This window comes from Helianthus annuus, chromosome 5 (assembly GCF_002127325.2).
Source record: "Helianthus annuus cultivar XRQ/B chromosome 5, HanXRQr2.0-SUNRISE, whole genome shotgun sequence".
In the NCBI taxonomy this organism is placed as follows: domain Eukaryota; kingdom Viridiplantae; phylum Streptophyta; class Magnoliopsida; order Asterales; family Asteraceae; genus Helianthus; species Helianthus annuus.
This window is the reverse complement of record NC_035437.2, coordinates 139467689-139539777: the sequence shown is the minus strand read 5'-3', so window position 1 is coordinate 139539777 and position 72089 is coordinate 139467689. Positions and strand designations below refer to the sequence as shown.

Sequence of the window (72089 nt, the reverse complement as noted above, 5' to 3'; positions counted from 1 at the left end):
TAAAACCTTTAGCTAACAGATCATCTAACTGCGTCCTTAACTCCTTCATCTCCGTTGGTGCTAACCTATATGGAGCTCTCGCTACTGGCGCCGCACCCGGAATGATGTCAATTCGAAACTCCACTTGCCTATCCGGCGGTAAGCCAGGTAGTTCTTCCGGAAACACTTCAGGGTATTCCGAAATGACAGGGATGTCTTCAATCCTTGGCTTTGGCTCATCAATAGTAACTTGTGCCATATAGATGACACAACCCTTCTGCAGACATCTGGATGCCTTGAGCATGGACACTTGCTCTGGCAATCCATGCTGGGTATCTCCTTGGATAGTGAGTGACTCACCAGACGGAGTTTTAACTACTACTTGCTTTCTGTTGCACACAATCTGGGCTTGGTTACGCGATAACCAATCCATACCTATCACTATATCGAATCCGGCTAGGTTAAAGGGAAGCAAGGATAATGGGAAAGAATGATTCCTAATGGATATAACACATCCATCTAAAACAGTTGAGGCGGTTTCTATGGTTCCATCAACTAATTCCACCTCATACTTCACTTTTAAGGTTTTAACAGGTAGGTTTAACAACTTACAGAACTTATCATCTACAAATGACTTATCAGCTCCTGAATCAAACAAGACTCTAGCAAAAACATCGTTTACAAGAAAAGTACCTGTAATAACGTTGTCATCTTGAACTGCTTCCTTAGCGTCCATCTTGAAGACTCTTGCATTGGTCTTCTTTCCATCATCAGTTTTCTTAGCGTTCTTTGGGCAATTAGACTTAATGTGCCCCTTCTCGTTGCAACCGTAACATGTTGCATCCTTCAGACCCTTACACTTCAAAGTCGTATGATCCGTAGATTTGCAGATTCCACAGGGTCTCGTGAGGGACTGCGATTTCGACTCTAAGCGACACTTCCCAAAATGGATTTTCTTACAGGTTTTGCATTTGGGCTTATCCCCTGATTGTTGCCAATCTCTCTTAAATCCCGACCCTTTCCTGTGGTCGTTATTCCCCCGGTGTCTCTTCTCCGATCTCCGTGAGGTATCGTCCTCACGCTTCCTCTTATTCTCTTCCGAGTTCTTAAGTGCTCTCAACCTGACTATGTCCTGGGTGAGAGAGAGAGAGATAGATCAGTTACTGATCTGAACGTTGTAGGCCTCGATGCCTTAACACTTGCCTTAATCTCAGGTGCCAAACCCCCAATAAAACGGGCAATCCTTTTCGGTTCTGGGGTTACCAGGTAGGGAACCATTCGAGATAGAGTATTGAAAGTGGTAAGGTATGCCTGGCAGTCTAGATTCTTCATTACCAAGGATACGAAGTCTGACTCGATCCTTTCAACTTCATGTTGTGGGCAAAAATTCTCTTTAATAAGGGCTACGAACTGATCCCATGACATACTGTAAAGTGTGGCCTTTCCGGCAGCTTGTAAGAGAGATTTCCACCACGCCAGTGCGTCCCCTTTGAATGATTGGGATACGTACTTCACTACGTCCCGATCAGCACACCCGCTGATATCTACAACTGTATCCATTTCGTCTAAGCAGGTCATGCAGTCGACCGCTCCCTTCTCCCCAGTAAAGTCTCTGGGTTTACATGAGACGAAGTATTTATATGTACAGGACTTACTGTGCGATTCATGTTTCTGCTTGATCTCCTTTTTCGGGATACTGCTGTGGTTAGAGGAGTGATTATCCTCATCATTCTTCTTTAGCTCGTCTTTCTTAGATGCATCCTTCTTAGAGAGTGGTTTGGTATGAGCCTCAGAATGATCCTTGGTCTTGGAATGTGGCGCGGACCGGGCCCTACTTCGGGTTCTACTTGGTTCACTATATTGCCTTTCAATGGCTTTGGCAACAACATTTTCTACTAATGCTTGTAGCTCCGCACCAGTTATATGTATTCTAGTGTTATCTGGTCCTTCCTCGGAGTGACTGTTTACTTCTTCAGACTTGGCCATGTGGTTTTAGGTGCTACATAAAAGTAAGGACAAGGTCTATTTAGAAACCTAACAGTATTATCGTTCTTGACGATTTATTAACCATGGTAATAACAGCCATATTAGTTAATTTAATTAATTTCAATCAGGACTTTTTATTAGCAACTTTACCCTAGAATGAAATATATATATTGGCACAATAGGCCTAGTCACTTGGACAATTTCTAAATTTTGAATTCAGATTTTTATAGGATTAGGATTGTATAATTAAAACAAATAAATCCTTTGCTTGGCAGGGAGTTTGTAAACCACGGCTGCCCTTTTTGTTTTATATGACATTAGTCATAACCCGTAGGCATCAAGTCACAATCAGATATATATAGAATACAAATTTGGATAGCTTATTAAAAAGAGCGACATGTGTGATTTTGCGGATCACGCTTGCCAAGAATGTTGACATGTTTACAGATGTTAACAGAGATTTGAATCTTTTAAATAGGTTCTACCATATTGGCCAGGTCTTTTAATATGACATTCAAGCTAGGTTTTACCTTTTTAAGATTCTTACTATTAAAATGGTAAAATAAAATAAAAATTACTATTTTTCATTTATTTGTATATTATATTCATGCATAAAATTTTTAAGATGAAAAACTTAATTTAACCATTTCAATTAATTTAACTAACATAGGTTTGCCCTAAACGGGACTTTTACTCAAATAACATGCCCATGCAGGAGCTAAGCTAACAAACAAACCCACGCAGGGGTCAAACAGAACAACAAACCCACGCAGGGGTAGAACAGAAAGGAAAATATGCCCACGCAGGGGCAGAGTACAGAAATAAATGTCCTCGCAGGGACATGATTAAATAACTAGCAAACAAAGGATTTAGTAGTCCTTCTTGCTCTTTCCCTTGATCAAATCCACCATCTTCTTAAACATCCCACGATTATGCCGACGCTCTTCCCGTAACTCATGCCGCATCTCGCGTCGTACATCATTTATCCCTTGAAGGATTTCTTGAACTTGTGGTGGCGACATCATCGGTGCCGGCGGTGGTATCTGATATTGCGGTGGTTGAGGAGGCTGCGGCTGCTGATATCCATATGATGGGTATCCATAGGTCGACTGTCCCGTAGTCCAGGGACCTCCAAAAGTACCCTCCGGATTGAGAGAGTTGTAGTTCGCGGCTACCCAGTAGGGATCCTCTGTATAGTTATAACCTGGGGGAAAAGTCGGCTCGAAGGGGTTATATGCGGCCGCGCTAGTATAAGCGGGGATTGGGTTCCCAAAATCCTGTGGTGGTGGTGGCGCGATTGGCGCAGATGTTACCTCTGAGACGGGGTGTGAAGATTCTCCCATCTCTGGTTCTTCATGAAGTGGCGAGTATCGGCTGCTACCTGAATGTGGAGGGGTGCCGATGCGTATTCCCCCTCGTGTGGACATACGAGTGTTCCTTCCTCTTCGCCTTGGAGGCGGGGGAGGCAAAACCGGAGGTGGTGGCGGCGGCGGAGTGACCACGTCGCGCCAGAAACCCTCAGAAGGATTCTGCTGTTGCTGAGGCTGCTGCTGAAGCTGCTGCTGGGAGTGCAAGGGAGAGTTATGGTAGGACTGGTGCAGGGGAGAGATATGGTAACTAGGGGTATATACCCAGTCATGCTGCTTGAATCTCTCCTCATAACTGTCGGGACCATTGTAAGGTGATCCCACAAACGGTGACCCATCTGAAATCTCGATGGGGTGGTTCGGTGTTCCGGACGGTGGCATGGAAGGATCGGTATCCTCATCGATATCCATCTCGTTGCTACCCGGAAAGTGGTCTTCAGGTCCAAGTGGGTTATAACCCATTGGTTCTCCCACGTAATCATCAGGGTTGAACAGTAATCGAAAGGTGATTGGTGGTTTTGGAGAGGAATGTAGGATTGATGGGCGTTGTGGGGCTCATTTTCTGAATGAGGCCCAAAGGAGTGTGGGATGGAAGGTGAGGTACTCAGTGAGTGCCTTGCGGGTTCAGCAAAAGATCTCCAAAGGTTTCGGGCATCTGCGTTATGGGATCCTGAAGGGGTTCGCCTATGCGAAGGTCCGGCTTCATGGTCATGGGAGGTTGCGTATGCTCCTTGTCCCCTTCCTCTTCCTCTTACACGTGGCGGCATTTTGTGAACCTGTCAACAATCAAACAAGTGGCACAACAAAATATATATAAGACAAAGTCAGAGAATAAAACAAATTTTGAATATTTCCTAAGTTCTTTGTCTAGACTCGGGAATCGAGGAATGTGCAATTGTGTAACTGAGATTAAACACAAAAGGCTAGTGTTTAATTCACTCAGAGTTGGCTCTGATACCAACCTGTCACACCCCTAATTTCCACGTGTCACCGGTGGGCCCGGTGGGGAGTATAGTGACGTAGTTGGCATCATCATAGACAAACAACACAATATATAAATGCACAGCGGAAGCAAAGATAGATTCATTTCAACTTTAATAGAATGTAATATTAAATATCACTAGTAGTTGAAACGGATCCACAGGCGGATCAAATTAAAATAAGATATTGTTCAACAGTTTTATTGTCGTCCAAGCTTGCGAGACTTATTGTGGACGCTCTAGAAGACAGCCTGCCTATTACGTGTAGTACCTGCACTTAACCTTTTGGGAAAATACGTCAGTTTACACTGGTAAATACAAATTAACTGACTCATTTTGAAAAGATTGAAAATTGATTTAAATGCACATGGCATAAAATATTTTTATAACTTGGGGTAACTATGAAATATAATCTTGTAAGGGATTTACATGTTACTTATGCGTTCAGTAGCCCGATCCGTAGACCGGGTTAAAGATCAATAGACACACCACAATATAGAGTTATACACTGACGGGTGTACGCCTACACCCCATGCTCAGGTCGTGGCCATCTCGTGAGATGATGCCAAGGATATCCGGGATATGGTCATTAACCCCCCAAAGGCTTTAAGCAATAAAACACCTTTAAAACAAGGTCATCTCAATAAATTTAACCACTATTCGATTAAAGAATTCAATGCCGGACCAAGCGGTATTTTATATACCGTACCCCAAGCCCGTATAGGGAAAATAAGTTAAAAGTATTTACCTTGGTAAGTATGAATCACAATTAGCAAGTGAAGGTAGCTTTTACTGGGTCTCCTATTCTGGAACAAATGTTTATAATAACCCATTAGATTCCTAACGGGTCTTTATTTAAGCCTAAGCTTAGACCGGTTAGTTTTAAGGACGATACGGTTCAAGCGCACGATTAAGCTAAGACCGGATAGAATGTGATTTAGACCCGACAAGTTTGAATACTTGTATAATTTGGGTATGCTAAATACATTCTGGATTTTGAGACAAAAATGATAATGTTTGACCCGTTTCGGTCAATTTATGCAAACTAGTTACATAAACCGAACCGAACGCTAAAAGAGCGTTACGGGTAACCATAAGAGTCATATGCAAGTTCCCTGAGATAATATGTCTTAAATATGTCATAATATCAGCAAGTTATGTCCTATTATGCCCCGAATGAATTTAAACTCAATTTATGCCTTATAAGGGCATTTTGGTCATTTAAAAGATTATAAAAGAGTTAAATTTGTAATCTGAGTTACAGGTCTGATTTATACAGTAAATATACTTAATTTGACATATTATAACAGTAGGGTATGACCCATATACAAAACTTATCATTTAAAACCAAACTATGCACCTTAGGGGTATTTTGGTAATTTCACAAGGGCTTAAACGGTCAAAACTGGAAACCTGAGTTCAAAAACTTATACTTACTGTTATTTTATAAAAATATGTTAAAAACATCAGTAGGTATAACCCTTATACGCTTAATATGGTTATAGTACATACTATGCGTTAAAAATGCTTAAAAAAGGCGATTTAGAGCCGTTTCCGGGTTTTCAAAGGAAAGCTGATATTTTTATATTTCCAGAATGCTCAAAATATTTTATTTAACAAATAAAATCAGTAGAAAAAGGTTTGGGGTCAAAAAGATTTATAAAACTCATTTCATGGCTTAAAAGGTCAAAACCGGTGTTAACCGAATTAAACTTAGAGGCCTATGATACGATCAGCCAAAAATTAAATAAAAATCTTCAAAAATCCCAAAATATTATATAACATCAGTTGGTAAAAAGTTTGGTATCAAAAAGTGGGCTTAAATAGGTTATATGCTATTTACGCCGTTTATTCAACATAAAGCTTTAGATTTACGATATCGGGCATAACTCTAAATCTGGACCTCCAGCTGATATCAAATTTTCGGTGCAAGTTTATAAATCAGTAATAAAGGTTTCTACTCTTTCACTTTTCCAAAAATCACGTTTTATAGCAAAAAGGGCAAAATAGTCATATTTAAGCATAAACCGGTAACATGCATATGAATCGGACAAGTGTTGAATCAAGTCTTAAAATCTCAGAGAGTTGCACATAAATACAAATGGTCCAAAATAAGCTCTAAGACAGATCTCAATCATGCATGCACGGATCCGAATCGAGAGTCAAAGAAAAAGTCATTTTATAAGACTTTCGGTTCCAATCCGGGTTTATACTAAAAATTGTCGAGTTGATCATGATAAAACATATTCTTACATTCATTACAAAGTTATTTTGATGATCAAACTGATTGCATGTAATCTATAATACCATTTATGCTAGATTTTGCAAAAACACGTTCTGTTGACTTTTTAAGAACAACTTTGACTCGACAATAATCATGCTTAGAGTGGGAATCAGAAAATACCCTTTTGAGGGTTTGTTTCCCACATAAATACCAACTTGTAGGTACTTTCAATTTGAGAAATGACTGAGCCATTTTCGTTTAATCAAAAGTCAAACTAGAGTTACGACGGATTTGACTTTCGGCTAATAATCTAAGCTAGAACGAATTAGAGAAGGGTATGATTACTTACAAGAGTCCTAATGAAGCTTAGAGTTCACTATGAAGGTGCCTTGATGTCCAGAAAAACTCCAGGAGTTGCCTTGTGAATTTTGAGAGTTCAAGTGTTCATATGTTTCTAACTCAAGACCCTTTTTATGAAGATTTGATCTGCTTTTAAGGTGTTACAGGAGTTGTAAGATGGTCACAAGTGTCCTAGCATGCATGTAATTCGATTGGTGCATTTGGGAGGTGCTGAAAGCTGTCATCAACTCGCAAAACGGACCCAAATGCTGTTGTTCGCGAATTTCTGGAGCTGGGCATGGGTCGCGGCCCGCTTAAGGGTGCCCAGGCGGGCCGCCTGGGGCTTGCAGATCCACAAAACTGGTTTAAATGTTGCAGTTTGGTCCCTGATCTTTGGTTACGAGGTTTTGGCCGTTTATCTTGATCCTTAGACCCTCTAACTTGATTTTTAAGGACCTTGGGACATTTACCAACATGGTAAAGTCCTCGGTTAACTTTGCGCTCACCCGAAAAGTCATGAAATTCGACGTTGACGCTTTTAACCCTTCATGTACGGTTTTGGCCATAACTTTCTCATACGGTAACGAAACTTCGTGAAATTTTTACCACATATTCTAGTGAGTATATTTTATCATTACAAAGCTTCGGGTCTGCCAAAAGATCACTCAGAGGTATAAATTCAACATGTTGACACTTTTAGTCCCTGTAGTTTGTAATTCCTCACTTTCTTATATTTTCCGCTTCGTATGATCCATGATTCATCCGTTTAGGGTTATAAACACCATGTAGGGTTATTGTAGAGTCTATTTATCCATTGTTGACACTTTGGGCCCTTGCATCCACATAGTTTCACTGTTTGTCAACTTTAGTCCCTCTAAAGTATGTTTTCTCATGTTCAAAGCCCATGACACGTGTCTATGCATTATTGGACGTAAAATTTCGAGGTGTTACAGGTGGGCGGTGGAAGTCGTGAAATAATATCAACTTTGGCTGGATCGACCTCCATACCAGCACGCGAAATCTTATGTCCCAACACTATGCCTTCTCGTACCATGAAGTGGCACTTCTCCCAGTTTAGGACAAGGTTCGTCTCTTCGCACCTCTTCAACATTTTCTTCAAATTTTCCAAACAATGATCGAAGGAATCTCCAAATACCGAAAAGTCATCCATGAAAACCTCCATAGAATCCTCGATCATGTCATGAAAAATCGCATCCATGCATCTCTAGAAGGTCGCCGGTGCATTGCATAACCCAAAAGGCATACGCCTGTAGGCGAATGTGCCAAAATGGCAAGTAAAGGTAGTCTTCTCCTGATCCTCGGGAGCGATGGGAATTTGAAAGTACCCCGAAAACCCGTCCAAGAAACAATAATATGACTTCCCCGACAGACGTTCCAACATCTGGTCAATGAATGGAAGCGGGAAGTGATCCTTGCGAGTAGCATCATTGAGTTTACGGTAGTCGATGCAGACTCGCCACCCAGTGACGGTACGGGTAGGAATCAGCTCATTCCTATTATTCGGGACTACAGTAATACCACCTTTCTTGGGTACTACCTGCACTGGACTCACCCACACAGAGTCAGATATAGGATAGATCAATCCGGCATCCAACAACTTAATCACTTCCTTCTTTACCACATCTTGCATATTTGGATTCAACCGCCTCTGAGGCTGTGCACAGGGCTTGTACTCGTCTTCCATCAGAATCTTGTGAGTACAAAAAGAAGGATTGATGCCTTTGATATCCATAATCTTCCACGCTATTGCTTTTTTATGAAGTCGTAAAACACTAAGCAGTCTGCTCTTTTCCTCGTCCGTCAACAATGATGAGATCATAATCGGCAAACGGCGCTCCTTGTCTAGAAATGCATACTCCAAATGGGGCGGAAGCTCCTTAAGCTCCGAAGACGGTGGATCTTCAACCGAAGGCTTCGACTTTTCTTCATCTTCACGATTAATTTCTGTAAACCCATCCGGACTCTGGGAACCATCATCACCAATCTGATAGACTGGCTACTCGAAATCGTGGCCCTCCTGCGTAATGCCATCTAGGTCCCCACACAAAAGATGTGTGTCTGAATCAATCTCCTCAATCGTGCCCTGGAAATGTGTGCTCACATGCGTGTCGACTATGTCAACATAGTAGAGCGCACCATCTTGACTCTGCGGGTGCTGCATTGACCGCTTTATGTCAAAGGTCACATGCTCATCATTCACTCAGAGTGTAATCTGCCCTGCAGCTACATCGGTCCGAGCAGTATTCAAGAATGGACGTCCGAGAATCAAAGGCACCCTAGAGTCCTCATCCATATCCAGGATAACAAAATCCAGGGGAAACACAAACTTGTCAATCTTAACAAGCATATTCTCAACAAATCCACGTGGATACTTGATAGAACGATCGGCTAGTCGAATCCTCATTTGTGTAGGCGACGGCTCACCTAGATCCAACTTTGTAAAAACCTTATAGGGCATAAGGTTGATACTTGCTCCCAAATCAGCTAATGCATGGCTAACAAACATATTTCCAATCAAACAAGGAAGCGTGAAACTGCCAGGATCTCCCATTTTTTGTGGGTAGACGATTTTGAAGAATGGCAGAGCAGCTTTCATTCATCACCACACAGGACATATCCTTAAGCTTCTGCTTATTCGAGAGGATGTCCTTCAAGAACTTCGCATACTTCGGCATCTGGGCCAGGGCTTCAACAAACGGTATGTTTATATGCAGTTGCTTAAACATTTCAAGAAACTTACCGCATTGTTCTTTATTTTTCTATTTCTTCAACCGGCCAGGGTATGGAACTGGAGGAGTGTAATCTTTGACTGGCTCCTGGATGTGTGTCGTACTTGCTGGGCGCAGCCTGTCTTGCACCTCGTCCGGTGTGTCAGTAGGACCTTTTCAGTGATCGGTGGTGGGTCCGATATGTTGGGTCATGTCGCTTTGCCACTCCTGGTCATCACCGCATTTACATGCCCGTGAGGATTTGGCTTTGTATTGCCTGGAAGACCACCTGAGGGTCTCTCTGACATCATCTTCGCCAGCTGACCAACCTGATTCTCGATATTCTGAATCGAGGCCTTTTGATCCTCATTTCTCCCTCATGAGCTAGAAAACGATCTTCGATTGTTGGTATCATTTTTCAGCTAACTGATTCGCAGCTAGAAAGGAGCTGAGCCATCATATCCTCCAGCTTAGAACTTGATTGAGGGGCATGTTGCTGGGAACTACTCCCGGCGCCCTGATTCTGATACGAGTATGGACGTGGCTGCTAAGATTGATTATAAGGCTAGAACTGCTGACCCTGAGCCTGCTGTGGCGCTGGGGCGCGCTGTGCAAATCCTAACGGGTTTTGATTACCCGTATTCGCTCGCCATCCAATATTTGGATGATTTCTCCATCCCGGTTTGTATGTATGGCTGAAGGGATTGTTTTGTGGCCTTACCTGATTACTCACAAAATCTACCTCCTCTTGACCCTCATATGCAACTCCCTGAAAACATGCACCAGGCTCGTGTGACACTCCGCACTGGTCACATCCAGAACTAGCCTCTGTAGCTATCTAGGACTTATCAAATTTCGCTGAAAGGGCTGAGATCTGTGCAGTAATGGCTGTGTAGTCGTCCACAGCATGCACTCCTGGGCGGGAAGATGATGATGATGTCCGGCCTCTCTCTCCGTCTCTACGTGAACTAGACTTCAACGCAGCTTTTTCAATGATTGCATAGGCTTCATTTGGTGTCTTTGTTCCTAGGTCGCCTCCTGCATTCACGTCCAATCTCTCTTGTGTGTCGTAATTCAACCCTTGATAGAACGTCAAGACCAACTGTCTTTTGGAGAAGCCATGATGTGGAACATCAAGTAACAAATCCTTGAATCGCTCTCAGGCCGCGTGCAACGGCTCTCCGTCGTCTTGGCGAAAAGTCACAATCCGGTTTCTTAACTTGGTTGTTTTCTCAGGTGGAAAGTATTTCTGCACGAATAACTTTGCCACCTCATTCCAGGTCCTGATGGACCCAGCTGGAAGTGACATAAGCCAAGCCCTAGCTTTGTCACGCAATGAGAATGGAAACAAACTCAACAGAACAGCGTCCTCAGAAACATCCCTAATCTTGAACGTCGAACATACTTTGAGAAAAGAAGCGATATGTCGTCCGGGATCCTCATGCTCACGTCTGTCAAACTGCACCGAATTCTGCACCATATTTATAATACTAGATTTAATTTCAAAAGTAGGTGCATCTATAGTAGGTCTAATAATACTCGGCTGCAGGCCTTCACGTCCGGGTTGATTTGACTCATTCAAATGTCGCTCGTCGTCCGCCATGATGATGTGTCCTTCGTCGGCTGGGCCCTCGGCCTCAGCGGGTACCACTTGCTCCGGCTCACCAGCTGCGAGAAGCAGGCCAACCGCACGAGATCTTTCGCAAAGACGTCTCCTCAGATCACGCTCAGGCTCGTCTGACGGCTCAACAACTTCTGGAGCGGGGGTTGAGGACATCAACCTGCAAACGAAAAATTGACACAATGAATATTTTATTATTATAATAATGCTGTTTTTTTTTCAGCTGAATTAAAACAGAATTTTTGTAAATAGGGCTGAAAAATTTTATAAAAATTTGAAAATAGGCCCAAAATTTTGTAAAAATCAAAACAATGAAATAATCAAATCGGCTAGTGTAAAAATGATTTTTCGAAGCCGAAAACTCAAAGAATAAATGAATAAATAGTCCGAATTCGAACCAATAAATGGAATAAAAAATTCACAAGTGAATGAAATAATCTTGAAAACGAATAAATTAAATTAAAAACAAGAAATATTAACAAATAAATCAACGAATAAATAATCGCGAAAATATTCACAAATATTAACAATTATATACACCGATAAAATAATGACTCGGGTCGTTCCTAAAACTCGCCACATCCCCGGCAACCGCGCCAAAAACTTGACGTGTGCACATATATACATGTTTTTACAATGAATTTTACACACGATTCGGTTTTAAATTTATAAAAATGATTTATACTTCAACATTAAAACACACACGAAAGGGCAAGTGTAGCCCGTCATACATGTAGTAAAGTATCGGTAAGAACCAAGTATCGATCCAAGGATGTGGGCGGAGAAATAATACTAGACCTTTGCCATTAAATCACCAGTAGGAAAATAAGTGAGTGGTTTTCTAAGAACTAAAATAAGCATAAACAAGTATTCATGAAAACATAGTAGACTCCAAATAAGAAAATAAGTATATAGCCTTGCTTTTTACACAACCAAAGTATATGAACTAAGTCGGTTTTGCCACTTGAAACATTTGATCAATTTTTCATTTTCAAGACAATTAGTATCCTTTTCGGGAATCCTAACATGACAATCATTCGGAAAGCTAAAACGATAAACACACTTTAACCACCTAAAATTGTTCTTTTACGTGCAATTGATAAATGTCTATGAGAATCCCCTAAAGATAAGTTAGTCATCCGTTAAGAGTTTTCTAACCTCACTTAATCAAGGAAAGTGACACCGATAAACACAATGCAACCACCGAAACAAGCATAAACTAGATTAAATCACAACCGAATTCATTTTACAAATCTTGCACATAAATTCGTCAAGATAGCAATTTTGGTCTAAACTACTAACTAAGCTAACAAATCATGGCAAGAATTCATAACAAAACCATTTAACCCGTTAAGGTCCTTACGTGAGGGAAAGCTTTCTTGATTAACAATAATTACCCCTTATTAAACCACTAACCATTTCTAGTATCATGATGCACACATTTTAACCAAGTTAAACTAGTTAACCAAGTTCAAAGTCTACTGATACATGATTAATTAAGCTTCATCTTTCAATTATCTCAACTAACCATATACCAATCATCCAAGATAATTACTTATAATCAAGAAACCAACATCAATAAACAAGGTTGCAAACTAATCATCAAAGATTAACATAGAAAATGCTTCAAAGTGTCATTACAAACATAATTAACATACTAATGGTTGTAATTAAGCAAGGGATTCTAGTGTTTTTGCCCAAAGGCTTACATTAATACATAATAATCAATCTTAAATGCTTGAAACAAAACAAAAATATGGAAAGATTCAAGAAATCAAACTATAAACAAGCACAAGTTTAAGAATCCGGAAGATAACGGAGCTAAATGGCACGATGTGCCTTGAATCCGGGTGAAAGCTAATGCCTCCGGAGCCTGAAAATCACCTGTGAAGCTCCCAAAATATCCAGAGTTACGAACAAAATGTTTCTGTCTGTTTTTTATAACATTTTGCGATCGCCCGGTCGTGCCAATAAAGTGCACGACCGTTCACTTTTTGAATCACTGTTCACCATACTGCATGACATCATCAGATCTTGACCGGTCTTCGTAGTCGCACGCCCGTTCTTCAGGCGGCACGAGCGTGCATCGCCGGATTAGGGTGGCACGAGCTCTTGAACGGGCAGTGCATATCCGGGGTTGGGTTGGACATCGGATCCGCACGGGGTGCAACCATCCACAAGATCGTTCAACTCTGAGATCTTGTTGCACTCTGGATTGCACTGTCATGCATCGCTGAGATAGGCTTTGTCTTCGAAACCGTACGGTCGTGCCACTCATTGCACGGCCGTGCCAAACGCCCAGGTCAGAATCTTCAAAGAATGTTCGCAGCTTTGTCGTTTCGCTCGGAAAGTCCTCGTTTTCACCATCATCTTGTTTGGCATGCTGTTTTAGGCCTGTAAACAAAAGTATACCTGATTAAGTATCCGATTAATGGTTTTACGGCCGAAAACGCATAAAATGGGGGTAAAATGGGGGAATAAAGTATGTATAATTTGGTGGCTTCAGCCAAAAATGGTTGTGCCAGACATGTTTTTCATTTGTTTATAGCCTCGGAATCATTTGTTGTGCAAGACATGTTTTTCAACTCGTGTTCCAGTCGAGTGATTTCTCGTTGCAACTACTTCACCAATACTTTCTCGGACATGACTACATTAACCTGGGCACTTGTTCTGACTTCCTTGGCGCAAACCGCAAACAAAAGTGTGTTTCTTGACTGCTTAAGATGAGCGTGTGCGGAGTGTGCATACTCTGGCTGTTTTCGCATTTCCTCTAAGAGAGTTTTGTAGTGTTCTTGTTAGCTTTGAGTCTCTGTATGGTATATGACCATTTGGCTCTTTGCTACATCCAGACAATATAATATGTTCATTAATTTGAGAACATGAAAATGAAGCTATAGAGGTACACACCTTAATTTGCGGATAACTGTGCCTAGTGTTAGTAAACTGCGGTTTATGTGGCCGCCTCCTTTCAGTCGTTTACCCACTGAATTGGTTTGCGAAGCACGTTCACTTCCTGATAGATCGACAAAATTCTACAAAAAACACATTCTTTTGTATTTTTTTCATTTTATTGTCGAGAATTTATATAAAAAATAAATTAAATATTTAGTATTTATAGTAAGCATCTGTACCACAGTAGCTGCAAGAATGGTTGCACTATCAACCCCTGAGACTTCACTGAGAGAACTTTCAATTGTCTGAAAAATATAACAATGAATCATCATGATCCAAAAATCTTAAAGTTTATTCATGTTGGTAAGTAGTTGGATTATCAAAAGCTTACCAGGTGAGATCTTGAGCTCATTTCATTAATTGATGTTTCCCCGATTTTTCTTTGAGCTGTAGATGTAATTCCAAATGAATTATCAGTATACACTTTTTACCCACTATCAGTAAACAGGTCAGCCCGCTATGGGTAAATGGGTCAACCCTTATAGGTAAGTGGATCGACCCGTTATAGGTAAACGGGTCGGGGGGTTTGCCTTATATATTGACTCAGATGGGTCAAATCATAGTCACCTAATTCGCGGTTCGCTCCGGTTCGGGTACGCGGTTCGGGTTCGCAATTCGCTAGTTGGGACGAATTCGGTTCGGAAGGGGGTAGGTTCATTTCGGTACGGTCCGGTACGATTCGGTTCGGTGTACCATTCCGTTCCATTCGGTATACACAAATTAAAACAAAAATTACTAATTTTATAAATCCAAATAAGTAAACAACTTAAAAAGTTTTAGGTTAAAATTGAAAAGGCAAAAATATAGAGATTTGAGGATGAAATATGTAACTTAATAAAAAAAGCTTTAGGTTAATATTTATAATAACATAAACATAAAGGATGAACTATGTAAATAAAAGAGGTTTTAGGTTAAAAGAGATGAAAGAAAGGCAACGTACAGCCTCCAACTCCATCTTCTCCTCCATTTTCACTAGGGTTCATCATTATCACAGGTAAGGTTTAATTTTTTCATCTTCATCACCATTCGCTGAATTGATGAACATGATGCGCTGAATTGAGCGAATTAGGTGACTATGGTACTGGCGCCGTATCCAACCCTAATACGTATTGACCCTTAAAATTCGCTATTATTGCAAACGGAATTCAGTGAATTGGTGCAGCAAATTCGCAGAATTGAATGGAATGAAACGCTGAATTCATGGAGTGAATTCGCGAATTCGAACCGTATTATACAAAAACGAATTCCGTATGGTACGAAACGTACCAATACGAAATTCGCCACTTTTCTAGCGAATTAGGTGACTATGGGTCAAATATTAGAAAAGTTGCCCAAAATGTATTCTAAACGTTAGTTATAAGTAAAATTCAACAGGATTTTTTTAGTCAGCCCAGTCCGATTAACCCGACCTGTAAAAAATTCAACTTCGTAGGCGGCAAGGAGCTCCATTAGATGGGTCCAGTCCTCCAAATGGATCTCTGTGAGTTTATCTACTACTGTTCCTTTCTGTTTGCATAAAAAAACCACTGAATTAACTTCAAAAATGTTTGTATAATTGATAAGATAGTACTCACCTCTGGATCATCAAAGAGTCTAAGTGGAGTAGCGTCTGCACTAAGAAGGTCTCTAACGCATTCGTTGTATATTTGAATGGCGGAAAATTTCAAAACAAATGCCAGTACTGTACGGGTACCTAAACGAACTGAATCGATATTGACCGAGTTCCCGCCCGTGCTAGTTAATGCAACACATGCAATACTAAAACCTCAAACAAAATAAAAAAAAATACGTATAGTTAATGATCATCATTTGTGCTAGACCATAGAGGAAAAAAAGATATTAAAACAATATGACCAGAAATTAAGAGTATAATCTATTGCATTACATACCTGACTCCAGCTACCAGGTGTGGTATAGAGATCTACCACGCGCTTAACTCCTGAGAGTTAATAATATTAGATATGTGAATGATATTATGCCAAATGATAATTGCATTGCATCATGGTAAAAAAATCATTTCAATAATGATAATAATTCAGAGTGAGTTGATATGAAATGTACCTTGAAAGATGTTGAACTCCTTATCAATTTGAAGGAGCTTGAAGGCACTTCGTGCACGCCAGCCTTCTTTTGCTTTGCGGTAATAGATATCCTATGTGCACATTAAACTATAAAGGAGATTGATCACAAATAAAAAGATATGAAAACAAAAATGATAGTATGATACCCTTTTATCTCTCGATGATTTTCCCATTTTTGCACTTGCTTATCTATCCTCTAGGATACACAACGGACCTCTACACAGATAGAAGATAAACACTTAAAACAACTCTTAACCTCTAAACAAAATTTGCAGTCATGTCACTTTTTTTTCATTTGAACATGACACATAACAAAAGAGAAAACTCAAAAGAACTTGAACCTCTAATCAAATAATGAGTACGATGATTAAATTTCATTTTTTGTTAGCTCTAATTGCACATTATAGCTCCAAAATGTGTAGAAAAATCAGTACGAAGGCCATTATCCTTTAGTTTCAACTAATAAGAACCTAATCAAGATAAAAAAAAAATGGAATAGTTATAAAACACACGTAAGATACAAAGAACCTTGTTGTTTGGCACTTACATCACAAATTGTTTAGGCCACCTTGCTGACCAGGTAGCCTCCAGCCTCCCCTCGTGGAAACAATGCCAGAGCCTCCATACGCATCATGAGTCACAAAACTAAAAGGGTTAAAATTTAAACCTACGACTATGATATATTGCAATTTTGTTTTCTTGTTTATCGTTTTTAAACAAAGTCAGATGATTTATATCGTATTTTTATAGAACAAAAAGTAGCAGAAGATATAATACATAGTACAGAAAAAATGACCGAAATACTAAACAATCACCTTCCCCATGCATTTCTCTAAATGAGGAGCAAATCTTCCAGCAACAATAGATCGGCCGCAATTCACGCAATCAAATATTTCAGCAGCTACAGCGGGATGTGTTTGACTGAATATGTCAACCACGTATTTGCTATTTGCTTCACTGTTACTTGGATCTGCTATTCTGGCCCTTGCTTCTGCAGATAAGCTCAACTCTTCTTCCTCATCATCTGGATTACGGTCAAGCCCTAATCTTGCAATTCGATGACATCATATGCAACGTCCATTATCACGGAGTCTAGAAGTCACCAAAGAAGTGTGATGCAAGTTGTAGAAACAAAATCCGGACCAATAAAAAATGAAAGCATCATAAATCAATAAAACCTTTCTTCTAAAAGACGCGAGGCACATCATCGGTAGTAACAATGTGTCTCACACACACGATACAGTAGGTAAAGTTCAATCAAGTATTTGCAACTGTAAACGACATCCAGATGATAAAAAAGTAAAATCACAATTTCCACAAAATACAGGATTCAACAACATAATTAAGCACTCATGATTATCAAACAAACCTTTGTATGATCAGACGTGTTATTCTCATCAGGGGCAGACATGATTCTCCAACAATCAGTATTCCTTACCTATATCAAACAACAATAAAAATTCACTACAAAATAGACCTGGCAATTTCTACCCAAATACCTAAACTTGGGTCAATTTGGACTTTAATTTTAAGCTGCTGGGTTATTTTGGGCCAATTAAAATTATTAATGGGTCTAGATGGGTAATAAGAAAATCAGAACTAAAACAGACCAGGTCAGGATGGGCCACTAAAAAAAAGAGAATGGGTCAAGATGGGCCAATATGAAAATCATCTACGATCTCATCTTTTCTACTCTACTACCAGTACGCTCTTAATTTCTACCCAAATACTCCCTTAAATCAACCTATTAACAATCTATTCTACACTTCTTGATCGATTGAATGGTATGAATTTCACTTTTGGTTGATATATTTTCAGTAAATTCACTATGCATTCTAAACTTCTTCTTAATTGTTCAATTTCAAATACACATCGAAACCCTAGTTAGGAATCCGTGAATATTCATGACGATTTAGATGTCGTTTAGGTTGTATGTTGTCTTGTTTGATGGATTCACATTGCCTAGTTGTTGGATACTTAGATTCTTGTTTTGGGAAACTGTAGTTTGTGGTATGATTGATTGAGGTTAATGTGGTTGTTGCTTTAAGCAAGTTTCTACATGTTCTGGTCTTGTTTTGCCCTCTATTTTGCTTTAACTTTTGTTGATGGATGAAAATGGAGTTACTGTTCGAGTGTTGGTTTGACCCTATGTTGGTTAGTATGACATTAGGATCCTAAATTTGGTTTCTTTTTCGCTTTGTTGTCGACTGTTGTGTGGATTTGTTAGTTTGTCTTGCTTTGTTTTATTGTGGGGTTTTAGCTTATAGATTGTATTTGGGTTCTGTTGGTTTGAAACTACGAATTAGATGTTGATTCGTCTGATGGATTCACACTGCTAAACAAACTCTTGAATGAGAAATCATCAATTGTTAGCTGTATAATTATTATAATCTGTTTGCTGGTAAATTCAGAAGAAGCAATAGGAATTACATTTTGTGCATACTGCATACTTATTACTTTTTATATAAAAATTAGACCCCAAAAATGAAAATGACTCTGTGAATGGATCCAGATTATTATTTTGCCACTTTCATCATTTATTTTTGTCTTTTTCCATACGATTTAGGTCGATTGTTACGGATGGAAGCATGTCGCATTCTGGTTGAAATAGATACACAGTCTTTTCTTATCTTATAAAACAGATATCCTGGATTGTGTCACACATTGTACAAAAACAGCATAATTAAGTCTTTCTTTAATTCCTATATATGCACTATACACAATTGATGCGAAAATAGTCTACGGGAACAACGAAACACGTCAAATGGGTCAGGCGCCCAAACAGACTGAGGAGCATCAAGAAAGTATTCAAGTGTAATAAAAGAGAAAGTTTAGATTGTTGCTGTAGCGATATACATTTTATAAACTACATAGCACACTGGTTATCAATAAATATAGTAGTAGACTCATCAAACAGAGATCGAAGGCACATCATAACATCAGGTGTGTTATGCAGGAAAAGTGCAGATCGTTTTTTTAACTTTTTTTATTTTTTTTATTTTTTAATTTTTTTAATTTTTTTTATTTTTTATAATTTTTTTTATTTTTTATAAATTTTTTTATTTTTTATAATTTTTTTCATTTTTTATTATTATTGATTTATTCTCAACCCATCTTGACCCAAACCCATCCTGACCTGAACTCATCATGACCCAAACCCATCCTGACCTTCTTCTTTCTTTTACCCATCTTGACCCAAACCCATTCTAACCCAAACCCATCCTGACCCAGCAACCAATCCAATCCAACCCATCCATTTTGCCACCTCTACTACAAAACAATGAAAAAAGGCATGCTGATGCCGTTGCTGCAAAACATAATCTTAGGGTTTCAAACAGACAACTACAAATTAAAAAACCATTTATGGTTTGTAGATGAACGAATGAGAACCGGGTATTCAGGAATATCAAAGTATAGCATTGATTGAAAACAATAAACACAAAAAACCTTCGGCGTGGATTATAAACCCTAAATAACATTCAAGCAGTGAAAAAAAACGTAAAGATGACGAATCTTTGTCCAAAAAGGTACCAACAGAACGAAATCGTGTGTCAAAAAACAATAACAAACAAAGAATCTAATATCGATATTCAAATAACATTCATTCATTCAATCAGTACATAACAAAACCATTTAAGGCAAACCATTCAAAATCAATCATAAAAGAAGAAGATTAACGGAATCATTACCGTCGATGTTCAGTATTGACGATTCAAGATGGATTAAATGTTGACGCATAGGGTCGATTGAGTTCATGATGAGTTGATTCAGTGATTTAGGGTTTTCAATGAGAAAAGGAACGATGATGATGATGAAAGATTGAGAGAGAGAGAGAGAGAGAGTAATGAAGCATACAAAAGAAGCCCCTCCAATACTCAAACCATAGCTATGCCACATGTCTGATGATGTGGCTGCTTATTTGGCTTAAACCAATAGGTAACAAATGTCTCCCAATGGTTTTGTTTATTATATATAATATATATAGATATATAGATATAGATATAGATATAGGTATAGATTCACACCATGCCGAACCCGAGGGAAACTTATGGGTGTAACTAGAACTAGTTTCAAATAGGATCGAACCCAAAATCATGAAGCTCGACGACTCGGAGTTCAACTTTGACTAGGCATTTGTCAAAAGGCTTCTATGATTGTCTCATAAGAAAGGCCCAATGCTCATAGTTGACTTTGTGAGTCATCCTCTCATTCTCTAACAAGGCCCTAAAGCTCATTTTTGGATCCATAGGCTATTCTAACAGACCCAAAGTTCATATCAGACTTCAAAGGTCATTTGAGACCATAAGGCTTCTTCACATTTCCTACATCTACATTTACCATGGCATGGAATAGTGTTTCCCTGTCATTGGTCAAAATGGGCGGTCGGTAATACACCATTGGACCAACCAATTTATTATTTTTTATCCACTTTAAATTTTCGTCTTTGCCCCCAGATTAAAATTACGATTTCGACCCAAGTTCAAAAAGTAATTACCCTGTTGCCCCCAGCTAAAATTTACGAATTTGGCCTCGGTTCAAATATTACGATTTTACCCTCCGCCAAAATTACGTTTTCGCCCCAGCTCAAAATAAAAATATGTTTTCCCCCTATCTCAAAATTACGCTTTTACACCAGTTTATTATTTTACACCCACTTTAAAATTACGTTTTTGCCCCCAGTTAAACTTACGTTTTGCCCCCAGTTCAAACTAAAATTATGCTTCTGCTCTCAGCTAAAAATTACGATTTTCTACTCGGTTCAAAATTACGCTTTCACCCTCAATTCAAAATTACGTTTTTCCCCAGTTCAAAATAAAATTATGGTTTTCCCCTAGCTAAAATTTACGATTTTACCCCCGCTAAAAATTACGATCTTGTCATCATTTTAGTTTTCCTTTCTAACAAAACTATAGTACTGGTTTTTTAATTGGTTGAGAATTATTCAGCCATCGCCCCGCAACGCGGGCGGGGCACCAACTAGTTTTATATATATATATAGGGGAGGGTTTAAATGAGAACGCTAAATATTTGTGAGAACCGTGAGAAGAAATGAAAAAACTATGAGAACTTGGTCAAAAACAATTCAAATTCAAAATTTTTTTCTACACTTATCATTATTATTCGAATACAATGTTAGAAATTCAATTTACACGTTTAAATTTACGTGAATTCATAAATAAAGAAAATTTACACATGTGTAAGTTTGCCATTTACACATGTGTAAATCTGCTATATTTACACATGTGTAAAAAATCTAAAAAGAATGATTTTGAAATGAGAAATGAATTATTTGATGTTATAAATTCTTGTTTTGATGTTGTATCTTAATTACAATGAGGTTTGTATAAAAAAAATTGGTTTTGATTGGTTTTTTCATTCGTTCTCACGGTTCTCGCAATATTTAGCGTTCTCAAGATAACCCTCCCCTATATATATATATATATATATATATATATATATATAGGGCCAGGATCATTTCAGAACCATAAATATTTACAGAACTCGCAGAACTCCTAATAAATAATCTTTTTATTTATATATTTTTATGTTTAGGATAATTTTATCATTTATTATGTGTTTTTTTACGATTACATACATGTTAAGAGTAATTTTATCCTTTTTTATATGTAATTTTATAATTACACATATGTAAACTAGTTTTTTTACATATATGTAATTAGTTATGACACATATAAATAATTTTGATAATTAAACATATGTAAACTACTTTTAACATGTATGTAATCAAAGAAATACATATAATAGATGATAAAAAGATCCTAAATACAAAAACTTATATATAAAATGATTGTTTATTAGGAGTTCTGAAAGTTCTGTAGTTATTTAGAGTTCTGAAATGAACTCAACCCTATATATATATATATATATAGGGGATAGATCATGAGAAAACTAGTTTAAATGAGAAAACCAAAAAACTAACTAAAAAAACCTAAAAAACATACCAAATTTTTTTTTTTACAATTTTTTATAGAAAAATCGCTACTTTTTATGTATGGAAACAAATTTTCAAAAAAAAAAAAAAAAATTTGGTTGTACTGCACATGTGCACTAATACGGAAAGCCTAAACCACTTAACCCACCCCCCACCAACACCCCCCAAAAACCTAAATTCACCCTCCCACCAAAAGCCTAACCCCCCCCCACCCCCCCAAAAACCTAAACCCCCCACCCCCCACCCTCCCAAAAACCTAAAACTAAACCCTAAAGATAAACCCGAAAAAAAACCTAAACCCCCCCACCCCCCAAAAACCTAACCCCCCCCCTCCCCCACACCCAAAAACCTAATCCTAATCCTAAACCTCCAAAAAAAACTAACCCTAAAAGCTAAACTAGACTCAAAAAGCTAATTTTAAGCATGTAATGCACATTGTAGTACATGGTTTATTGCACATGTGCACTACTGTAATAATAGTATTGAAACAAGACGACACCATAAATCTTTTTTTATGTCATAAAAAATATGCTCGAATATACTTGAATGACAGATAAGAAAATTGTGATCTTATGGTGCCATTTTTGTTTTAAAATGATAACGTATGGAGAAATGGGAAATGTTTGAAAAGTTATATATTTTTTGTTCCAATTTTACCCTCCTTCATTAAAACTCCCCCCTACTTCATTAAAAGTCTCCCCCTCCTTTTTAGTGGTTTTTAGTTAGTTTTCTAGTTTTCTCATATATATGTAGTTTTCTCATGATTCTCTCCCTATATATATATATATATATATATATATGGTGGGAAACACAGACACAATCAAGGTGTGCATTGTTCGGTCGGTCCCGTTATTATCATCAATCGAAGCTGAGTATATACTAGAAGCGTGTCCGCACGATATGGTGGGTAACACAGACACTATCAGGGTGTGCATTGTTCGGTCAGTTCGGTTGTTATCCTCAATCGAGGCCGAAACCGAAGTCATTGGTTAGTCTATTTTATTAACCAATCAGTTTTCAGTTAATCAGTTTAGTTTATTTGGTTTGATTTAGGGGTGAGCAGATTTCGATCCGACCCAAATCACACGAAAACAGGACCGAAAATTAACCAAAATCGAGCCCGCTATAATATAAATGTTCAGTCCTCGGTTCCTATTTATTGACAATTTCGGTTTCGCATCAGTTCTCGCTTCGCAACCAAGAAACACCGAAAAGAAAAGAACCGACCCAATAAAAATTAAAAAATATTCTTTTATATATGTTATTCATATCCAATAGACCAATTAAATTGATCGACCTAAAGAATTAGGGTGAACGAGATGGAAGCAGGATGAAGGGCGGTGAACCCCTTCACCGCGTGGGGAACACCGCCGCCGTTCCCCTTCACCACGCGACAAGGTAAAAAAGCGGGGGATATTCACGGCATGGAAAAGATGAACGTTGGGCATGCTTTTTGACTTCAACGGCTATATAGCCATTAATTAAAAAAAACTTTTTTTTATATATTTAAACTATATAAACCTAACCTATTTTAAACAAATTCACACCAACCCATTTCCTCATTTCTCCAAAACTAAATCTCTACCCCTATTTTATTTAAAAATGGTGAAATCCGACGAAGAGTAGTAATTTTAATTAGTTTAATCTAGTTTATTTTAAGTATTCTTAATTAATGTAATGTTTTTTTATTTTTAATTTAATGTAATATTTTTTTAATTTATTGTACTTTTATTAATTACCCCTATGACATGAGCGGAAACCACCCCTTATCTTTTTTGGCTAGAGTGGTGTATGAGAGGGGAATTAACATGGCACATCATGATTGGATGAGTGGAAATTTCCCCAAATCTCATGAAGGTGCACCCCCTTCACCCTTAGGGTCACCGGGGTGCATGCGGTAAGCTTGATCGGCATGGTGTTTGCCGATAGGCAACACCGCCGCCACATAATTGCCTAGCCAAACACAGCCTCAAATCGGCAAAGACTTGCCGCATTGGGGAAAAGAATTTCAATGTTGGAAGGCACAATTTTTGGAAGGTATTTATGTCTTGAACGGTAATATTACCGTTGAGTTAAAAATAAAAAAATAAATAAACACCTTATAAATATCAATCCATTCAATAAAAAATACACTCAATTTACAAAGTTCTCAAGCACATCATGGATACACAAAACAAGAGCGATGGCAAGAAAAAAGTATTGGATTCAGGTTCGAGAGGGCGTGGCTCGCAAAGTAGACGAGGCGGATCAAGTGTGTACCAACCCTGTGACACTTCGGGTTTTCCCGAGCAACCTCATTTTATTAGCCTTTGGTGTACTTATATTATTAAATGAAAGTTCGTGAATTATCTTGACGAGTTATGTGATCCTTGTATTTAGTATGTGAACTATATATATATGTATGTGTATGATAGTGAACCGAGACCACGAACCCGACTCGAGACCACTCTCGGTCTCGAGTAAACAGTAAACGGTTGGGCCGGTTGGGCCGGTTGGGCCGCAACCTCCCTTAGCCCACTCGAAACCCTTGTAGGGTGCACCACCCACCGAGTATAAAACCCCTCATCCACCTTCTCCATTACACTCTCACACACTCTCTCCCTCACTAAAACCCTAAAAGCTACAAGACCTCCTCTCCTTTCTCTCGGATTCAACCAGCAACAACAAGGACACTCGGCTCGGTTCAAGCTCGGAATCATCATTCGGAAGCTCACTCATCGACCCTTCATACCCTCACACTTCGAGTCTCTACCGGTTAGTGTTCTAATGTGTACTAGGTGTTATATGTGTGCTAGATGTCTTGTGTGCTTGATGAATGAAATACATGCTTAACCTCTTTTGCATGATCTTGATTGATTAGTGAGTAAAAATCATGAAAAACATGAAGATTGTTGTTCATCTATGATGTGGGTGCTTGATTTCTAGATAAAGTTATGGTTAGGAAGAATAAAGTGGTTTGTTAATGATCATGCTAACTTGACTTATGAATAAGTAGAAAAATGTTTGAATATGGTGCTATCATGTTCTCGGTTGGGTGTGTGAATGATGATGATCGATAGTACATTAAACTAGGTGTATTATGCTAGCATAAATCGGTATTAAATGAGTATGTTTGTTTAGGATGAAAACCCTAATGATGAACAACATGAATATGATATGAATGTGTTGTAAAAATTTGAAAATGCTAGTTTTGATCTGTTTTAGTTGAGTTTTAGACAAGGAAACATGTTTGTGCGATATCATTGGATAGTACATAACCTCAGGAAATCAGAATTCTGTTGCATAGTACAATTCGGGCAGATGCATCAGAATCAGCAGGTAAACGACTCGAGACCAACGGTTGCGACTCGAGACCATGGAGCTATAACTCGAGACCGCAATGGTTACGACTCGAGACCTGGACCAAGCAACTTCAAAACGGACTTCAGGGACTCGAGACCATCAAGGTCTCGACTCGAGACCACATCGTGACAACTCGAGACGGGACTCGAGACCTCCGAAGTTGCGAGTCATGCCTGCACCACTCGAGACCAACCATTACAAGCCGAGACCTTCTGGTTGCGACTCGAGACCGTATGTTCTCGAGTCGAGACCACCTTGTCTCGACTGGGCTGTTCACTTTAGTTATTGGGCCATAACGTGATTTGTTTGGGCCGCCTGTTTAACTGAACTATGTGTTAGTTGATACTGTTGACTGATCCAATAGTAGAACAGGCCCAATAACTCTACATGTAACTGTATGCATGCTATGTGTTAGATTATGTGCAATATATACGTGACATTCTCTGTACCCAAACCTGACCTATACTGGTAACCATGTTAGGACGTGGTGACCAGCGTGTTTGACAAGTAACCTAATCTGCCGAGCAACCCAAGGTGAGTTCACACACTAAAAGCATGCGTCCCAAGGAGGGACACGGACAAACTGCCAACTTTGGGGAAAAATACTTTTGAACTATTACTTCCGGGGGAAATCCGAATTGGTATTTACTATCTCCGGGGGAGATACGTTTGGATATTATTTATAAATCACAACTAGCCAAGCTAAACGAAACTCTATCACCTTAAGTCCCTGCTTACAGTACCGATTAATCGCCGGGGGCGAACGGGTTATTAGTTGATAGCGCTATTAGGTTTGACAACCTCACACCGTGACCGGGGGAGATCGGGCATGAACTAGTAGACCTTGCATCTTGGTCAATGACGATAGACATTGACTCGGGGCACAACAACTTTCCGTCAACAGTTTCGGTATCTACAGTTTAGTGAGCTTACAGATGGGGTAGCTCCCCACAACGTGATTATAAATGCTTTATCTAAACAACTTACGTTTTCGAAAACTAAAACTTGACACCTCGTGGACTCGCCAACATTATGTTGATACCCTACTGCATGCTTTGCAGGTACCCAGTGATTCAGGAGCTTGCAGCTTGCGGATGTGTAGTGGTCGTCTAACCCGTGTGTTGGGTTCTAAACAAACTCGAACTAAGAATCTTGTTCTGAACTATTTTGCCTATGCTTCCGCTACTTATCTGAACTATTATTTAAACTTAAAACTTTTGAACTCTGACTATGATATTTGCTGACCTTGTGGAAGGTGAGTATTACTTATGTTATTTAATTATATTGCTCAGTATAATTGGTGGCTGGATCCTGGTCAGTCACGCCCCCAAGCGGTGGTGTTCCGCAAGTGGATTTTGGGGGTGTGACAGATTGGTATCAGAGCCAGGTTTTAGTGAACTTGGTTTTAAAAAGGGGAAATCTTTTTGAGAAAAACCAAACTATAACCCGTGACTCGCGACGACACTACACTCCAAGTGCAAGACTCAACACATTAGACCTCATAGCTCGGACCAGTGTTTACTTGCTTGCTTGCTTTATGTTTTCTGTTTTGCTATACGTACTAGCGTGCCTAGTTAGATAGATACACCTCCCTCTTCTATCTCATTCTCGCTACATTACGACATCACACTCATACTATGCTTTCTGATTATGAAGACAATGAGTGGACGTGGAAGAGGAAACATTAACATGACTCAGGCTCAATTCACTAACCTGCTTAACACGGTGGCTGCAGCTTTCGCAGCTCACCCTGGAGGTCAGCATGCACCTGCGCAACCACATGTGTGTACTTTCAAGACTTTCATGGATTGCAAACCTCTCCCATTCAATGGCACTGAGGGTGCCATAGTTCTTCTGCGCTGGATTGAGAAAGTCGAAGCCGTCTTTGCTGTCTGTGAGTGCCCCCCTGCGAATTGGGTGAAGTTTGCTACTGGCACGCTCGAAGGAAACGCGCTTTCCTGGTGGAAGGCGCAAATTCAGATGTTTGGGTTGGAAACTGCTAATGCTACTGCGTGGGAGGATTTCAAGGACATGATTAAGGAAGAGTATTGTCACAGGGATGACATCCACAAGCTCGAAAACGAGTACTATGAGCTCAAGATGGTTGGATCAGAGATCGAGGCATACACCAAACAGTCCAATGACTACGCTGCTCTTTGCCCAAACATGTCTCGACCCATGTACCGAAGAATCGAGTTGTACATCAAGGGTTTGGCTCCCGAAATTCGAAGCCATGTGACTGCAGCCAACCTCAATACCATTCAGCCGGTCGTTCGTCTTGCTCACAAACTCACTGATCAGGCCGTGGAACAGGGCAAGCTGCCCAAAAGGATCAGTGCTACTGCTGGAACTTCTAATGACAACAAGCGTAAGTGGGAGGGAAATCAAAGCAAGGATGCTAACCCCACTCAGGCCCCAACCCAGCAGAGGAAAACTAACAACAACAAGGGCCCTCAACAACAGGGTGGCTATCGCGGGAACCACCCTAAGTGCAACAAGTGCAATCGACATCACAGTGGGTCTTGTGGGAAAAGTCAGTGTCAGCGATGTAACAAGATGGGGCATGAGGCCAAGGACTGTAGGAGCCCACTTCCCACGGGGCAGAACCAGCAGCAGCAGCAGCATCATGGGAACGTCAAGGGTTATTTCCAGTGTGGAGCTGAGGGGCACTTTAAGAAGAATTGCCCTGAACTGAACCAGAACCGCAACAACAATCAGGGAGCTGGAAACAACGAACAAAACAACAATGCTGGGAATGGTGCAAGGGGAAGGGCTTTTGTGATTGGAGCTGGAGAAGCGAGGAATGACCCCAACGTCGTGGCGGGTAAGTTCCTACTCGATGATCGTTATGTTTCTGTATTATTTGATTCCGGAGCCGATGCTAGTTATGTGTCCCTACGTATTAGTAAGAAGCTTAAGCACCCGCCTTCGTTACTAAGTTCTAAACATGTCGTCGAGTTAGCTAATGGTAGAAACATCGAGGCCTCACATGTTATCAACGACTTCAAACTAGAACTGTCTGGTCAGACCTATAGCATCGATCTTTTCCCTATTGCTCTTGGAAGCTTCGACGTCGTTATCGGTATGGATTGGTTATCCAAACATCGCGCGGAAATCCTCTGTCAAGAGAAAATGGTTCGCATTCCCCGCCGTTCTGGCAAACCCCTCATCGTGCAAGGCGACAAAGGCGGAGAAGTCACAGGCATCATCTCGTTCTTGAAAGCCCAGAAATGTTTACGAAAGGGGCACACCGCTCTCTTAGCACTTGTCACCAACACACAGGAAAAGGAAAAGAGGATTGGAGATTTTCCAGTGGTACGCGACTACCCCGAGGTGTTTCCTGAAGAACTACCTGGACTCCCTCCCTACCGTCAGGTCGAATTCCAAATCGAGCTAGCTCCCGGAGCAGCGGCTATAGCTCGTGCGCCTTATCGACTAGCCCCCGCAGAACTAAAGGAACTCTCTACGCAACTACAAGAACTATTGGATAAAGGATTTATCCGCCCCAGTTCATCACCCTGGGGAGCGCCAGTACTCTTTGTTAAGAAGAAGGATGGCACATTCCGAATGTGCATCGACTATCGTGAGCTAAACAAGGTTACCATCAAGAACCGTTACCCTCTCCCGCGTATCGACGACCTATTCGATCAGTTGCAAGGATCGAGCTACTACTCAAAGATTGACCTACGATCGGGCTATCATCAGCTAAGAGTCCGTAATGAAGACATCTCCAAAACTGCATTCAGAACTCGTTATGGTCATTATGAATTCCTTGTCATGCCCTTTGGAATGACTAACAGCCATGTGACAACTCGAGACGGGACTCGAGACCTCCGAAGTTGCGAGTCATGCCTGCACCACTCGAGACCAACCATTACAAGCCGAGACCTTCTGGTTGCGACTCGAGACCGTATGTTCTCGAGTCGAGACCACCTTGTCTCGACTGGGCTGTTCACTTTAGTTATTGGGCCATAACGTGATTTGTTTGGGCCGCCTGTTTAACTGAACTATGTGTTAGTTGATACTGTTGACTGATCCAATAGTAGAACAGGCCCAATAACTCTACATGTAACTGTATGCATGCTATGTGTTAGATTATGTGCAATATATACGTGACATTCTCTGTACCCAAACCTGACCTATACTGGTAACCATGTTAGGACGTGGTGACCAGCGTGTTTGACAAGTAACCTAATCTGCCGAGCAACCCAAGGTGAGTTCACACACTAAAAGCATGCGTCCCAAGGAGGGACACGGACAAACTGCCAACTTTGGGGAAAAATACTTTTGAACTATTACTTCCGGGGGAAATCCGAATGGGTATTTACTATCTCCGGGGGAGATACGTTTGGATATTATTTATAAATCACAACTAGCCAAGCTAAACGAAACTCTATCACCTTAAGTCCCTGCTTACAGTACCGATTAATCGCCGGGGGCGAACGGGTTATTAGTTGATAGCGCTATTAGGTTTGACAACCTCACACCGTGACCGGGGGAGATCGGGCGTGAACTAGTAGACCTTGCATCTTGGTCAATGACGATAGACATTGACTCGGGGAACAACAACTTTCCGTCAACAGTTTCGGTATCTACAGTTTAGTGAGCTTACAGATGGGGTAGCTCCCCACAACGTGATTATAAATGCTTTATCTAAACAACTTACGTTTTCGAAAACTAAAACTTGACACCTCGTGGACTCGCCAACATTATGTTGATACCCTACTGCATGCTTTGCAGGTACCCAGTGATTCAGGAGCTTGCAGCTTGCGGATGTGTAGTGGTCGTCTAACCCGTGTGTTGGGTTCTAAACAAACTCGAACTAAGAATCTTGTTCTGAACTATTTTGCCTATGCTTCCGCTACTTATCTGAACTATTATTTAAACTTAAAACTTTTGAACTCTGACTATGATATTTGCTGACCTTGTGGAAGATGAGTATTACTTATGTTATTTAATTATATTGCTCAGTATAATTGGTGGCTGGATCCTGGTTAGTCACGCCCCCAAGCGGTGGTGTTCCGCAGGTGGATTTTGGGGGTGTGACAAACCTAATTTCCCACCGCAATTTTTTCCGCAAACGGGTTTTTACAACACCCAGCCCCAACCCAACTATCCACCACAATTTTATTCATTACCGCAAGGTCCCATAATGGGTTGCACCGGGTGTATACGAGTATCCTACGGAAGCCCAAAACGCTTTTGACCCGTTTGCTTATCGGAGTCCACCATCTCAGTCTCCAAGAGATAATGTTGAACACGTGCTCCCCATATACGATGACGACGAAGATGAAGAAATTGTACCTGAAACTCCACACTTAGATGACGATGAAGAAGTTGAAGAAGAAGAAGATGTTCAAGATGAAGTAGAAAGGAAAGGAAAAGGGAATAGGGCGGATCCGCAAAGATGGGCGAAGAAGCAAGAAGAGGCTTTAGGGATGCGTACGTGCATTGTACTCTTAAAAAGAAAAACAAGAAATGCACAAAAAGCGGATAGTTTTTGGAAGAATGTTCTTGCATACAATACAACCGTTGGAGGAAGCTCATGGACCATTCATCAAGCCGTCCGAAATGGAAAAATATGCAATCAATGTTGAACGAATTCAACGGTTTTTGGCATCAAGCGATATAACTTTTAAAGTTTACATAGTTACTATTTTTTTCCATAAAATAAATCGTTGTTTTTTACATTGATATAATTTATATTTTTATTATAGGATTATTTACGTCCTAGCGGGTGTGACGATGCTCATGTTATCAAACAAGCGCTAAAAGATTACCAAAAATGACATGCGGGTGGCTTTCCTCATATTAAGGCGTGGGAGGTGGTTAGAAAGCATGAGAAATGGGCTCCGGTGCCATTGGTGGGTGAGGATAGTGGTGGTTCGGGGCAAAAAAGAAAGTCTTCTGATTCGGGTAACTATCAAGAGGGTATTGATCTACCCGACATAAACGTAGACCCCTTACCAACAAGGAAAAAAAAGAAAGATAAAGGACCCGCAACATCGAGCGAAAAGTCAATTGGTATATCCGACAAGCTTCAAGAATACAAAAATATGAAATAAGAATTGGTGGCAATTAAAAAGAAACGAGAGAAAAAATATATCGAGTTAGCCTATGAACAACGAGAGGCGTTGAAATCGATTCGGTTTGATAAAGATCTCGAGACGTTTAACAGGCCACACGACAATGTTCCACCGGAGATGTTGGAAATCACACTAGCTCGAAAACGCGAGATCGCAAAAAAATATGGATGGCCATATAGTTTTTAAACTTTATGTAATGTTATTTTTTTTAATTTAGTTAATGTTATTTTGCTTTATTTTAATATAATGTTTTTATTAATATAATTAGCGGTAAGACCCGTGTGTAAACTGTAACACCCCGAAAATATAAATCCTTATATTAGAAAATTCAAAGAGTTAATAAACAAGAATTTACAAACTAGGAACTTAACCTAGTTAAATTCAAGTCTTGAAATAATTCACAATAGGGTTAAAACACATAAACTTAAGAATAAAACAAAGTTGGGGGACTAAACTTGCCAAAGAATGAAAGTTAAATGCTGATTGTAACAAAACTCACCAAACACACCATTTTTGGTGTGTCTGGTCGATCAGGAGCAAGAAAGGGCGACCCCCATCCCCTAAACCCTAGAATCTTCACAAAATTCACAAATTGAAGCTGCAAATCCGCTCCAAATCAAGTTCTAAACACGAATTAACGATCACCTAGCCATAGTGATCAACAGGTATGTAGAAATTTGGTGTTTTTGCTACATCTTGAATTCTAGGTTAAGTGTAAAAAAAAACAAGAAATTCAACTTGATTGTTGATGCATGGCTGAAATTAGAAGGGTTATGAGGTTTAGGAACAAACCCTAGATGATTTCTTGACATAACCTTGTATAATACTTGTAGGGTTTCATAATCACCATTGTAGGTGAGTAGTGAACTCCAAGAAACTTGATAAATGCAGAATTTAAAACTCTTGTTCTAGCACAATCCGAAATTAGGAAGTGATTTCTGAAATGTTAATGTTAGGATATGTGCAAGGTTGATTAATTAAAGTGAAATTCGATGATAATTACAAGATATGAACTTGGTTTAGTTTGTATAAAAATCTGACCTATTAGGTGTTTGTTGAAATGCCTAAGTGAGGAATTAAATGCTAAAATTTGGATGAAAACGCAGATTTGATCATGGTTCATAATGATGTGATTATGGTCATGAAAAGAGTTCTAAACATGTTGTAAACTGAAATTTCTAGGCAAAGAGTCCGGATCGTCGAGCGGACAAGCCGGAGGGAATTCACGGGGAAAAGGCGTACTCTAACGGTATGAAATTTATCGTTTCATTACATTATGTTTATGGTTAGTCTCATGTCGTTATTCATACATGAAAATCGAGAGTTACCTTTATGGCATGAATTTGATTTAAGTCTTAAACAAGTGATAAATATGGGAATCAAATGTCCGTAAGGTGCTTAATTCAGTACTAAACGGGTCAAACAAGTTTCGTAGTAAATATGAAGTTTAACAACATTACATAAGGCATGGTTATGATCGTTGTGTAAGTCGTATGTTAGACACGCTAAATTTGGTTGCGAAGTCCAACTCCTAGTACAGGAGTTAGGGTCATGAAATGGTAAATATGTCAAGTAGTATAGTTGATGAACATGAAGTCTTGGATTCAAACATGTAGATGATTTCGTAAGCGATCCCTCATGGGAAAGCGAAACATGATAGCGAGTAACAATTCCGAACATGGGTAATTAACCTTGGGTAGGTGATAACATGTCCAAGGTTAATTCCCTGCAAAACGGGACTAGAATGTCGAAGATCACAAACCAAGAAAACATGTGCAGGGTCTACCGTAAGTTACGGTGACACCGTAACTTACGGTAGCCAATAAAATGCTACGGTGGGATTCTTCTGCTTTACGGCAGAACAATAAGCTTCCAGGTGCCACCGTAACTTACGGTGGCTACCGTAAGTTACGGTAGCACCCAGTTCCAAATGCTGAAATTCATATTTTTGATTTCTTTAATTGGTTTTAACACACCGTTTCGTTTATATTATTGGTCAAGGACCATAATACTAACATTGGATTAAAATGCTCAGTTTTCAGGTTTTCTAGCAGAAGGGTGATGATCAAGCATATGTATCTGAACCGAACACTCTAACAAACGCTTCCGCACATGATCTTTTGTTTTAAAAACTATGTAAACAATTGTAGTTATCGTCTTGATTATGGTTTCGTAAGAACAATACATGTATGTTGTGTCTAGTTATGGTTTAAAAAATTTAAAAGTTTTGGTAAACTCTAAATTTTGGCAACAAATGAAAGGTTCTATGTTATTAAATCTAGTACTATAACTGGGTGTTACAAGTTGGTAATCAGAGCTCAAGGTTGTCAATAAGTGTTCGGTTCAAGCTTGATTAAGTACCCGGTAAGAATTATTATGTAAGTAAATTTTGATAAAATAGAAATAAGTCACGAACAAATATGCATGGAAAAGAGTGTGTAAACACACTCAAACACAAGAAAAGCATGAAACAAGAATGATAGAATCAAGAGTGTGTAAACACACTTAAACACAAGAAAGGCATGAAACAGGAATGATTGAGTCAAGTCACGAACTTGATTAAATCAAAACAAGTAAAACATATGTTACAAATGGAATGTTTAACAATATATGTAAACATTTCAGTATTAAAGATGGCGGATGGAGGTGATGATGATGCGGTGCCAAGAGTCACATTACAAATGAGGATAGTGATTGCCGAAGAGGTTGGAAAGGCGATCGAAAACAGTTTGTCAAACTTCATTGATAAAATTCAAAACACGGTTTTATCAGTAGTAGAAGAGAGAATCAAGAAGCTAGAGGATAATTCGAATCTAGCAAAGGAAAAATCTGGAGGATGAAAGCCTTGTTCATACAAGGAATTCGTGGCTTGTAAACCACCCATATATAATGGGGAGGTTGATCCAATTGTGTGCCAACGATGGATAGGCGATATCGAAGGAGTATTTGAGAGAACTCATTGCGATGAAAATGACTACGTAGCTTATGGTACGGGTCAATTAAGAGGTCAAGCAAAAGATTGGTGGGATAACAAAAAGAAGGAGGTTGGAAGTGAAGCGGCTAAGACCATGACATGGGAGGAGTTTAAGACGCCGTTTCTTAAACACCATAGTCCCAAAGCGGTCATAAACAAGATCAAGGAAGAGTTCATGCAACTCAGACACAAAGGTGAATCCATAGACAAGATCACGGGGATGTTTATGGACAAGATGAAGTTCTGCGATGATTTGATAACGAATGAAGAGCAAAAGGTCTATTACTACCATAACATGCTAAGCGCAGAATATAGAGAGTTCATAACCCCTTCAAAGTACGAGACCCTTACCGAGATTGTCAATGCTGCTCGGGAAAGGGAGATCGAACTGAAAAAGAGTATAGAACGGGGTGAACGAAGGGCACAAGATGTGAGTCCAAGCCCTACCAAGAAAGCAAGAACGAATGAAACAGCGAAGAAATCAGACGCAAAGGGTAGTATACCAAGTTGCAAAACTTGTGGGAAGAATCATAAGGGTGAATGTCGCTTCAAAGATAAGCCTTGTCCCATATGTCGAAAAACGGGACACATGGCCATATCATGCCCGGAGAAAGTGACCGTCTGTTACAACTGTTACCGAACGGGCCACAAAAGATCAGAATTCCCGGAGCTAGTCGGAAAGAAAGACGGGCAAGACCCGAAAGGTGAAGCCTCGAAAGCAAAAGCAAGATCTTTCCAATTGACCGCTGCTGAAGCAAAGGTCGAACCTGACGTGGTCTCTGGTATATTTTCTGTAAACTCAATTCCAGAACGTGTGTTATTTGATACGGGTGCGAATAAATCCTTTGTTTCATATGGGTTTATTCAGCATCCTTCCTTTGTTCTAACAAAATTACCTATGCCCTTAGAAGTAGAGATAGGTAATAACAAGAGCTTTATCGTTTGCGATGTATGCGAAAACTGTAAAATGAACATTGATGACGAAGAATACATGATAAACTTGATTCCGATGTCGATGGGAGAATTCCAAGTGATAGTAGGGATGGATTGGTTATCCCGTCACCACGCGAAGGTGGTTTGTTTCCGAAAGGAAATAAAACTGACGTCTCCTAGCGGAAAGCAAGTTACGATATACGGTGAAAAAGGAGGTAACCCGGTGATATGCTCAATGCTAGAAGCCCATAAACTTATGAAACATGGATGCAAGGCTTATATGGTATACGCAAGCGAAACGGAAAAAGAACCCCTCAAAATTGGAGACGTACCGGTGGTACGTGATTATGAAGATGTGTTTCTGGAAGAATTACCGGGGATACCACCAGAACGGGAGGTAGAGTTTGGAATCGAGTTGATTCCGGGCGCGAAACCCGTGGCCAAGGCGCCATACCGACTTGCGCCGTCGGAGTTACAAGAATTGATGTCTCAAATTCAGGAATTTATCGACAAGGGGTTTATCCGACCGAGTGTGTCTCTGTGGGGCGCACCAGTCTTATTCGTGAAAAAGAAGGATGGCAGTATGCGCATGTGTATCGATTACCAAGAGTTAAACAAACTCACGGTGAAGAATCGATACCCACTCCCAAGAATTGATGATTTGTTTGACCAACTACAAGGAGCAAGTTGGTTCTCCAAAATTGATCTCCGATCTGGTTATCACCAATTGAAAGTCAAGGTGGAAGACGTACCGAAGACGGCCTTCCGTACACGGTACGGGCATTATGAGTTTCTTGTAATGCCCTTCGGGTTGACCAATGCACCCGCGACTTTCATGGACCTCATGAACCGGGTTTGCAAACCTATGCTAGATAAATCAGTAATTGTATTTATCGATGACATATTAGTATACTCGAAGAATGAAGCTGAGCACTTGTGTCATTTGCAAGAAATATTGGAGACACTCAGACGAGAAAAGTTGTATGCAAAATTCTCTAAGTGCGCTTTCTGGCTAAGAGAGGTGCAATTTCTTGGCCATATTATTAGTACCGATGGAGTACTAGTAGATCCGTCAAAGATAGAAGCTGTGTCGAAATGGAGCCCTCCAAGAAATCCCTCGGAAATCCGAAGCTTTTTAGGGCTTGCGGGATATTATCGGAGATTCATACAAGATTTCTTCAAAATTGCCTTGCCATTGACCAAATTGACTCGCAAGGAGGAAAAGTTCGTATGGGGCGTTAAGCAAGAGGAAGCCTTCAAACGCTCAAAGAAAGGTTGACCCACGCTCCGGTGTTGACATTACCGGAAGGGACTGACGACATGGTGGTTTACTCGGATGCTTCCTATTTGGGGCTTGGGTGTGTTTTGATGCAACGAGGTAAGGTCATCGCCTATGCCTCGAGGCAATTGAAGGTTCATGAAAAGAAATACCCGGTTCATGACTTGGAATTGGCGGCGGTGGTGTTCGCCTTAAAGATATGGAGGCATTACTTGTACGGAGTAAAATTTACGATCTTTACCGACCATAAAAGCTTGAAATATTTCTTCGATCAGAAGGAATTAAACATGAGACAAAGGCGGTGGTTGGAAACGGTCAAAGATTTTGATTGTGAAATACATTACCACCCTGGGAAGGCCAATGTAGTGGCTGATGCGCTGAGTCGCAAAGCAGATTATACCTCGATACGGGTACGATCAATGCAACTCATTGTGACTTCGAGCTTACTAGAACGAGTTCGAGAAGCACAGAATGAAGCTGTGAAGGTGGAAAATTGGAAAAAGGAAAGAATTATCGGCCAAGTTAAAGACCTAGAGATAGGCAGTCACGGCCTGAAGACTCGTTTCAATAGAATCTGGGTCCCTAACACGTGTGGGGTTAAAAAGCTTCTACTTGACGAAGCACACAAATCCCGTTATTCCATTCACCCGGGAGCAACCAAGATGTATAATGATTTGAAACAAAACTATTGGTGGCCCGGAATGAAACGAGACACCGCTAGATACGTGGAAAGGTGTTTGACCTGTCTACAAGTCAAGGCTGAACACCAAAAGCCATACGGTAAACTCCAACCATTGGAAATCCCCGTTTGGAAATGGGAACAAATCATCATGGATTTGTTGACCAAATTGCCCAAAACTAACCGCGGGTTTGATGCTATATGGGTAGTTGTAGACAGATTGACGAAAAGCGCTCACTTGATACCCATTCGTGAGACCTATACATCTGAGAAGATGTCGGAAGTGTACACTAATGAAATTATAGCACGGCATGGGGTACCGATATCCATTGTGTCAGACAGAGATACTCGGTTTACTTCGAAATTTTGGCGTGAATTCCAAGAGCAAATGGGAACTAAGTTGTTCCTTAGCACTGCTTACCATCCACAAACGGATGGGCAGAGCGAAAGAACAATACAAACGTTGGGAGATATGTTGCGGGCGTGCATTATCGACTTTGGAGGTAGTTGGGATGTCCATCTACCCTTGGTCGAATTTGCATATAACAATAGCTATCACGCGAGTATAAAGATGGCCCCGTATGAGCTATTATATGGCAGAAAGTGTCGTACTCTAGTATGTTGGGGAGAAGTGGGTCCACGAGGGCTAGCACCTACCGATATAATCCGAACCACGAATGAGAAGATCGACATAGTTCGGACACACTTGAAAGCGGCTCAAGACCGACAAGAGGCATATGCGGATAAAAGGAATAGGCCAATTGAATTTCAGGTTGGCGACATGGTAATGCTAAAAGTTTCCCCATGGAAGGGCATTATTAGATTCAGGAAAAGGGGGAAAACTAAGCCCAAGATTTATTGGGCCATTTAGAATCACCGAACGGGTTGGTAAAGTAGCTTATCGACTTGAATTACCCGAAGAGTTGAGTGGGATTCATAGCACATTCCACGTGTCACATCTCCGAAAATGTTTGGCCGATGAAACTGCTCATATCCACTACGATGATATCGAGGTGGATAACAGCCTCAATTATGCAGTAAAACCAATTGCGATTTTAGATCGTAAAGAGAAAAGTTTGAGGAACAAGGTGATAAATCAAGTCAAGGTCAAATGGGAGCACAGAAAAGGATCAGACACTACGTGGGAGTCTGAAGAGGAGATGCGACGTCTCCACCCTACATTATTTGGTACGTAATTCGGTTTCGGGGACGAAACCCTTTTTAAGGGGGTGGACTTGTAACACCCCGAAAATATAAATCCTTATATTAGAAAATTCAAAGAGTTAATAAACAAGAATTTACAAACTAGGAACTTAACCTAGTTAAATTCAAGTCTTGAAATAATTCACAATAGGGTTAAAACACATAAACTTAAGAATAAAACAAAGTTGGGGGACTAAACTTGCCAAAGAATGAAAGTTAAATGCTGATTGTAACAAAACTCACCAAACACACCATTTTTGGTGTGTCTGGTCGATCAGGAGCAAGAAAGGGCGACCCCCATCCCCTAAACCCTAGAATCTTCACAAAATTCACAAATTGAAGTTGCAAATCTGCTCCAAATCAAGTTCTAAACACGAATTAACGATCACCTAGCCATAGTGATCAACAGGTATGTAGAAATTTGGTGTTTTTGCTACATCTTGAATTCTAGGTTAAGTGTAAAAAAAACAAGAAATTCAACTTGATTGTTGATGCATGGCTGAAATTAGAAGGGTTATGAGGTTTAGGAACAAACCCTAGATGATTTCTTGACATAACCTTGTATAATACTTGTAGGGTTTCATAATCACCATTGTAGGTGAGTAGTGAACTCCAAGAAACTTGATAAATGCAGAATTTAAAACTCTTGTTCTAGCACAATCCGAAATTAGGAAGTGATTTCTGAAATGTTAATGTTAGGATATGTGCAAGGTTGATTAATTAAAGTGAAATTCGATGATAATTACAAGATATGAACTTGGTTTAGTTTGTATAAAAATCTGACCTATTAGGTGTTTGTTGAAATGCCTAAGTGAGGAATTAAATGCTAAAATTTGGATGAAAACGCAGATTTGATCATGGTTCATAATGATGTGATTATGGTCATGAAAAGAGTTCTAAACATGTTGTAAACTGAAATTTCTAGGCATAGAGTCCGGATCGTCGAGCGGACAAGCCAGAGGGAATTCACGGGGAAAAGGCGTACTCTAAAGGTATGAAATTTATCGTTTCATTACATTATGTTTATGGTTAGTCTCATGTCGTTATTCATACATGAAAATCGAGAGTTACCTTTATGGCATGAATTTGATTTAAGTCTTAAACAAGTGATAAATATGGGAATCAAATGTCCGTAAGGTGCTTAATTCAGTACCAAACGGGTCAAACAAGTTTCGTAGTAAATATGAAGTTTAACAACATTACATAAGGCATGGTTATGATCGTTGTGTAAGCCGTATGTTAGACACGCTAAATTTGGTTGCGAAGTCCAACTCCTAGTACAGGAGTTAGGGTCATGAAATGGTAAATATGTCAAGTAGTATAGTTGATGAACATGAAGTCTTGGATTCAAACATGTAGATGATTTCGTAAGCGATCCCTCATGGGAAAGCGAAACATGATAGCGAGTAACAATTCCGAACATGGGTAATTAACCTTGGGTAGGTGATAACATGTCCAAGGTTAATTCCCTGCAAAACGGGACTAGAATGTCGAAGATCACAAAGCAAGAAAACATGTGCAGGGTCTACCGTAAGTTACGGTGACACCATAACTTACGGTAGCCAATAAAATGCTACGGTGGGATTCTTCTGCTTTACGGCAGAACAATAAGCTTCCAGGTGCCACCGTAACTTACGGTGACTACCGTAAGTTACGGTAGCCCCCAGTTCCAAATGCTGAAATTCATATTTTTGATTTCTTTAATTGGTTTTAACACACCGTTTCGTTTATATTATTGGTCAAGGACCATAATACTAACATTGGATTAAAATGCTCAGTTTTCAGGTTTTCTAGCAGAAGGGTGATGATCAAGCATATGTATCCGAACCGAACACTCTAACAAACGCTTCCGCACATGATCTTTTGTTTTAAAAACTATGTAAACAATTGTAGTTATCGTCTTGATTATGGTTTCGTAAGAACAATACATGTATGTTGTGTCTAGTTATGGTTTAAAAAAATTAAAAGTTTTGGTACACTCTAAATTTTGGCAACAAATGAAAGGTTCTATGTTATTAAATCTAGTACTATAACTGGGTGTTACATAAACACGGGTGACTTTTAGAAAACCATGCATAACACATATAAATATGACTATATTTATAAATAGATAAGTCAGTCGGTAAATAATTAAAGTTTAGAGTATAAAAATACGAAAATACACGATTTATTAATCTTTGTGAACAAAATAACATTTGCATTCAAGCATGTTCTTTCTCCACAAAACACTGTTTTAACTCAACAGTCGTTTCAGCCATGTTCTTTCTCCATAAAACACTGTTTTAACCCAACAGTGGTTTTAAACCACTGTTTTAACCCTACAGTAGTTTCAACCACTGTTTTCTCCACAAAACTCTGTTTTAACCCAACAGTGGTCAAACATCTGTTTTCATTCAACAGATGTGTCAACCACTGTTTTATTCTCAAACACATGTTCACAACAAACAAAGCTTTCAAAACATAAACAGACCTTTGCCACTATTACAAACTTTTAAACTCTCAACCCTAAATATTTATTTAATTAATTTAAATAACAAACATGGTTAATAATTTTAACACAACTAACTATATAACATATGAAAGTGTCAAACAAAGCTAACTATATAAAATATGTCTAAATCCTACCTTTCATTGTAGATGTGAGTCATTCTAAAGCTATTTGGTTCCTCACAAATTAGTATAAAAAATACTATATAATAAAGAAAGTTCGAAAAACCAAACACCATTCAGTAAAATACAACATAATAATTTCTAATCGATAGGCGAAACAGTTGTCTCGATAAATAATGCTCCTTTCGGACCATTGTAGTTGTCAACATGTTGGAGGTATTTCAAAACTTCATTGCTCAGATCAACTTCAACCATATCCCCCCAAATGCTTGTTATCAGCCACTTGTTGTTTTCAATTATATTGGTCCTTCGTCGCCTATCTACATAATCAACTACACGAGGATTATTGAAAGCAAACACCTTGATCCAACCTTCTTCTTCATATTTGAGCAAATCAGCAGTTGGCTCATCAGACTTTCCAACAACAATCAAATGCAGCTTCTTTGTAATGGTCAAAAAATGCCCTTGGCAAGGATTGACTCCCATACTCTCGGGAAAACGAAGCATTCTAAAAGTCTCAGAAAGAATATCGAAAGCAACTATGTTTCTCTTACCTAGTGGATACCAATAATTTGGAACCATGAAATATATGGTTTTGCCGAAATAAACTCTGGGAGACCATGAATAACTGCTTGAACCATAATTATTTACGCTTAAGAAATTTATTGTTCTCCATGACTCACGACGTCGTGAGTAAACACGAGCAGTAACCACATTACGGTAACATCTTATGTGAAGCACTTTCAGATCATTGGATTCATCAAAATACATTCCACCTGTATCAGAGTTTCGATCGTGACTATTATTAAAGTAGTCATCAGACAAAAACTTATAGCGCCTGGTTGTTGGATTCCAAAGGATCAGCTCACAGAAAATCCGTTCATTGCAAACTAACAACAACCCATTAAATGACGATAGAATACGTAAGAAGGTAGGGTGGACATTGTTAGGAAAACTTATGGTTTTGCTTGTAACGACATCCAAATTCCCAGCTACTATGTTGTCAACAACAATTGACGTGTCTTTAAAGGAGAGTAGTTTTTTTTGTAGTGAATTTCCAATTCGGTGAGAATGCATCATCTCAAATGCATGACTTGACAGTTCCCTATGAAAATTTTTGGAATGACATTTCAAACGACCAATAGCTTATGCAGGGAGCCTTGTGAAAATTTCATCAACGATCATTTGAAACCCAATGTTTTCCATGTTATGATCTATATGTACTACAATAAAAATACAACAAATAAAATATAATTGTATATGTAAATGATTATAAATAAGAAATAAGGATGTTACTACATATAAATATACCAAAAATTAAAAAAACAAACATCATATTTGTAACTACAAAACGGATCAGAATTTTGATGAACAGAGTAACTACAATGACATTTAAAACAAAGAATCTTCGGATTAGATAACATGCATTGTCGTGGAAGTAAAATTTTAATCAATATTCTTGATTAACTTTAGGATTCATAATCTGATTGTAAAATCTCAAGAGAATCATAAAAAAGAGACATTTTAACAGATGTCAAGTGAGACTAACTTACTGTTAAAGAATATGATGCGACGATGCTTCGATTTGTGTCTTGATTTTGTGGTGAACAAATGGGTGTTTGAAAGCCTAAGAGATTGTAATGATATTGATAAACCAAAAAACTTTGAAGATGACTGAGTAGATGGATGAAGGCGGTAATGATGAAAGCAGTTTCCCAATGTAAGGCAAATAAATTTATTTTATATACCCAGTGAAGGCGGTAATGATTGAATAGATGGTGAGACTAACTTACTGTTAAAGAATATGATGCGACGATGGTTCGGCTTTTAATACAAAACATTTCAAAAATAAGTTTTAATGGGTAAACTATAAAATTAAATATCAAGAAACCCAAAGGACAAATTTTAAACCTTCAAAAAAAACAGGTTATCATAATTACAAGGGTAAATTACTTTTTGAGTCCCTGTGTTTTAGTGGTTTTAACCACTTGAGTCCAAAATCAAAATGTTTAACGACCTGAGTCCCTATAGCCACTTTTCTTAACCATTTGAGTCCAATTTTATAACACCATCCACCTAAACTGTTAACTACAAGGGAAATTTAGTCATTTACACACAAAGTACAAGTCTCTATGCACAAGGTATTCTTTCACCTTTTTATATATATTTACAATAAAAAAAATCTGCACTCTCTCTCAACTCTCTCTCTCTCTCTCTCTTATCCCTCTTTCTTTCTCTCTCTCAAACACCCAACTCCAGTACCACCACTACTACCAAATCATCCTAAAATCAACCCCCTTAACAACAAATATCCCACACCAAACAATCATTCTGTGTTAACCTTCAATTACTTCTTCTTCAGGTTTCTTTTTCGACTTACACATGAACCAAACCATTTCTTTAGGAAAAACGAGGAAAAGGACTCATAAACATCCATGGGAACCTAAACCCCAAGATACACAGGTGACCAATTACCTCTGTTCACTTTTTTCTGTATAAAATTTCAATGTGTGTTTTACTTTTTACACTTTTATTACTACCGTTTGGATGTTAACTATGTTTGCAACAGTGGGTTTAACTCAATTTTTGAAATGGATGTTAACTATGTTTGCAACAGTGGGTTTAACTCGATTTTTGAAACCCTAATTTGATTGTTTTGAACAGATTATTATGTCAGATAAGCAGCCACAGAAGTCTTCAGGGTTTGTGACATCATATTTATAAGAAAAGTGCACGCGGTGCCTCACCTTCTTGGCGATAGATAGCTTAGATTCCAACCGTTTGATGTAATTCAAAGCTTCGGGAGCCAAATCACCCAAACAACTTTGAAGATTTAGTCTCTCGGATTCTTCTGTACAGCAATCTGTAACAAGATTTAGTCTCTCAGATTCTTCTGTTGATGGTGTGGCGACGATGGTGTTGATGGTGGAGGTGTGGTGGTGGGATGGAGGTGGTTTAGGTTTAGAGAGAGAATGAAATATGAGAGAGAAAGATCTGGTTGAGAAAGATAAATGAGAGACAAAGAGAAAAATAAAAATAAATTAGTTTTTTATTTATTTTTTAATTATAGGGGTAATTTGGTCATTTAACAAAATTTAACAAAAAAATTCTAACAGTGTTAGAAATTTGGACTCAAATGGTTAAGAAAAGTGGCTATAAGGACTCGGGGCGTTAAACATTTTCATTTTGGACTCAACTGGTTAAAACACTAAAAACACAGGGACTCAAAAAGTAATTTACCCTAATTACAATTAACCTCTTCATTTACCATAAGAAGCATTTTAAACACTATAAATGATTATTTACCATAAAATGCATTTCAAAACTTCAACAATTGTCTTATAAAATTTTCACATTTATTGACTTACGAAACATCTGTTCAGGCACAATTCAACATCCACATAATCTAAATCAAACTCAGACACAATGAGAAGAATGCTTTCATCATCATGCTTTTATAAAGATTACAATTACATCTAATAGCCTAACAAACTCCCTACATCTACTATTAGCCTAAGCACTATTACACTGAAGGGTGAGGTTCCAGCGTGAACAACATCCCAGACGTGAACTGCGTGAACCTTTATAGACCGTTGATTAATATGATCCTGATAATCTTAGTTAGTGGCATGATTGTAATTAAAAGTTTACTTTTTATTATTTTAGTAAAAGCAAAAGGGTAGTTATGTAATTAGAGTATTTGGTCATTTAATATATAGTTGCAAAGATATTTGCCTAATTAAATAAACAATCCCGTAAATTTCTAGTATGTAGTTATGGGTATGATATAATTTAATCCTCCATTATAATTAAATATCCTGTATATCCGTGTTTCTAAATCTACGAGAGAATATAATCAACATCGTATCTCTCTCCCTCATTTTTTATTTCATACGGTGACGGCAAAGGGTAACGTAATCGGCGGCGGAGTTTGAATAATCGACGGGGAGTAAGCTTCGTCTTCAACAATCAAAGGTACACATTGAAGTCCCTTATCTTTAATTGCTTCAAAAAAGTACTTGCATGTTAAGATCCTACTATTATTCAGTTAAGAACAGTAATCGTAAGTAGGGCATGAAAGTTTTGTTATGACACTTGTGTACTTACATATATGAGTTTAGTTGGTAGTAGTGTTAGTAGGAGTTAGTAATTCTGAGTAAGGTTACTGTAATTTTGTTAATTGGAATTAGGGCTTGAAACTTTGAATCTGTTCATTCGAAGTAGGTCTTTCACCGGCTTACTGTTTTTCTGTTTTCTTTAATCTTGTAGGTCGCCGGTGAGTTTAACAGTAATTGTAGACGATAAGTACACATGTGTATGTTGTTTACTTCGTGATGTACACCGGTGTACATAGTGAGCATATCATAAATAATGGTTTGTGCCATGTTTTTAAGTGATTTTAGGCATGTCTGTTTGTTGAGTTATGTAGTAGTTTGATTTCATAGATCACATGTGTGCTGGTTGTCCTAAAATGTGTTGTTATATGAATGTGTACACATTTGTAGGGATATGATATAAGATGAGTTGAGGATCGATATGTTATGCCTAATATGTTCGTTGGTTCCTTATTATGATTAATTTCATTTGTGTTTACATTTGTAGGTGCGAAACTTAACAATGAGAAGACGTAAGTTTTAAATAGTTTGAAAGATCCCACGAATAGAATGATTGAATATAGGTGGTAATAAATTTAATAGGAACCTATGTAAATTAATTTTGTAGGTGGAAAAAGCGAGAGGATAGCTCGTATGTTGGCGAGTAGATTTAGTAACACGATAGATTGCCCCATTGAATGTTCCGATGATGAAGAAACGGAAAATATAGGTGAAAATGTGTTAAATTTTTGTATTCTATAATTTTATATAAATGTGTGTTTTGTGTAAGTGATTAACATACTTTATTTTGAAAAAAAAGCTCCGAAGATGATAAAAGAAACCAGGGAGTATAAGAAACCTATGGCTTCTTCAAAGGATGTGGACGTACAGTTTAAGAAAGATGATGGTAATATTTTGAACTATTGTGTTTTATATTTTTCAATGGTTTTATATTAAGGTACTGTAAGTATTTTTTATGTAATGTGCCCGTATGTGTAGATTATAGTAAAACAGACGATGGCCGTGGTGAAAGGCAGCCGGTGAAAAAGAGGGAACAACCGTGCGAACCGGGGGTGATTCACGGAAAAGGCAAGTATCAAAATCTATAAAACTTTAAATTGTAATGTAAAAACGCTGTAATGTTTAATCCAGATTCTTCCGGCGAGAGTCAGAAACGCTTTAAAAGTTTAAATGGGTGGCAGCGAGCGAAAAGGTTGTCGATGAAAAAGGGGAAAAAAATCAAAAATGAGGCCCGTTCGTGTTCCCTTTTCTGATCTACCAAATGGTATATTATTTGTATTTCAATTTATAGTACATCATCTAATGTGCTAGTGTGATTGCATTTGAATGAGTTTTAAATGATCCTGTACAGTTGTTATCAAAGAAAGTCAGGGTACGCAACGGGCAAGTGAAAAAAGTAAACCGACCGGCGTCAGTGCAGGTAACGAAAGTTGAGGTATGAATGTAAACATGTGTACTGTATGTTGTATGTAATCTTTAAATTATTGTTATGTATCTAGTTTCGCGGAAAGAAGGTGATATTGGAGTGTCGGTGGGGTCATCAATGGATGATAAAAAAGAGAATGACGAAGAACCCAACTGTAAGTGTTTGTAAAATAAATTGTTGTATTCTATATGGTATTTTATTAGGCTGCTTGTATATCTTATGTTTACTTTTTTTTTAAAAATAGTTGCAGAAGACGATAATAAGGATAACGTAGTTGGTGTGATGTTCAACTTGAAAAAAAGAAAAAACAAAAAATCGCCAAAAAAGCTGAAAAAAAAGTGAAGGCAGAAGACGATCTACCAAGTATACGAACTAGGACATCGCCTAATAAGCTTTATGAAGCGGTTCGTCTTATGAATAAATGGCAACGTCAAGTCGTGAATGAAATGGGTTTTGGACAGTTTTTGGGATTCAACGTCAGCGAAGTAACTGCAAATCTTGGTCATTATGTGGTAGATATGCTAGACACTGATATGATGAAAATACATATTGGGGATAGACATATAAACGTAGACAAAGAATCGGTCAGGAAAATATTAGGTTTACCACTAGGTGAGACTAGGGTGGCGAAAAAGAAGAAGGATGAACCTGGTCATCCATTGAAAGACAAATGGACTAGCAGGTTTGCCAAGCGTCCGATTAGTTTTAAGAACATAGTAGATAAGATCAGAGTTGATGCTTATGAGGACAGGTCTATGTTCAATATAGACTTTGTTATGTTGATGTTATCTACAATGATTGTTAGTACAAAAAACGGCAGCGTTATGTATAACATACTGGATTGGTTTTCTCCTGATAAGGAATTCAAAGATCATGACTGGTGTCAATTTATGATGGATGCTGTGAAGTCTTGTAAGGATGACTGGGACAGATCTGATCCGGAAGATTATTTTAGGGGTCCGCTCACTTATTTGGTGGTATGTTCTCTATTTAACTAAATGTACACCTGTGTATTTTAAGGTAGTGTACACATGTGTACTCAACTAACGTTGTTGTTATTGTAATGGCTGTTGTGTATATAGTTATTGTACCTTGAGGCTACAACTTGTCCCGGGTTTGAAGATAGACACAACGAATCTCCTTTAGTTTTTTGGACAAAAGATAGGATGGGTATGCGTAAAGACCAGGAGATAAAGAACGGTGGGTTCGGTTTGGGTGAACTAAGAGAACTCCAAGAGTTCCATGTAGAGGGTGATGTACAAGTCGAAGAAGAAGCGGTCGACTTATCAAAGGATGAAGTTGAAAAGGGTCCAGTATCCTTCGATACATGTTCAGTTGAGGTATGAGTTAGACGTTATTGTATGTGTTTTACTGCATAAAGTACACTAGTGTACACTTGTTATCGTACAATTCTAAGATTTTGTTTAAATGTGAAGGGATATGTTGCAAGCATTCATGCGATGTGTGACGATGCAGAAAATGTTAAATGCAAGATGGAGGTTGCAATAAACGAGTTTATTAATGGTTATCCGAAAAGTGATGCTGTCATTACTATTCTTGCGAGATACAAGAGCATATTCAACAGATCCGCAATTGGTGAGAAAGGCGAATCGGACGGATTTGTTAGTCCGACCGGTGCTAAAAGTGGTAATTAATATTATTAGGTTTATTAATATTAATTAATACGTGAATTTTTTTTAAGTCAATGATAGAGACTTAGTTTTATATAATTGTTTAGGTGCAAATGTATCAAGCAAAATTGTAGACATGAATGAAGAGGTAGATGGTTTTGGGACGCCTCATATAGCATCAACGTTCACTCAGATTATGATGAAATCAGTGGATGTTTTGGAGGAAGTTATCGAAGGTGCGTATGATACGCAGAAGGTGAATGACATTCCATCTTTCAGTCTTGGAGTCACACAGGACGACGCGGGCCCGCAAAATGCTGTGAATGATAAAATTTCATTTATGGAAAAGGAGGCGGAAGTCGAGGACACTAAAGGGAAGGGAAAGCGGAAGAAAATGATGTCGAAATATGGGCAGTCTCCCTTCATGAACAGATCCGTGAATATAGACTCGTGGTTGGATAAAAACGAAAAGGTTTTATGGAGGTATTTGTCATCCTGCGCTAGCGACGCCGAGTATGTGTACCTATTAATCTCGATTTCAATAGTCTACTTTTTCATATATTTTCCCAGTTGTAATAATTGTAGATGTATGTTAGGGTCGCTCAACCAAAGAAAAAAACGTCGAAAAAGGCAGGGAAAAGTGTTGTGGTTGAAAGGGAACTGAACGAGGTTGCGAGGACAAATGCGTAAGTGTTTTTTTAAGTTATGAATAACTTATTGATTTTTCAAAGTACACTAGTGTGTGTAGTTGGTAAATTCCAGGAAATCTACCGACATTCAAAGTAATGGTAAAAGAACATTTTTGCTGTATATCGTTTACACATATGTAGTATATAGATGTTGGTTATACACATGTGTACTTAAAAACACACTTCTAAAATACACATGTGTACTACATGGGGGGAAAATAAATGTATGTGACCTGGTGCATTTCTTTGACTTTCAGAAATGATTCACAGTGTATAAAATTAACACAAATGTTAGCGTTTGGGGTTTGGTTCAAATTTAATGTGTACTAGGTAGTTGATTTGCAATAGTTACACATGTGTACACATGTGTATGCGGTTTGTTACACATGTGTACTCATTTGTTTTTTCAGACGAATAAATGAACACGTTATTAATCGTATTGTCTCGTGCTGCAGAAAATTGGTATTCGAAACTGAGAGCGGGGTCGGGCTGTACCATTTTCAAATGACAGATTTACTACCAAGTAGATGGATCAATGATGGAGTAATAAATAGCTTTGCGTCAATGCTAAACTTTGAGGAAAAGGATAGAATTGGCGGACCAAATATGTTCGGGCAAGCTGATAAAGTAAAAGGAACAAAGCCGCGGTTGTTCGGCCATACAAATTGTTTTGTAAGTGAATACGTGTATTATAATTGTGAAGATGATGGTAAAGTTTGCGTGGCAGATTATTAAAATGTATGTTGCTCGTTATTTCTGCGTTCAGGACGAGGATATCTTATGGAACAGGGATCACGGAGAAGCTGGGCGTGTTAATAAATTCAAAAGTGCCTTGTTCTTGGTTGTTGACCAAAAGGAACCGTTAATGAGTTTGTCCGAGTATTGCGTCATATGCTTTCCAATCCTTGAGCATGACCATTTTTATTTGGTGTGCTTTGATATGGAAAGAAATGCGATAACGGTAATTGACAACATGGACGCACGCGAAAGCCCAATACACCTGATCGACGACGACAACTTCTTCCGAAAGACTACGCCTTACAAAGTGGTATTTATCATTTAAGTACATAGAGTAGTTCAGTTGTTAGTGAACAGATGGTTACTGGTTATTACTTGATGTTTTTGTGTTTCAGAAAGATATTTTCTGTAAGTATTTGAAGATGGTGAATCATCCTAAGAGTGCAGAAATTGAGAATGCGGTCCCGGTAAGGTTGGAATTTGAATGGAAGACAGTGAACAACACCGTGGATTGCGGAGTCTTTGTAATGAGGCATATGGAGACGTGGTTCGGGGTAACTGCCGACAAGTGGGATAGTGGCTTCCCACTAACTAATAAGGAGAAGAAGTCGACTTTGACACGTTTGAGGAAAAAGTACGCAATAAAGCTAGTTACTTCAGAGGCGAACAAGCACCGGGGGCGCGTATTAGTTGAAGCAGCCGAACATGAAAAGACGCATGGAATAGGTGTTTTCTAGTACGTCTTTGTTGATTGACAATGGTTAAAGTTTTGTGGTTAAAATTTTTTGGAATGTAGTTTATAACAACAAACATTGTGATTGCCATACTAGAAGCATCTGATGGTTTCGTATTTTGTTAGTTTTTAAAACATTATAATAAAAGATTTTTGTCTATTAGATTGTGTTTTGTTTTTTTTGTTTTGTCATACAACTTGGCAGGTGTATAATGTAGGTAAAGTCTTTGTTGTGTAATGCATTTAAGTAAACGTTCCACAATTATAAAAAATGTGCAGAGTTAATACATAATAAAGTGGGTACACATGTTTATTGGTGGTGTGAATACCCAAATACACCTGTGTACACCGTTGATTTCAGATAAGTACACAAGTGTACTGTATGCATTTGTAGATTTTTCCCATATACGGTAATGATGCCTGTGTCTCTGGGAAGCTTTTTTTTTCCATCTATATAATACCTCCCTTACCATTAAGGAAGAAAAATATAACTGTTAGTGAATGATGCCATACATATACATGAATGTTCCCTGTGTATTATTCGTCGAACAAACTCAAAAACTATTAGGCGTCAAACAATAACAAAATCAAATTATCAATGTGTAAAATAAAAATCACATAAAAAAAAGATAAAAAGTTCAACAAATTGGTTTCGAAATGTTTGTAGATTCAAGAAAAAACTCTAGCCGTCACTGTCGTTAACCTCGAGATCAGTACCGGTTTCGTCTCCTTCGCCATCATTACCGGTTTCGCATCCTTCGCCGTCAGTATCGTTCTCATCTTCTTCGTCGTACTCAGAATGGTCATCGTCTTCTTCCTCGTCAACTTCTTCTTCGGTAGTTGAAGCATCCTTCGTTGGTTTACCTTTTAAAGTTGGACAATTCCTTTTATCATGCTTCCTAACCAGTTTCCCACAAACACTACATTTTCTTCTCTTTTTTTTGAATTTCTTTATTGCTATTTCCCTTGCGCCAACCTGTCGTTTATGCTTACCACAGCCTTTGTTACGGATTTTCTTCGGCGCAGTACACGAGAGCGCCTCTGGTATGGCATGGGAAAGAATTTCCTGGTAGACGACATCCTTCTTATTAATTTCCGGATCATATGGAACTTCTGCAAAGATCCTATCTTTTAATGCTTGTACCTCTGCATCGAGTTCCTCTAATTTATCAATCTTGCCTCTCACTCTGTCTCTACACATTTCCAAATTATCTAATATGTTGCGCCATAATCTTCCGCTACTTGTTTGATCAATAGATAACCTGTTTTCAATGCTATACACACTGCTAGGAATAGCATCTCTCCTCCATCTTGGGTGAATATATTGAGTTGGAATCTTATGTATGTTATGATGGCCAAGTACGCAGAACACATGACGGCATAGATATCCATTTCGGGTAAATCCCATACACTTGCAGGTAACTGATAGATCTTCTTTGTTAAACGTGACCTGCAATTTAAGGGTGAGTTGCTGGGAAAAATGTATTAAATAAAAAAGTATATTGTAATTGTTAGTTGCTAACCTTGAACTCATTTAAAACTTCTGATGTTTGATCTTGGTGAGCAATCACGAAACAGTTTACTCCATCTGACATTGATCGTTCAGCAATATAACTATTCTCCTTACCCTTGAAAATTTCCTTTTGGACATCGAAGAATACTTTTCTCGTATAAATTGCGTTTGCATGACGTTCGATCGGCCATTTAGTTTTGTATTCTGGATTAGTGGTGTCTGTTTGATAAGAGAGTTCACGTTGGTCATTTCGTAACCCATCGACGGACGTATCGTAGCACAACATAAACTGTACCAAAGTATTGTGTGGACTAGAGTTTGATTTGAACAAATGGTTGGCGCTTTCGCACCTAGAAGTAGTCTTCATTAACGTACACATAGGTATTTCGCGAAAATATCCTGGGATCCACTGTTCACGAATCAAATACATCTCAGTCAACCAAGAATGCTCTTGCAAACCGTACTCAGCAATAAGTAAATGCCATCTCTTTTCAAATGTTTCTGGTTTGATGTAAACATTCCATACTAGTTTGTGGAATTTTTTCTTGATTTCCGCGTTCCTTTTGTCGTTACCCTTGATCTAGAAAATAAAGGAGAAAAAAAAAGACTTCAGCATTGTAAAAATCCGATGTACACACGTGTACGTAAGAGTTATAGGTAATAATACACATGTGTACATTTAGTTCAAAATGCCGTTTTTTAAAACCAAGTGTACAAAGTAAGGTCATTATGCTGTATTCATGTTTGTAGCGAATACCTTTGCTGGCAACTTTTGAATAATGTGCCACATACATAGTCTGTGGATGGACTTGTCAAATACGTTGGCGACAGCTTGTTTCATAGCACAATCTTGATCAGTTAATATCAAGAGTGGCTGTTTTCCATTGTGTGCTTCCAGAAATTTTTGGAGTAGCCATGTGTATGATTCAATAGTCTCATTATGTAACAACCCAGCCCCAAAAATTGTGCACTTTTTATGATGGTCAACACCAGTAAAAGGCACAAAAATCATATCGTACCTGTTTGGAAAAAAAGTAATCACCTGTAACTGATAAGTATCAAGTGTTAGAAATTCATAATGAAATTTTTTTAAAAACTCACATATTTGTATGATACGTTGCGTCGAACGCCAAAACGTCACCGAACGCTTCGTAGTTTAGTTTGGAAACGCCATCGCACCAAAATATTAACTGAAGTTCCATATCATCAATATGGGTATCAAAACTGTAATTAACTCTATTTTCGCTTCGAGATTTGAACTTGTCAATTATCATTTGGGCGTCTCTATCGCCAATAAAATCTCGAATGTCACGGCCACAATTTTTGTAGTCCACAACGGTACCGTGAACATTATGGTGACCACCTTTTATCGCAACATGTAACTTGTGGGATTTGGTAGGGCCAAGATTAGCATTGCGGCACTTAGCTATGAACTCTTGTGTAGAAAAATCGAGCTTTCTTCGCTTTAATGATAAGTCAAGATTCTCGGGAGAGGTAAACCCATGGTTGTGTTGTTCAACAAAACCATAGATTTCATAATCAGTTGACTTTTTTATACGACGAAACTTCACACATGCCTTACAATCTGTAACTTTAACATTGGAACGGCGCGATGGTGAAGTTGAGTCGATATCATCAGGGTTAGTTTCTTTATGTTTATGTTTGTTCACTGGCGCCCTTGAGCATAAAACGTATCGCCGAGTCGTAATTATCTCGTTGCCTATTTTTACTTTTTTCGAAGTACCCAAACGGGTGCCAAATCCGGCAAGTTGTGCGTACGCCTCGTACATTGCAATTGCTTGTTCAATCGTATTAAATCTAGCTTTCAAAAACGGTTTGGCTCCATGGGGGACAATGGGTGTCCAGTACCTAGTCCCATTTGGCGTTTCGTAAACATTGCTAGCAACCGACTCTGCCAAAATAAAGTAAAAAAAATAATTAAAAAAAACAAAGACAACAAATGGTTTGGGGTTCCAAGCCCAAAGATCTCATGTCACACACTATCGACAAATCTGTTCATCCGTGTTTTATGCACTAGAACGTGTATTATACACATGTGTACTATCATGTTATACACTATTGACATGGAAAGAACCGTGTGTTATGCACATGTGTACTATCGTTATGGATTAAATAAAACATACCAGCACCCGCCGGAGAAAGATTCAAATATGTTCATCAAGTTTATTGTTACCTGGATGGTCCATTGTTGTAACAAAAATATTATCGCCGTCGTTTTGGTTAGAATTGATATTGTCGATTTCTGGGTCGGCCATGTTTTATCTTGATACACCAGCACCTACCGGAAAAAAAATCGAAAAGATTGAACAATTTATGTCAAACAGACATCAAAAGAAATACATAAAAAAACAGTTAAAGTTGTCGGTCAAAAATTTCAAAACGTAATTGGAACATATTCGCCGGAGATTTATTCCGGCATAATTTTTTGATATCCGGTGTCAAAGCGACTTAAGCAAAAAAAAAAAATGTTACTAATGTCCGGCACGATTTCCGGTTGTTGAAGAAGACGACGTCCGGCCACCATAAATTTCCTGAAACTCACTAACTGTATATGCTATTTATCATGTACAATCCTTGATCGTGAAAATTATGATATGAAAAGATTATGAAATATATTTTTTATAAATATAAAATATGTTAAGATAATCTTTAATAAAATTTGAAAATTTGAATCTTCTATAATCTCATTATTCACGGTCAAACAAAGTGTAACTGAATTGATATTTTAAATTTGGAAATAATAATATAATAATTAAAAATCAATATTAATATGAAGTTACCATCTTACCCTTATCAAATGGATATGAAATCAATGGTTCAAAAGAGTTCACGCAGTTCACGCTGGAGAAAATGTTCACGTTTGAACCTTATCCTTACACTGAAAACCTCTGTTGAGCAGCATATACTGAATATCATCTGTTGTTCTTTAACATCTGTTGACTGATGTGCTCTAAAATATACATATTTTTATATAAATATTCCTACACTTCTGAGTAACTTTAGGGTCATTTTTATTAAATTCTAGTAGTTTCTGGTTCATATATGAATTTTATTGGTTTCAAATAAAAACGGGCTGAACTAAAGTATTTTGACTAATTTTAAGACTCTCGTGTGAATAGGTTTTTTTTATAATTATTATTAACCATCTTTTAACTTAAAGTTGATAATAAATAATTATATTAAATTCTACTTTGTTAAATTTGAATCAATATGTAAAAGTATGGAATTGGGTTGTACTCTAATTTTACTTTTGTGTTGTAAGAATTAAATTGACAGGGTCTTTTTTAGAAAAAAGGTGGACATCTACTATATACGCATACACTAGAAATTCTATAAAATAATACACTAGGGATCACCAAAATTTATTAATTAAAAGAGTTATTAATTAATCGATAAATTAATAATTATTAACTTATATATTAATTAATATTTTATCAGTAGAACTGCTTTCGTCATTGTAAACTTCGATCAACAGATAACATGACTTTTGAGAACTCAGATGAAGGTGGTGAAAACACTCAAGAACTCCAGAATTTGATCAACAAGGCTGGACATGAGGTCTCCAGATGGGCCGCCAAAAACTTAGGAGTGGACAGAAGTAGTAGGCCGCCAACAGAACAGCGATGAAAGTTCTACAATGGAGCCCCCTTCGCGAAACGAAGCTATTAAAGCGGCAATCACATTGAACAATTTCTTGTTGCTATGAGAAAACAACACCAGAAGTTCTTACCATGCTAAGGAAAATTAGAGACGAGATTCAAGGGGAAATTGATTTCAACAAAAAACAAAAGACAATTGAGTCATTCTTCAAAAACCTTCATAAATCATTCATGTAATATGCTATATATAAGGAATTATTAATTTATATTTTATATGGGGTCTAAAGAAATTATCAAAAATGTATTATCTTATAATTTTAGCGAATTATTAATTTAGCACCCTATCTTCGAGTCGGGACCGGCAAAAAATATTATCTTAGAAAGTTTATTAGATAATCGAGTATTAATTTATCGAGTTTCTACTGTATATTTGGATGATCAACAAGGCTGGACATGAGGTCTCCAGATGGGCCGCCAAAAACTTAGGAGTGGAGAGAAGTAGTGGGCCGCCAAAAGAACAACAGCCATGCATGTTCACGCAGTGGGGGAATTGTTTTGCCTATGGGCTTTGAAAGATTGAATGGGAATACTATTTTTATTATTATTCATATATTATACATTATTATATTATTATTATTATTATACAATAGTTGGTTATCTGTCCGTGCGTTGCGGCGGGGATCCGACTATTGCAAAATGTGTGACGGCAACGTAAATAAAAAAGACGTATTAACTATCTTGTTAGGTTAAAAGAACCAAGGAACTATCCTGTTAGGTTAAAAGAACCAACGACTTTATGTTTAAAGATTTTATATATTTTTTAAACAAATTCATTTTAATTTGTATTAATTATATATTTTTTAAACAAACTAATTTTAGTTTGTATTAATATGATTCTAGTTAAAATGATTTTGTAATGTAATTTCCTTGATAGACGGACCTATAAAACTACGGATTTATGGTTGTTGGATAAAAAAGAAAAGAAGAAAAGAAAGAAAACACAGGGACACCCATTTCCTTTTTTCATCTTCATCACCTACCATTTTTCTATAGACACATAGTACAGATTTTATAGAGGATAACCATGGAATTCATGTCATCAACAACATTTATAAAACAAAATATCCAGGTTCATTGCTTCATTGCTGACCCAATTACATTTCTATCTGAATTCATACATTTTTTTCTTAGGGTAACCTAGAACCCTCTTTTTCTATTTTTTTACAGTAAAAAACCTACAGCCCTCTCTATCTATCGCTCTCCGGCAACCGATCGGAATGCTTTTCACTTTCATCATCGGAACGCTCTTTGCTTTCCGATCTACAAAATCAATCAGCACACGCGCGACGCTCTCCACCAGGGCCGGCTCAACCATTTTGGTGGCCTAAGGCGAAGTAAAATCTTGTGGCCTTTTTCCCAAAAAAATGTATGTAATTGAAAGTTAAACTTCAAGGGCCCAAGTGTAATTATTTGAAATATTGTGTTAAAATTTAAAAACAAGAAAAAAAATGTTGAACAAGGGATTCAAACCTGAGTCTCACCAACATCCATACATACACAAAACCACTACACTACCAACCATCATTTGTTGATAACCCGCACCCTAAATCTTTTATAAATGGACTGTGGTCTCATCAAATAATGGAGGCCCTATAGTTTTGGTGGCCCAAGGCCCAAGCCTCATTTGGCTTACCCTTGGGCCGGCCCTGCTCTCCACATGTTCCAGGCGTACCGTCAGCGTCAACCTCCACCCACAGTCGCTGTTTGCTAGACGTCATCGCCACCGCTCTTCAGTTTCTTTCTCAACTCTTGAAAAGAATATTCTCCGGAAAAAAGAAAAATGTATAAATGGCAATACGGTAACATCTATAGTTAGACGAAGGGTATACATGTAATTATGTCGTGCAAAGTAGCACCGACCATTCCTTTTAAGATATTATATATAAATATGAATTTGAAGTTACGATGAACGGTGATAATTATTATTATTTAGGTATTTTTTTATTATATATATGAATTTGAAGTTACGATGAACAGTGATAATTATTATTATTTAGGTATTTTTTAAATGCTTAATAATATATTATTATTATTATTTTTATTATTTACTCTATAATATTTAGAAGTATGAGGAACAATACATATATATTATTTTAATTATCGAATTTATAAATATGCCCTTAAGTGTGAAATTTGGGACGAACTAATTTACGATTTAGTCCCGTTTTAAAATTACGATTTTGCTATCGGTTTAAAATTACGCTTTTACCTCTAGTTCAAAATAAAATTATGCTTTTGCCCTCAGTGAGAAATTACACTTTTGCCCTCGGTTCAAATATACGATTTTGCCCCCTTTAAATTTACAGTTTTGTCATTAGTTTTGTTTTCTTCCTCTCAGGTAAGTTACGATTTTGCCGTCAATTTAAATTTATATTTTTGTCATCGGTTTTGTTTGCTTTCACAGTCAAATTACGATTTTGCCCCGCTTTAAAATTATGATTTTGCCATCAGTTTAAAATTTCGTTTTTACCTCTAATTCAAAATAAAATTATGCTTTTGCTCCCAGTGAAAAATTACAATTTTGCACTCGATTCAAATTTACGATTTTGCCCCGTTTTAAATTTAAAGTTTTGCCATTAGTTTTGTTTTCTTCCTCACAAGTACGATTTTGCCTCCAGTGTATAAGTACAGACACAAGATGGGGGCATAGTGTGAGGCAACTGCCTGGAACTCCCCCATTGGCCCAACTGATTTACGATTTTATCCCCGCTTTAGAATTACGATTTTGCTATCAGTTCAAAATTACGTTTTTACCTCCGGTTCAAAATAAAATTATGCTTTTGCCCACAACTAAAAATTACAACTTTGCCCGCGGTTCAAAGTTACGATTTTGCCCCATTTAGATTTACTGTTTTGCAATTAGTTTTATTTTTCTCCTTCCAGCCAAATTACGATTTTGCCCTCAACTCAAATTTACATTTTTGCCATCGTTTTTCTTTGTTTTGCTGTTTCTTTTCTTTTTTTCTCCTTTTCCGCTTTATATATATATATTATAGTTATTATTGCGGGAAACTATTAAGAAAGACTTTCGCAATTCAGTTAGTTGTATGAACATTCAAATATAGTGAGTGTCTCGGTTTCGATGCCCTACATGAGAAAGAAAATTTTCTATTACCTGCTGCTAAATAAAAGTTTGAGTATCTATTATTCTTAATAATATTTTTTTGTGAATTATTCCTTCTTCTTCTTCTTCTTTTTTTTTTTTTTTTTTTTTTACTTTTACGTTGTTTTCTCTGCTTTTAAATTTGTAACTTTGATAACCAACCGGTATGATACCGGTATTTACGGGTAAAACATCGATAAGTAATGAACTGAACGGGTATCGTACTTATTCCGTTACAAAACAAAACGAATCAATAACGTTTGAATTTCCCGCTGCACAGCGCGGTGAATTTCACTAGTACGTATATTAATAACACTATGAAATGAACAGTAGTTGGAAGGTTAGTTACCTACCTGCCAACCTGCTTCATCTTTTTGGGTTATAAACACATGTCAAGCTTGGTGGCAGGTGGTTTTCAAAACCATTGCACATCCCGGCTTAAAATCCCAAGCCACCATCTACCCTTGATTTTACACATAAATTTGAAGTTACGATGAACAGTGATAATTATTATTATTTAGGTATTTTTTTTTAAATGCTTAATAATATATTAATTATTTTTATTATTTACTCTATAATATTTAGAAGTGTGAGGAACAGTACATATATATTATTTTAATTATCGAATTTATAAATATGACCTTAAGTGTGAAATTCGGGACGAACTAATTTACGATTTAGTTCCGTTTTAAAATTACGATTTTGCCATCGGTTTAAGATTACGCTTTTACCTCCGGTTCAAAATAAAATTATGCTTTTGCCCTCGGTGAGAAATTACACTTTTGCCCTCGGTTCAAATATACGATTTTGCCCCCTTTAAATTTACAGTTTTGCCATTAGTTTTGTTTTCTTCCTCTCAGGTAAGTTACGATTTTGCCGTCAATTTAAATTTATATTTTTGTCATCGGTTTTGTTTGCTTTCCCAGTCAAATTACGATTTTGCCCCGCTTTAAAATTATGATTTTGCCATCAGTTTAAAATTTCGTTTTTACCTCCAATTCAAAATAAAATTATGCTTTTGCTCCCAGTGAAAAATTATAATTTTGCACTCGATTCAAATTTACGATTTTGCCCCGTTTAAATTTAAAGTTTTGCCATTAGTTTTGTTTTCTTCCTCACAAGTACGATTTTGCCCCCAATGTATAAGTACATACACAAGATGGGGGCATAGTGCGAGGCAACTGCCTGGAACTCCCCCATTGGCCCAACCGATTTACGATTTTATCCCCGCTTTAAAATTATGATTTTGCCATCAGTTCAAAATTATGTTTTTACCTCCAGTTCAAAATAAAATTATGCTTTTGCCCACAACTAAAAATTACAACTTTGCCCGCGGTTCAAAGTTACGATTTTGCCCCATTTAGATTTACAGTTTTGCAATTAGTTTTTTTATCTCCTTCCAGCCAAATTACGATTTTGCCCTCAATTCAAATTTACATTTTTGCCAACGTTTTTCTTTATTTTGCTGTTTCTTTTTTTTCTCCTTTTCCGCTTTATATATATATATATATATATATATATATATATATATATATATATATATATATATATTATAGTTATTATTGCGGGAAACTATTAAGAAAGACTTTCGCAATTCAGTTAGTTGTATGAACATTCAAATATAGTGAGTGTCTCGGGGTTCGATGCCCTTCATGAGAAAGAAAATTTTCTATTACCTGCTGCTAAATAAAAGTTTGAGTATCTATTATTCTTAATAACATTTTCCGTGATTTATTCCTTCTTCTTTTTTTTAAAAAAACTTTTACGTTGTTTTCTCTGCTTTTAAATTTGTAATTTTGATAACTAACCGGTATGATACCGGTATTTACGGGTAAAACATCGGTAAGTAATGAACTGAACGAGTATCGTGCTTATCCTGTTACAAAACAAGACGAATCGATAACATTTGAATTTCCCGCTGCGCAGCGTGGTGAATTTTACTAGTACATATATTAATAACACTATGAAATGAACGGTAATTGGAAGGTTAGTCACCTACCTGCCAACCTACTTCATCTTTTTGGGTTAGCCCACATGTAATGGGGCGCGATTATTGTTATGGCGCCGGTATGGAGCCCCCCACACCGCCCCCCCCAGCGCGAAGATCAAAAAAAAAAAGGCTGGCGTGAAAAATTTCGCGGCGCGAGAAGGTTTCCATTTTCCATTTTGGTCACTGCATTTTACACTTTGGTCCCTGCATTAAAACACTTTGGTCCCTGCATTTTACACTTTGGTCCCTGCATTTTACACTTTGGTTATGATGAGGTAGGGCTTTATGACTACGGCCTCAAGCCCCATAAAGCCCCGGGATGACGTGGCATGCCACATGGCGCATAACGCCCCTTTGGGGGCTTTATGACTACACATGGCCTTATAAACACATGTCAAGCTTGGTGGCGGGTGGTTTTCAAAACCATTTCACATCCCGGCTTAAAATCCCAAACCACCATCTACCCTTAATTTTACACATAATACAAACCCTAGAGAGAGGGGTGAGAGAGAGAGAGATATGCAGATGTCTATAGATAGAAAGGGAGTGTGGAGCAGAATCGTGATGGAGTGGTGGCTGACCACCGCCACCTTTGGCGGCACCACCCGATTCCGGCGCGTCACCGACCCCACTAACGGTACAATGGCTGAGTGTTTGAGAGAGAGAGAGAGGGGCTGTGTAGACGATGGCCTTGACGACGGTTAGCATTCCGACCAAATCAGACCAGATTCCGGTAAGGTCCGAACCTATTTGCATGCTTCATTCTTTGTTATATTGGTTCAAAATGAGTCTTGTAAGGATCATATATTCTAATTACGTTAACACAAGTGTTCCGGTGAAGGTACGACTAGGGTTCTAGGGAGTAGTGCCAGCAAGGAGGATCAGTTGATGATCCGGTGAGTAGATTAAAGCCTGTACGGGAGTTCTTCAAGTGAATCAGCAACTGTCCAGGCCGACTCTACATATATGGTAAGCCACGAACTACTTCTGGCCATATATGTGAATTTCGGTTATATAATCAAGTCTAAATGTGTAGAAACAGTGACGAGGAGTAGGGCACCGTTGGAATTGGGGGCTGGTTAGGTGAATTTGATTTCTGGTTTTGGTGTGTTTTAAGGATTTGTGAATTGTTGCAAGAATGGACCCCTAATATGCTGAATTTTGGGCAATTGCACTTCAAGTTCTTGACCAAAAAGTTTCATTGTTAGATGAAACCATGTTTTATATTTGTTAGGTTTCTTTAAATACATATATTAATAAAACAATGGAAATGAATAGTGATTGTGAACGTGGGTTGTTTGGATCGACCTATTTGGCCGGTCATCCTCCCTTGAAACACGTGTCTTCCAGGTTTACACTTTACCCCTCTAAGGGTGTTGCTTCATATAAGAGAGAGCGGGAATAGAGAGAAAGGAGAAAGGGAGAGAGGAGGGTGGTGACAGGAAGGTGAACACCACCACTCACCAGGGTAACCAACTAGTGTCTCTATTTGGTGGGGGTTTTCTGACCTCCATACGAACGCTGGGGGCGCTCTATTTACCACGATCTCTGTTTCTCTCTCTACAAATCTCTCTCCAACGACCGGGAAATTAACATTGTGTGTTTTCGTGGTTTGTTCCGATTGTCCTATTTGGGCGGTCATCCCCCTGGAGACACATGTCTTCCAGCTTTACGCCTTACCCCTCTTTAAGAGGAGGGTCACCACGTACGGATTCCTACCGTCATCGCGGCGGAGAGTTTCAACACAAACCTTCACCGACGTTTTAGGAGACGGTGGATGGGGCTCTTGTGAGGTTTCGGCCTTACGCCTGCTCAACGATGCTGGCTTGCTACATGGTATGGCAACTTCAGTTGCAAATGTAACGCCATTGAGCGTGTTCAACGATGATGATGATCTTTTAAGATCTGAGTCGATCGGTGTTGGTTATTTTGTTTGTTTCGTTTTCTGAGTGATAAAATGTTGGGTAAGATGAATAAGGTGTTTTGGTCCTACCTGTTTTCATTGTTGGGTAGCAATCAAACAAAATGTAGGTGATACCTTTTTGTGGTGTTATGTTGTTTTTGCAGTGGGCAACCTCCTCTTATATACGACCGAAGGGACAGCAGACGACATTTCTTTCTGAGCTATCGGCATCGCCTCTTTCATTCTTCCCCAGCCGCTGATCGGAAACTTGTAAGTCCCATATGTATCTCTATCATCTTCATTACTTACTTAACATCATTATATTGTTTGTTCTTCACTGTATTTCATATGTCATAATTAGGTTTTTTACGTCACTAGCACTCGGTTGGTAGATTCATTATATTGTTTAGATCTGATATTGTAACAATCGGTTTGCTGATAAATCATCTGGTAGCCTCGTCAATTGCATATTCGAATCCATGACTGTTTGCTTGAGAACCTATTTTTTCTAATTTTGTAACTTTTAATGGCGTTCAGTGTTTGTAAATTGTGAGTTAGTTAACAAAAAATTATCTGTTTAGCTGTTTAGGAACTGTTAATAATATTCGTTTTTTATTATGTTGTTTTTTTCTATTTTTTTTGTTTTTTGTTTTGAAGATTTGGTCTAAAAGGCTGAGAATATGTTGGGGATTGTAAGGCGGAACATTGGGGGCGCCGGCGGCTTATCTTCTCGAGTAAATGAAATGATGTGGCATCTGGTTTAACAAGCAAAGATATTGTTGGAACGAAAATGGGTTAATGTTTTGTGTTTATTCAGGGGTTGGGGAATTATATGATGAGGTTAAGACCTGTAGCGTTAGCCCTGAGGAATTACTCATCTGGAGGCAAAGAGGTGATTTTGAGTTTTGATTTCTATTTGGTCACTGAACCATACACAAAAGCATATGGACCACCATAATGTGCTCCAGTAGATGGATGTTCGACTAACACGGCTGAATGAAACGAATTAAGGTAACCTATGAAACGAAGATTTTGTTTGGCGACTTTTAAATCGATGTTAGAAGTCTATATGTTGTAACAGAAAACATGTTATTGGAGAAATCAACATGTTTTTTCTTTTAAATAACATAGATTTGATGTGTAAATTTTTTATATGAATGGAAGTTTTGAAAATTCGATCTAATAAAAGATAATAGATGGGAGTATTAGAGCAGTTGGAACAAGTTCATGAGCATATCATACTGGATATTTGGTCTTAAATATTAACAGTGTGTATGTTTAGGAAAAAAACATGAGTACTTTACTGTATTTTATGAAGATTAAATCGGATAATGGTCTTCAATTTTCGTTTTGAGCTTGAGATTGCTTTTTTGCTGTTCTGTTTTAAGGCTTTGTGTTGACTGTCGTGAATAGTTGTAACTGAATGCCGAAGTGATACTCTTGCCAAATGTCGGTAACTTGAAATTAGTTGTCATCTTTCAAGTTTTTTTTTCAAATTTATTGAGAAACTAAAGATGTTAACTGTGTTAGGGGGGTTTATTGTTGAATCTAAATCACATGGGCTAGGTTTGGGTTGGGAGTAGGGCTGTAAACGAACCAAACGAACACGAACGAGGTCATGTTCGTGTTCGTTCGTTAAGGAAATTAACATGTTCGCAAAATGTTCACGAACGCATACCGAACATAAGTTTATGTTCGTGTTCGTTCGTTAAGGAAATTCAGTTGTTCACGAACAGTTCGTAAACACTGATCTCGAACACAAACGAATGCAAGAAAATAAAAACGAACGAAAACGAACATTTAATTTGAAAATAAAAAATAAAAACATTGTTATCCTTAAACATTATATAAGTAGTTAAACACAACCATCAAATGATAAATCGAAACACAAGAAGTCTACTACACCACCAAATAACGAATCAAGTTTAACTAACTTAAACATAATTATCCCAAAAAATGGCTTAGAATGTCCAAATTTTAGCTAACTTAGAAAAAATAGGGCTTAAAGTTTTCAATATGTTAGATAAAAGGTTTATTATTTATTATTTTTTAATACAATCAAACGAACATGAACGAATGTAACCGAACATATTACCGAACGTTCACGAACGCAGTCGAACGAACGAGACTTGTGTTCGTGTTCGTTCGCTAAGCTAGCTGAACGAAATTTGTTGTTCGTGTTCGTTCATTAAGCTAATCGAACGAACATAAACGAACTTCCCGCTGAACGGTTCACGAACTGTTCGCTGAACGTTCGGTTCGTTTACAACCCTAGTTGGGAGTTCTGATTCTAAAAGTGGTCTGTGCAATTACAAAACTTAGTATCGATAGCTGAGATATTAAATGTGAGTTTGTTACATTTCAAGATCAAAATAAGCTCACCCTTTATTTAGAGAAAGCATGAGTGGTAAATGCAGTTAACATCTATTTTTGTTAGTTGGTTAATCATTAGGTATTCTCATTGACTGACACGTTTGCAACGTAACGAGAAGAGTTGTAGATTAAGATAGACTAATTATCTTATCTATGATGGCTGGGACTAAAGCGGTCAATGTCACATTACACGAGGAGGAGATCATAATGGCTCCATATATTTTTTAGATTCATGGCATTATTTAGTAAATCTGCATTGAATTTTTTTTCGCTACATCCTATTATGTTGTCAAACCGGGAACGAATTGGTTTAGCGCGCCGCAATGCGCGCGGGTGTACAACTAGTTAATAATAAATAAACCCTATGTGAATATGTGGGTGGTTAACAGACGGAAGGAGGCATAAGGAGGATTCCCACTATAGTTCGAAACACGTCAGTGGGAGGAATCCCATTTATTTTCGAAAGCAGAAAACAAAAGTGTGATTGCAGAAGACAAGGCAGAGTTCGACGTGCAGAAATAGAAAGAAAAAGACTATTGGTTCGAGCTTCAAGTCGCGATCAAGATTCAAGTCCGGGTTTGCAAATATTTAGCGTTCAGTTTTAATAAATTTATTTTTTTTAAACTTGATACCATGACTTATTTGTTATTCAAGACTTGTTTCTTTTTCTTGACTATGATTCTTGGCTAGTTATTTTTCTACCCAGGTTTGTGATGATTATTCGTGTCAATTGGTAATTTGTCGGCTTTTGGTAATTTTGTGATGGATAAATATTAAAGTAAGAGACCTAAATATTTTTTACTAGATGTGTGTGCATACTTTATTCTAATTTATTATCTTATAAATGTTCCTCGTGTATCTTTGTGAATGTCTTTCATGTATAGATGCATGTTAGTTACCTACTTTGTGTTTGTTACTAGTTATGGTTTATGGTGCACATATTCCATAGGAACGTTGTTTGATAATTTAGAGGAGTTAAGTGTTCCACCTATTCTTCAGACCGGAAGGAGATAAATAGTTAGGATTGTCTTTGGTGCTAGATGTTTAGGAGCAGTGAGACCGGGAGGAGATCTGTCTAAGTTCCCTAGTATTATTTGTTTTCCTAAGTCTTGTCAAGAGTTTTTAGGTTACCCTGTATACTCTAGGGTGTATTATGATTAGTGAGACCGAGAGGAGATCTAGTCTTTGGGTACTTTAGTATTGTTGGAGAGACCGGGAGGTGATCCAACCCATACCAGTGAGCTTTATTTGACCTTTAGGAGCTTAGGAGAAGTTGATGAGACCGGGAGGAGATTCAACTTATCTTTAGTCTTAGAGTGTCGTAATATTAGAACTTGGTTCCATCATAGTTACCATTGCTGAGAGAAAACCGAGAGTCACAGATAGGATTCCAAACCTAGGTAGTACTTTCTCATCCTTGATTTCACCTTAGTAGCCTTCAGCCTGCGTCTAGGTAGTCTAGTTCGTCTTAGTTAATTCCTTTAGTTTAATTAGTTAAAACCCCAAAAATCCAATCAAATCAAATAAAGCAGTTAAGTAATTAGTTGAGTCAGAGTCTACTGTAGCGTCGCTAGTGTCTCGTGGGTTCGATACTCGGACTTCATTAGACTTTTCTACGTACGATAGGTACACTTGCCTGTCAGTGGTCTAGCATTTAGAGAGTCTTAGTTTATAAATTTAAAACTAGGGTGTCTAGATTAGGTTAGTTTTTTTATCAGACCATAATTTGCACTTCATTAACCCATAGCAGACCTTTGCTTCTTCAAACCTTCTTCAGACTTTGTCTTCATCAGCAAATGATCACTTCAAACAGATGTTCTCTTTGGGAAAACTTTACCTTTGACAGACATTTAGGGTAACATATGTTAAGTGTTTGTAATTGAAAGGAGGTAATTCTTCAAAAAACTGTTGACTTACCAAACATCTGTTCAGACACAATTCAACATCAACATAATCTAAATCAATGATATTATATAGTGAAATATCTTACAGCCCGAAGGTCGGATTTCAATTCACTGTAGGTTAAACAATCTAGCATGAAAAACGTGTACATTTAATATAAACATGTAAAATTATATTTAAAACAACAGCTTTTAATGCAAAACATCTAATAGCCTAACAAACTCCCTACATCTGCTATTAGCCTCTGCACTATTACATTGAAAACCTCTGTTGAGCAGCATCTAGCGAATATCATCTGTTTTTCTTTAAGATCTGTTGACCCATAGCAGACCTTTGCTTCTTCAAACTTTCTTTAGACTTTGTCTTCATCAGCATAGGATCACTTCAAACAGATGTTCTCTTTGGGCCAATTTTACCTTTGACCAGAGCCGTTCTAACGTTTCTGGAGGCCCTAAGCGAACTACAAAGTCAGGGCCTTATTATTGGTATAAATGAATTGAGATTGAGATTTGAGACATCAAATAACCAGAGCGATTTTTTTTCCTAATATCGGCCCTAATTTCGCTCAATCCGCAATCAATTTCACATTGCTTACTCAAAAGACGCCAACTAGGGTTGATGTGTTGCGTGCGTGGACAGTGCGGACTCCTAGTGTAAAATTCTAAATATTAGGCCTAGAAACGTTGTTTAAATGGCAAAAAAACAAGTCTAATATATGTAAATAAATAAAATTGGAGGCGTTTGTTTTTTGGTGGCCCTAGGTGTTAGCCTAGGTTGATAAGCCTTACGGGCCAGCCCTGCCTTTGACAGACATTTAGAGTAGCAGATGTTGAGTATTTGTAACTAAGAGGAGGAAATTCTTCAAAAAACTGGTGACTTACCAAATAATAAAAAAACAATAAAATTTCAAACCTCTGGCATAAAAAAAAAAATAAAAAAAATCTCTTCATTTAAAGAACAACAATACTCTACATGGTAAACACATTCTTCTACCACTTCAGCGGACACGGACGCTGGGAACCTCTGTTAGGCAACAACAGATGTTGGCAATAGTGGCAAGTCAACAGTCGTTAGATTAGCAGAGGATCACTTCAAACAGATGTTCTCTTTGGGCAGACTTTACCTTTGACATACATTTAGAATAGCAGATGTTGAATATTTGTAATTGAGAAAAGGAAATTCTTCAAAAAACTGTTGACTTAACTCAACTGTCATCTTAAATCACAAGTTTGTATTGATATAATCATACATTTTTCATTTAGCCATATTATCGAGCAGCTTGTATGCATACTTACAATACAATATAGAAAGATCCAACTTTGTTTAATTCACCCCAAAATCATAAGTTCAAACAAATGTGTTCATGAATTTAATCATTTATGGTAAAATAATAGCCTTGCAAAGTAAAACTGAAAAGAACTTACCTCCAAAATCCAAAGAACCTATATACAAAAGTGGTGAAGAAGACACAAAAGGGGTGAAGAACATGCCGATTGTGGTGAAGTTTGCAATTCAAAATCCAATGGAATCAATTTGACGCCTTGAATCACATGATGGAATGATAGATTAGAAAGAGGGATCAGTCTCTCGGTCTTCAAACAAGAACCGAATAGCTAAGACCGATGAAGACTGATACCTGAAATAAACAACAAGGTCTTCTAGTCGGTTCTTTATATTTCAGTCTCTCGGGTTTCAGTTCGGGTCTGGTCGGTTACTTCATTATGCTCACTCCTAGTTAAATTGAACGCTTTTTGTTTGGTTCATTTAGTTTCGATTAATAGCCAAAACCAAGGAATTCAAAATCTGGCAACGAAGGATGTGTTACCACTTATCTCAGCAGAACAGTGGTTGCTTCAGGTCCAAAAAACCATAAATCCGGCAACGAAGGATGTGTTATAACTTTATGGTTGGTTTATGGTCTGTGTGGCCCTTCTGTAACGAGTACCAAAAAAAAAAAAAACAAACACAAATGTTCCAAATAAGCTTGCAGATTATCCCCAGAAGGATTTTCAAAAATTAGAGCTCGATGCTAAGGCATTCGGGATACTGGCCATGTCCTTACCCAATGAAATCAATGCTGGATTGCTCCACTATGAGAATGCCAGGGAATTAATTATTGGATGCTTTGAATGAACATTTTGGTGGTATAGATGAGGTACAAGAGAACAACAAAGAGATATTGAATCAACAATATGAGAATTTCACTCATGTCAAGGGAGAATCTCTGACTCAACAGTTGAGCGATTTAACTGCTTAATCAGTGAGCTAAGGCTTGTTGATCAAACTTATACTAACGCTACTCTAAGTCACAATTTTTTTAGATCCCTGCATGATAAGTGGAATACAATAGCAATTGTTTTGAGAAATTCAGTTGGATTCAAAGAAAAAGAAATGACTCTAACACAACTTCATGGTAAACTTCTCACTTATGAGAGAGAACTTAATCAAAAACAGGAGTTGTTGTCACTAGGAAAGTCGGCTGGTGATTACACCTATGGTAACACAACTTTAATGAGTCATGATGGATCATCATCAACAAACAATATGAGTGATCAAAGTTATGATCGTTTTGTTGACATAACTTCTAGATATAATTCCCAAATTAACTCATCATTTGTTGGAAACCAAAACCTTGCTCTTATGATGAGTGATCAACAACCATGGACCCAACTGATCAAGAGGAATTTGATCTTCCAGACCAGCTTACCCTACTAAGCATCAAGTCTAACAAATTTTATAATAAAAATTGGTAGATGGTATTCTGGTTTAGATGGTAAGGGTAAATTTGAAAAAGATAAATCCATGGTTGAGTGTTATATATGTCACAAGCTATGACACTTTTTTAGAGAATGTAAAAGTCCTACACATAACCCCCATCCTATGTGACTTACCGTAGTCAAATGAATCAATCTAATTTTGTTATTGCATCACACTCAAGTTTTCAAAATACACATTACTATCCAAACACACAGTCCACTGCTCACTTTGTTCATGGACCAGCTCAAGTGCCATATCAATATGTTAATGGGCCACCACAGTACCAAATTGCTCATGTCACTATGCCACAAGCACCTATCCAAACACTCCCAGTCTAATATTCAATCTCAGACTCAAGCACCAGAAACTATTCAACAAAGCTTTTCACTCAAAGCTTTGTAGACTGGAGCAGTTTGCCTAAGGATTTGAATGATGAGAATTTTGGTATGATTGATATGGACCAAGAAAACAAAAACCTTGCACTTGTGACATTTGAGATCATAGGTGAGGCTTTAGATCAAAGCACCAGTGTTTCACCTAGTGTTTCACCTGAAACTATTGGTGAGAAAACTCTGAAAGATCAGAAAAGATCTTGAGTCAAACCATAAACTCTCATAAAGAAGCTCTCAAATAAAAAGATCAAGTTATCTCAAACCTAAAACATAAAGCCACAATTCACAATACACAGTTAGGGTCACTACTCACAAAGTATCAAACATGTCAAAAGGAGCTTGAATCCACCAAGGTAAACTGGTAGAAATGTGTGGAATCATGTAAAGGTTTTGAGATTCTCTTAAACCAACAATCACAAAGCAATGTAAAATTTGGTGTTGGGTACTATCAAACACAAGGACCCAATAACTACACTCCCTAAACCCAGATAAAGGATAAAGGATGAGACTGAGTTTATACCAAAAATAAATAAATGAGAAGGAGATTGTTATCACAAACCCCAATGGGGTGGATATCACTACTGACAGACCTAAATGCTAGTCAAATGCAAATCCTTGTCCCTTACAAAACATCCATAACCAACACAACTCAAAATGACCTGATGAAATATGTGTTGATAAGGGTTTCAAACCAATGAACTTTGTACTCTAAAGGGAAAATAGCTCAAACAGTTGTCCCTCGGATTGTATCATCTCAAACTACTGGACCCAAACAAGGCTCTAAAGCCAAATCAAAATCTGTTTCGAAAAGGGGTAAAGGCACATTGTTTTGCAGTGTTTATGAAAGAACAAATCACAACACGGAGGATTGCTATATGGTCATTGCATATGAGAAAAGTAAAACAATGGATCTAGAAAACTTTTAAGAAAAGCTAGTTTTCTATCCATGTAGTGAATCTAGTTACTGTGAGTCACATAATCATTTGAAGTGTTTAACACTATTGAGACTGAAGTCACAAAGGCCCTAAACCATAGAAAATCCACTAGACCTGTTGAAGTAACTAATGCACCACCTGCTAACCAAAATAGAACAAATACCATTCTATCCTCATCGGTATAAGCCAAGGATGTTTGATCAAAGTGCTTAAATAAAAGCACCTGCAGAGAACCAACAACTAATAAAGATGGTACAATAGTTGACCATGAGTCAATATGGTAGTCAAAGTCATCTCACTAGAGTTTTATTTCAAAATATAAAAATAATATAAAAACAAAAAAAATATTTTTTAAATAAAAAATATAATATATATAGTCATAGGTTCGTGTAAGAAGGACATTCTTCGTAAGAAGTGTGAGAAGGCACAAGAATTGACATGTAGGCATCATGTTTTTGGATTTAGGCATGACGTTTTGGGTTGTTTTGACAAGAAAAACACCAAACATAACAATTTAAAACACAATGCAATGTATTATAGGCATAAAATCTAAAACACAACTAAAACACAATGCCTAACATTTAAAACTTAACGTTCTTGGCATTGTGTTTTAAGTTTTAAGCCTATTATTCATTACATTGTCTCTTAATTTGTTATGTTTGGTGTTTTTCTTGCCAAAACAACCCAAAACATCATGTCTAAGTCAAAAAATATGATGCCTACATGTCAATTCCTATGTCAGCTCACACTTCTCACAAAAAAAATGTCCTTTTTACAGGAACTTAAGACTATATATATAGGATGGATCATAAGAAAACTTATCTTTATGAGAAAACTAAAAAAACTCCAAAAAAAAAATTAAAAAAACAAATCAATTTTTTAAACATTTATT

General features: G+C 37.9%; 3 protein-coding genes and 2 long non-coding RNA genes across 11 annotated transcripts; 3 read left to right on the top strand and 2 right to left on the bottom strand.

Moving 5' to 3' along the window:
* Window positions 1–12874: 12874 nt before the first annotated feature.
* On the bottom strand, window positions 12875–20064 carry LOC110927101 (kinesin-like protein KIN-7J). 6 transcript variants are annotated; one of them, XR_004894417.1, is made up of 12 exons: window positions 19948–20064; window positions 17074–17696; window positions 16806–16877; window positions 16405–16474; window positions 16239–16329; window positions 16067–16116; window positions 15752–15942; window positions 15587–15683; window positions 14509–14564; window positions 14357–14422; window positions 14133–14257; window positions 12875–14064 (listed from the first exon to the last, which is right to left on the bottom strand). XR_004894417.1 is itself a non-coding variant. In XM_035990727.1 (6 exons), the coding sequence occupies exons 2-6, from the start codon at window positions 15624–15626 to the stop codon at window positions 13944–13946; spliced, it is 408 nt and encodes a 135-aa protein (XP_035846620.1). In that variant the 5' UTR covers window positions 15627–15703; window positions 15752–15893; the 3' UTR covers window positions 12875–13943. The 6 variants fall into 6 exon arrangements, 1 of the variants encoding a protein (XP_035846620.1); XR_004894420.1 differs by having other exon boundaries at window positions 15752–15935; window positions 16806–17529; window positions 17628–17696; XR_004894419.1 differs by having other exon boundaries at window positions 15752–15935; window positions 16806–17350; window positions 17628–17696.
* On the top strand, window positions 15098–40582 carry LOC110927102. Of its 2 annotated transcripts, XR_004894422.1 has the most exons (5): window positions 15098–15171; window positions 15610–15657; window positions 32822–32888; window positions 39633–39699; window positions 40486–40582. It is a non-coding gene; the product is annotated as an uncharacterized LOC110927102 (long non-coding RNA). The 2 variants fall into 2 exon arrangements; XR_004894421.1 differs by lacking the exons at window positions 39633–39699; window positions 40486–40582 and adding an exon at window positions 33675–33800.
* Window positions 40583–49540: 8958 nt separating this feature from the next.
* On the top strand, window positions 49541–50733 carry LOC110907613. Its single transcript, XM_022152567.2, has 3 exons — window positions 49541–49850; window positions 49945–50226; window positions 50312–50733. The coding sequence occupies exons 1-3, from the start codon at window positions 49683–49685 to the stop codon at window positions 50651–50653; spliced, it is 792 nt and encodes a 263-aa protein (XP_022008259.2). The 5' UTR covers window positions 49541–49682; the 3' UTR covers window positions 50654–50733.
* A 598-nt stretch (window positions 50734–51331) lies between these two features.
* LOC110900266 (protein FAR1-RELATED SEQUENCE 5-like) lies at window positions 51332–54438 on the bottom strand. Its single transcript, XM_022147173.1, has 5 exons — window positions 54357–54438; window positions 53264–54074; window positions 52920–53181; window positions 52173–52742; window positions 51332–52120 (listed from the first exon to the last, which is right to left on the bottom strand). Exons 1-5 carry the CDS (start codon window positions 54436–54438, stop codon window positions 51332–51334), a joined length of 2514 nt encoding a protein of 837 aa, XP_022002865.1.
* A 6930-nt stretch (window positions 54439–61368) lies between these two features.
* Window positions 61369–64011, top strand: LOC110927104. The gene is made up of 4 exons (XR_002585509.2): window positions 61369–61668; window positions 61777–61904; window positions 63003–63108; window positions 63496–64011. It is a non-coding gene; the product is annotated as an uncharacterized LOC110927104 (long non-coding RNA).
* The last annotated feature ends 8078 nt before the right edge of the window (window positions 64012–72089 follow it).

Excerpts from the sequence above, each read along its gene's own strand:
- LOC110927101 (XM_035990727.1), bottom strand. The coding sequence starts at position 15,626 with ATGGAGCTCCTTGCCGCCTACGAAGTTGAATTTTTTACAG. Across the intron at positions 14,565-15,586 it reads CGAAGTTGAATTTTTTACAG|CTCAAAGAAAAATCGGGGAA; the intron begins GTCGGGTTAATC and ends TTACATCTACAG. Across the intron at positions 14,423-14,508 it reads TGAGCTCAAGATCTCACCTG|ACAATTGAAAGTTCTCTCAG; the intron begins GTAAGCTTTTGA and ends TATATTTTTCAG.
- LOC110900266 (XM_022147173.1), bottom strand. The coding sequence starts at position 54,438 with ATGGCCGACCCAGAAATCGACAATATCAATTCTAACCAAAACGACGGC. Across the intron at positions 53,182-53,263 it reads GCAACGTATCATACAAATAT|GTACGATATGATTTTTGTGC; the intron begins GTGAGTTTTTAA and ends TTTTCCAAACAG. Across the intron at positions 52,121-52,172 it reads AAGTTTTAAATGAGTTCAAG|CAACTCACCCTTAAATTGCA; the intron begins GTTAGCAACTAA and ends CATTTTTCCCAG.
- LOC110907613 (XM_022152567.2), top strand. The coding sequence starts at position 49,683 with ATGACAGATTTACTACCAAGTAGATGGATCAATGATGGAGTAATAAAT. Across the intron at positions 49,851-49,944 it reads TCGGCCATACAAATTGTTTT|GACGAGGATATCTTATGGAA; the intron begins GTAAGTGAATAC and ends TTCTGCGTTCAG. Across the intron at positions 50,227-50,311 it reads AGACTACGCCTTACAAAGTG|AAAGATATTTTCTGTAAGTA; the intron begins GTATTTATCATT and ends TTTGTGTTTCAG.